This window comes from Amblyomma mixtum, chromosome 1 (assembly GCF_055824585.1).
Source record: "Amblyomma mixtum isolate Tamu chromosome 1, ASM5582458v1, whole genome shotgun sequence".
NCBI lineage: Eukaryota > Metazoa > Arthropoda > Arachnida > Ixodida > Ixodidae > Amblyomma > Amblyomma mixtum.
The window spans coordinates 53,089,456-53,161,544 of record NC_143012.1 but is presented as its reverse complement, the minus strand read 5'-3'; the positions used below and the strand labels follow the sequence as shown (position 1 = coordinate 53,161,544).

The 72,089-nt window shown below is 43.3% G+C and overlaps 1 protein-coding gene across 2 annotated transcripts; it reads left to right on the top strand.

The window, feature by feature from the left end:
* Positions 1–36,650: 36,650 nt before the first annotated feature.
* Positions 36,651–49,614, top strand: LOC149366321 (uncharacterized). Of its 2 annotated transcripts, XM_089550181.1 has the most exons (15): positions 36,651–37,123; positions 38,984–39,072; positions 41,031–41,325; positions 43,903–43,986; positions 44,074–44,121; positions 44,524–44,571; positions 44,697–44,741; positions 44,867–44,911; positions 45,037–45,081; positions 45,207–45,251; positions 45,377–45,424; positions 45,822–45,869; positions 46,455–46,528; positions 47,927–48,149; positions 49,485–49,614. In XM_089550181.1, the coding sequence occupies exons 1-15, from the start codon at positions 36,811–36,813 to the stop codon at positions 49,592–49,594; spliced, it is 1,560 nt and encodes a 519-aa protein (XP_089406307.1). In that variant the 5' UTR covers positions 36,651–36,810; the 3' UTR covers positions 49,595–49,614. The 2 variants fall into 2 exon arrangements, with proteins under 2 accessions (XP_089406307.1, XP_089406315.1); XM_089550189.1 differs by lacking the exon at positions 44,867–44,911 and having other exon boundaries at positions 36,653–37,123.
* The last annotated feature ends 22,475 nt before the right edge of the window (positions 49,615–72,089 follow it).

Below are 72,089 nucleotides of genomic sequence, written 5' to 3'. Positions count from 1 at the left end.
CGAAGTGTTTTATACTAAAGTTCTTAAGTTTTCATTACACCGGTGAAAGTTCGCAAAGCAGTGTAGACAAAAATGACGCACAAGTATTTGTCAATACTTTCCGCAGTGCCTGTCAACTCAACCAAATTCCTCTCAGGCGAGCCCCCTGCAATGAGTAAGAATGATCCTTGCCCTGGCATCCCTCCACATAAATATCGAAGGGTTCGGGTTATTTCTGAGCCTCGACGCAAGTATATCGAAACCACACTTACGTTTGTCCCTCGATAGCATCTTTCACCCAACATCATGCCTCCTGCGACTACAGAGAAAACCCAGCGCACGCCTTTGCTTCTGCAAGTAATAAAGGAACGCGCCCGAAAGCAAAGTTAGGAAAAAACTAAACCCCGTAGGAAAAATGGGCGAACTTCAGAACATACTTTCCTGTCCTTCGCAGACACTTGGCAGGAACGAAGAGATTGCCTCATCACTCATCGGGGAGTGGTGCGTCGCCCTAAGCGTTTCTTCTTCGCATTCGGAGATTGAAGGCCAGAGCTGGCCTGTTAGTGCGGCTTTTTGCGGTTCACAACCGACACGTGCGGCGCGAGAAAAGGATAGAAAGAAACAGGCACGCACATAGTTGGCAGTTCACGGAGACCTACCTCAAATTGTTGCCGGCACTGTGGTCTAGACAGCGGATTATGTGTCAGACCACGCTTTAGTGCTGCTCCTATCTGCCTCGCTGTAATTTTTCTTCTATTCCCGTTTAGTACTGTTGCAGGACGCAATTCACCTCGGCGAAACTCCACAATCCGAATTGAAAAAGATTAACGTGAACAAGGTTGAATTCATGATGCAGCTTTGACAGTTCCCGCCTCTTCCATATTATAAAGTGCCCCTCTCTTCCATTTCTAATTTCTAGCCTTTTATGTTGAGAAAAAAAAAATTCCCTGGAAAAACGTTGGCGCTTAGATTTGAGCCCGTTTATGTGGTTTGTGGACCCGTAATGAAGACTCTGCATAGTTTATATGAAAGACAAATTGGTAATGTTTGATTTGTGGAGTTATGGGAAGATGGAGAATAATTCAGACCACCTGGATCTTCCTTAACAAGCAGTAATATAGCTGTGCATATGGCAGATATGTGTGTAAAACGGCGAGCTGAGCGAGTTAGTACATACTTGAACAAAACAGCGCTGCAACAGGGACAACAGAGAAGAAGACGACGGGACAGGCGCTGGCAAGGAACACAAAAAATATACTCTCCTAACAACCAGGAGCACGCATGGTCTACCCCAACAACACTGAGAAGATGTCAAAATCAGCCTTGATGGTCAAGATACGATATTTCACAGTCATGAAAGAGGACGGATGGGTACTTACGCAGCGCCTGTCCCGTCGTCTTCTTCTCTCTTGTCCCTGTTGCTGCGCTGATTTCTTCGAGCAGACATTTCTGTATTTCTCATCCAAATAAATGCGGTTGTCATGGATGAGAATCGATCCCGCGATCTTGCATTCAATGGCCCAGTGCCAAAGCCATAGGGAAGTTTAAAGGCTTAACAGCTAGCAGCTGGAGGCAGAGTACGGAAACATAAGTAAGTTAATAAGGCAGGGCTCAATAGAAATGGAAGTGACAAGTGATCTCCAAGAAAGAGGCCAAAAAGGACCGTACAGTAAAGAAGAAACACGAGGTAATTCGAATGTCATGTAGCATCAGGGGCATGCCGTAATGATGCTTAGGACTAGAAATTTCTACCTGCCACTCAGCACAGATGGCGAGTGCTCAACAACTGAAGAACTCTGTTCAAGAAAAGCGATAATTGGGTCTAGTTGGTTACACATATTGAAGAACCTTTATAAACTTTTTACGAACAAAAGAGAACGTAGACAGAGCACAGAGCACAAATTGATAACTGATTTTAATAGATCAGGAAACCTTTTATATGGATGGGATGGATGAGAGACTGGAGCTTCGCTTTTGAAGTGGGGTGGTGGTAGTTTTCGCTACGCATGGTGTATTCTTTATTTGCATTTAACTGTGCTATAAACTGGTCTTAAAACTCCCTATTTTCTTTACATACGTTTTAATTCCTACTCTTCTAACCTGATGTCAACTCTCAGATTTTGAGCAACCAATATTCCAATAGCTTTTTGCTAACTGCCACCGTAGATTTATTTACATGAACATTGTTATCTCTAAACCCTAGGGCCTCAGGAAGAGTGATTGTGCGTTCATGTACATCCGGATTGATACCATCACATTCGTATGCGAGGTGTTCAATCATTTCTACTGATTTACCACCCACAGCACATGTGCCATCTTCTTTGTTAAATTTCTGCCCTCCCCTTACAAGACAGCCTTCCTTTGTGTTCCTACACTCTACTTCTTGTAACAGTTTGATTTACATGTGTCACCAACTTTCCTGTTGCGTCATTGTATTGAGGTCCCACGAAGAAAAAGTACAGCTTTAGCTTTGCTCCACGCAAGTCATTGGATCCATCCTTCAAGCGTTGTGAAGATTAGTTCCGCACAACCGCTAATTTAGATAACAAAATCGCAACAAACGTAATAAAGGGACGACAGCTGATCCAGAGGCAACCATCAAAATGAGAGAAGACTTCGGTGTCCTATTCGCGCGAGCGCCACGATGACTGAACACGAGAGCTGAAGGTGAGATCAAGAGAACAAGGGTTATAAAAGAGAAGCCGGCCAGTAACGCTAGACAACTTCTCTCTTGATTGGGCATCTTGAATGGGCATATCTTTTTCCAGGGAAGCAGGAAGAGACAGAAGCAACCAGACACCCCGCACAGCCAGGACACCAAGGCTGACTGCCGGGCCATTTGATGTAGCTTGTTCAATATGGCACGAAAGAAACAAAAGAAGACACTAGCGAAGATGGAAAAGACAAGGAAATGTGTAGGTCCTTTTTTCTGCCGCAGAAAGCTGTTTGGCATTTGCTCCGTCCTGTCTAGAAAGCGTGAATCATGTAATAAGAAACATGTAAAACAATACATTGAATGTGCTACCAATGTTGTATACAGCATTCCTTTGTCTTTTGGTAGCGTATACATAGGACAAACAGGAAATTGCGTCAACGAGAGACTGCGTGAACCCAAGAAGAATGTAAAAAACAACGAAAAACGACGCCTTCCCGAGCACGTTATCAATCACAAATGCAAGCCATTGCTCAGAGGCACCGCAATATTGGCACACACAAAGACCAAACTTCAGAGGGAAATTATTGAGGCATTTCACATTACTAACTCCGGAGATAAAGGCGTTAGCACTGCTTCTATCTTACTTCTTAACAAAGAGGTGTCTTTTCTAGACGGACACGTGTAAATTTTGCTGCGCCTCAGGTTTGCATTTTATTTCGGCTCGTACTGTTGTTGGGTGGCCTAGCCTTCGATTCTGGTTTGAATTCTTCGTTGCAATGCGTTTTTTACCTTGTTGACCGGCTGTTTTTAGTGTTGTGTTTTGCCTTTTTTGACACTGATTTTGCTACGGTGATTATTTATTACGCTTTGACATGCCTTTGCTTGTTGGTATTGGTTTTGACACTGCTTTGCAACGATTTCTTTTAATGTCACCTTTCCTCATTTTTTCACCTCATGATTATTCTTTCCTTCTTGATAGCAGTGCTGGGGTTTTTGGAACTTTTGATATAATCAGGCTGCACCTGTGAGGTCGGTGCGCTGACGTGAAATGCGCATACGATGGTTTTTATAGCTCTGTTTGACCTCTAAGGTACAAATGTGCCGCTCTCTATGAAATAAACTAGTTGGAAATTGCGCATTGTACATGTCGTTTGTGTTTCCTTGTTTGAATCCCGTCTTTTGCGCAAATACGTGCCCCTTTAAAAAAAATTGCGTTTCAGTAAGGAGGTGAGAATTTAACAAGGGCTGCATGTGTCACTACCCTCTCCCCCACTCAGAAAAAATAAACAATGCAGCTCTTCCGGCATACTGACATATACCTGCTTGTGTGTAGGATCCCAGGTGTGCCCTCTTCGAGTTCAGATCTTTCATTGATGTGCTGTAGTTCAACTGTCCGTCTCGTCTTCGGAAGACGATTCCAACGAGTGAACGAAATATCAATGTTGCTGGAGCGGCCGGGAGACTTAATGGATCAATTTACAGATTACCTCCGCCGTGGCTGCTTGGAAGTGCATTGTCCGTGCCTTTTATAACCACCTCAGTAGCTTCACCTCGTACACGACGAGAGTTATTGACTCAATGGCCAGAATGCAGGCAACGTTGAAATTTATTGGTTTTCATGTTCTAAGTTATAAAGTTACAGCTTTTCAAGTGAGCTTCACGCTAAAAATTTTCACTTTGATGTAAAAATTGTCCGCTTCAGGACAACTCCCTGTTTCTCAGCAGTGAATTCTACGCAGGAGGAACAGAAGGCGTGAGTCATTCGTGGGTCCGTTGTTTGTGTTGGGGGTGCGGAAGGGTGAAAAAGACAAATATTTTGTCCGGCGCCTCGCTGCTTGTGTGCTCTTCAATGCAGCTGAGATCCGTCTTAAGGTAACGAAGATGAATGTGCCCTGCCTCTTTTCCTTTCCGCTAAAACTCAGTGCCGTCCGCAGGCGTAACTTTCTCGGGGATTTCAGTTGGAAAAGAAGTCTGACAGTTAAGGTGACTTCTGAAGCCGGACGGAGAGTTCGAATTAAAAGGTGAAATATGGAGGGCCGTGGCCGCGCGTTTGAGACCTCTGACATAAAGGATGCGCCTGTATGTTCGTCAAGCACTTTATTAACTCCACATGTCGGCGCTGTTGAGAACAGAGAGTTCGTGAATATTTATTTCACCTTAGCGTCCATTTATAATATTCAGTTCCCGCATGGAATGCTTTGCGCGCGATCTCAAAGGAAACGACAGCAGGCGCTTCAACAGCAGTGATACTTCTTTTTCAAAATTGTTAAACAAAACAAGGATCCCTGCTTTCTTGCGACATAAGCTCGATACCACTGAAGAAAAGCTTTCAAATTCATGAGCTCATCATGAAGACAGCCAAAGATTTAAGGCTGCCTTCTTCGTTTTATAAAGTATCGCATCTCTTGTGGAGCGTCTTTTAAAGGTGAACAACTTTAAATGCGAACACGCTCGGGGAGGTTTCCTTGATAGCTATTCTTGTTCATATCTATGCCTGACTGAAATGACGAGTTTGAAATCAGAATGTTTTGCAGAACGCCGAGGTTTTCCTTACACTTCGTAAGACAGTTTAAAGCTGGTCTGCTTGAAACCGTCCATTTTTCTACTAAAGTGGGCGGACCAGAATAAATGGGCTAGATGGTTTCCGTCGAAGTGCTACCGTGTCACTGAAAGTCCATCGCTAACAAAATTGCTCTAAGCCAGGAAGAAGAAAAATACAAACTCTAATTTTTACCTTCTCATCAAACACGACTGAGAAAATCACGTTTTGTAAGCTTGTCCGTCACTGCAAATTTTTGAGGAATTACATCAATCATGTTACATTTCTTCCGGTCTGCAGCACAGAACCCTGAAAGGCTGTCTACTTTAAAACGGAGAAAATATTGAATATAGGCTGAAAAGAACGCTATTGCAATTGTGGTAGTCGTGACACATTGACTAATTGCGTTCAATGTACGATTGAACCGAGTACGTAGTTATAGGCACAAGTGGCTGCAGCAATTTCAAGAACGTTACAGCTAAGAAAATGCTGGATTTACTCACTGCTTGCAGGAGCTTTATAGAACGAAACAGCGCAACTAAAACGAAGGACCAAGAAAAAGAGAGAAACGAACAGCGCGTGTCCATGTAACTCTTTTTCTTGGTCCTTCGTTTTAGTTGTGCTGTTTCGTTCTTTACAGATGCAATACCAACTCGCCCACTATGCTATGTTGTTGCAGGAGCTGCCTTTCGTTGAGGAGTGCAGGGCGGTGGGCACACATGAAAAACCTGAGCGCACTCTTCAGTTCGCAACTGCGTGTTTAGACAGAAAAATCAAGATTTCCAGAGCTTTCTTTGGGGTCATACCGACTGGGCCAGAACATGCCCAATTTTCAAAAAGTAGAAACAAATAAAGGCGACTACAGGATTGTTTGGAAGCTCAAGAGAGCAATGGGGTGAAAACTGACCAACATTCCGAAGATCTTCAGCATGGAAGGAATTAATAGCACGGTGACAATTTTCACCACCTCAATGAAAATCGAATGCAGGTAATTAAGTAGGTATCAATCTTAATAACGCATAGGAAGGGAAAACAGCAAATACCTTGGTAATGATCAATAAAAAGGCGTATGCGACCCTGCTGTACTATGTACTATGTACGTCAAATGAAACGTTTAGAAGAAAACAAGGACGCGAAAACGGAAAGAGAAAAATATGGCTGATATAAATGATATCTCAAGAAGGTACATTAACACTTATACGCATCATTGTTAGAGCCATAAAAGTGACGTTTTTGAACGTCCTAATATTCAGTGTTCATAATATATTACTCGCAAACTTCGCTAGTTCTGTTGCAATGATTCAGCTTGCGTTTTATTCCGCACTCAGAGTGGAAGAACAAAAACTATCACAATAGGGGCCCTCTTACAAAACCAATTCATGGGACAGACAACAATAGGAGCCGCTAATATTACCCATAAAGAGCGTTCCACATGACAAAAAAATTGGGTGTGGTTTAGCTCTGGTTAAACCTGGAGGATTGCGAAAGCAGCATATGCCGTAGCCTTATATTGTGTGAGGTACACTGCCCACAGTGTCGCCGTTTCGTGTGCTTTTGCACGACCATACTGCGCATGCGGGAGCAACAAGTGACGTCACTACGCATTGCTGGCGTGCCGGCGGCCCCGGCACGCTAGCTGTGCACCGCTGCTGCGCATCGGAGAGGAGAGAGAGCGAGGCGATGGAGAGCGCCCGGCGGCGGCGGTGGCGGCACGCTAGTTATGCGCCGCTACTGCGCATGCGCAACTGGCGAGCGCGGAGGCGGCACCTCTGAGTCAACCGCGCAGCTACGGCGGCGGCGCGCCAGCTGTGCTCCCGGTGACGTCACTGCTCCTCGCTCATGCGCAGTATGGCCTTTTCTGGGCTTCGCGAAAGCGGCCGGCGACGAGCGTAGTGTTGCAATCGCAACAAAATAATCATAGAGTGTAATATTGTCATGGATTAGGAAGATGACGAAGCGGAAAATAACTCGAGGTGATCACTTCCGCTAATCTCTCAGCCATTAAATCTTATCATAGTCATCCGTCGTCCCTTTCCGCTGTTTGGTTTGCCGCTGCGAAATAATAAGTGTCGTATTTTTCCTTCTTCTCTCCTCATATACTTACAAACATTCGGATTCACAAATTAGGCGCACTAGGTTCAGAGGGTGATTCCGAGCTCGATTCAATGCAGGTAAGAAGAAAGAAGCAGTGAAAGTGAAGGATAGATTGTTGTGAAACAAACACTGTACTACTTAAGTTGAAATCAGCTTTGTACATTTTCATATTAAATATAAAATTCAAATAACATATGAAACATACAAGTAAAAAGAGAAGAGGCGCTCTTGATGTCATACATGACGGAAGCCAACACCACCGAAAACAAATATCAACAAATGGGCACACATTCAGTGCATTTAAGACAAGTTGCCGCACTTGATTCCTCGTATTTTCTTTTCTTGAAATTTAAACATCGCCAAATTTTTAGACAGACACGCAGAAAGACATGACGGCACGGGCGCTGTGTATTCGTCCAAAACTTTAGGCCTGTTTAAATTTCAAGAAAAGAAAATGCATCACCAACTAGCTCTGCAAATTCTTTTATTGACTCCTTGCAGGACATATTTAAATATTCTGTTCTTGTAGGCTGCGCATGACACTTCAACATAATTACCAGACAAGGGTGGCCACTTAAACAGATTGGTCCGCCAGTAAAAAGCAGGCAGAGGGGATATAGCAAATAGTGTCATTGGAGGATTAAAAATACTGATATCTCTCAAGGAATCAGGCGATATTGTTCTCCGATCCGAGAATCAGGCGAAGTGTTCTTCATCCGGAGAATAGAGATCTCATGCCAAAAGTACCCGATGTCATCGCATCGCAGGCTGGCTCTAAAGGTCAACTTTCTTACGTCCAATTCTATGTTTAGGCCATGACTTAAGTTAAAACTTATCTACTATTTAATGTTTTTGGACTCGTAGTCGACAGCGCGAAGCTATTAATTATATCGAGAAATCTTTGCATTTGAAACGTCCCTCAGCCTCTGAAAGAACACTGTGTTTGTTTGTTTGTTTGTTTGTTTATTGATACTGTTAACCCTATTGAAGGGTCATTACAGGAGTGGTGGGGAAAAAAGAAAGCATAAATACCAACAAATCTGTCATCAAGCGCATTGTACGCGTAGCAAGTCACTTAAGAGGACGAGAGAAGTGTACACAGTGCCCTATTACATTGTAGAAGAGAGCAACAAAAAACATAATCACACACACTCAAGAGAATCTAGTGTAGTTGAACTAAATCACAAGTGTGCAACTTCGGTAGTCCAGCTTTAAATTATTTCCTTCATTTGCCTCGATCGTTTTGTTCTAACGAGCAGCCAAGCTTACCTAGCACAAGCGACTGCTTGGGTTCCCAGAGTGAAGGCAGAAGGTCTAATATTGCCGGGCCGGATATAGTGCTGCCGTTCCCGCGCCGTAATATCCGGTTTCGTCAGGGAACCAGACAGCTATAGGAAACATAGGATATATCCAGGATAGGAGCTGTGAATTGTGCAGTAAGGTCCCTCTCAGAGCCAGAGTTCTCGTGCTTCGATTCGTACGAACGCTGCCTGACTATTACCATAACTAAATAAGGCGCCCATTATGTAACCCAAGTTCTCGTGCTTCCTTTCCTACGAACGCTGCCTAACTACTACCACATCTATATAAGGCACCCATTACGTAACAAAACAAAAATCTGGCAACTACAGGACTGCAGCCCCATTCGACATCTTGCAAACACTGTCTGTAGTTCGATTCTCAATTGGAGAAATTTTTATTTGTCCTTGGTCTCAGAATATGCAGCTGTTTCATATGTGGTCTGGGAAACACAGGATCAGTAAGCTTAGAAAAAGGCGAAGCATGAGTTTGCTCTTTTGTCTGGTGAATTCGCATGAAGAAGAACATGATGCACCGGTGGTGACCAGAGCATATACGTTGCTAAACGAGCAGAATGGTATGTTTACCACAAAATTTCTCTGACGTTCCTTCTTTCCATCAGGCTACTCACCGAAATTCCGCTGTTTCGCCTTACCCAAAGGCACTCTTCCACATACTGAAACCTCAAGGCGTATGAAGAAGAACCTAATGTTCTTAAACAGCAGGGTTGTAAACCACACAAAAATTCAAATTCCGCTAATATATTACCGGTCTGGAAAACAATTTCATTCGAATGTATTATTTGCCTACCGGCTACCCCTCATCGCAGCTCATGCAGCGTTACTGCAGCACTTTTCGGCTCTCCCGCAGGGATTCCTCCGAATGGATAGAAAGGCATGACCCGCAGAACAGATAGCTTAAAAGAACGCTGGTAGGTCAACATGACTGATTTGCTACCTGGCATCTGATGACTGGTAATAGAGAGATAGGGGAAACAAAAAAATGTAAGAAAAAGTCACAAACAAACATAGCGGCCTTAAGAAAGGGTTTACGCGCAGCCATGGTTCCGATAACTTGAAGTGCAAATCCGTTTACTTAATTGCATGCTCTCTATACTGCCCTAGCGTTGTTTCGGTCCGTATTTGGACCACGGTATTCAGGTGCCAGTAGGACCTGCAGATTTATCGCAGTGGTGCAGAATGGATTACCAAGCGCAGGAGCGCATGGTGTTCATTATGCCAACCTCTGCTGCGTGCACTTGAGCAATGAAGCCTATCAAAGACCCGCGGCCCCAGATTTTCCGTCTACTCTTCTAAGTGTTATATTTTTTCCTATTTGTCTGTTTGCGCGTATATAGGCGAATCTGCTAGGACGGAACTTATTCTTAGGCATTAAATAAGGTGTTTAAAGCACGTTTTTCGCAATCTTATTTATTCCAGTGCGTTTGTTTTCACGTACGCTTTTCTTCCAGGTAAAAATCTTTTCAAAAGTATTTTATCTGTCGCCAGCGAGATTGCTCAAGTACTATATGCTTTACAAACGGGCTTTAACTAGCGTAGTGAACCTTTCACTTCAAAAACGTGCAGTTTATGCGAAAGGTATATCACCAGTTGTCCGTGCATCCTGCATCCAGCTGCAATAAAGATCGTTTTGAGATGGAAGGCTTGCAAGACACTTCGGATAGTTCCTCAGTACAGTGAACTCTGCTTATTGTATTAGTGTTGCTACCTCCTTTCTTCTCGCGGCGAATAATAGCACGATTTATTAATACGTTTTTGTAATATACCATCGATGGTCGCGTTACACTCTCCTCACTTTAGGAGTCTCGTCTCTATATCAAGCTCTTTGTCCATATCACCCTTTTATTTAATGCACCTTTATTGAATTTCATTTCAATACTAATGGCGAATAACTTCTGCAGTGGTTGAACCCAACATCCCTTGCTCACTTGCGCCTTTTGGATTTACTCTTCAACTGTGTGAGCCAGCTTTGACGTTGGTCTTCGTGAGATGGGTCTCTGGTCTCTAACGGCCTCCCGACGCTCGACATCTAACGTCTGCGAAGGGGATTTGCCCACTAGGATGTGGACGCTGCTTCCGACAAACAGCCGTTCTGTTCTTTGCGTGCGTGAAGACAGAGCCGCTTACAGCCAGAGGACGCGGAAAAGTGCGGAGCCTTTCACGTTCCTGGTCTTAGGACGGATTTTAGTGAATGCCAACACCGAATCGGCGCAAACAGTGAAGATAGAGTCACCCCAGAATCTTTTTCTTATCCCCCTTTACGAGTCTGCCTACTGCCCCTCCCTCCATCCCGTCGTCTCTCCTGGGTATTCGTGTATTGGTAGACCACTCTGAGGACGCTACATTTTACCTTTTTGTCAAGACTGCAAATCTTTTCAAATATATCAAGCATTCCCTATCCGGCAGGAAAGCCTGTCTGCCATTCCAAAGCTTAGAATCCCCCGCGATTGAGCTGGGAAGGCGGGGCACGGGTCAGGGCTCGGTCTTGTCACCGTTTCTTTTCAACGTGGCAGTGAGAGGCCTCCCGGTTCCGGACATTTCGACCACCAAGGCTTCATTAACGTTCACTGATATCGCACAGTGCACAGGCCTCTACAAATTTTGCCTTCATCCAATTTCGATCGTCGCGGCCGGGACCCAACGTGCGTCTTTCGGGTCAGCAGCCGAGTGCCATAACGAGTGAGCACCCGCGGCGGCTACCAAAAAAAATGGGAAGTGCATATTTTAATACTAGTTATATAATGCACACAGCGTTAACTCTCACCTTTGTTCGTCTTCGTTCTTCATCAATTCTAAAGGTATAGGAGAACCATGGCCGCACTCTAGACTTAGGAGCAGATGGAATATAAGATGTGGTGTGAGCGGCGTCTTTGAAGACAGTGCTCCTCATACATCCACTGTTTTCTGTTTGTATTTAGTTCTAATAAAAAAATAGTGAACATGAGGTAAAAGTTGAATTGAACCGCTCGAAAGCCCTCTTCCCCTGGACAATGGCAATAGGACAGAGCCTACATAAAGCTACACGAATATGTAACAATGAAAAGTAATAAAGCAGGCAGCAATAACGCTTAAGTGCTTAGTTTCTGCAGCACGTTGTATAAACGCGCTTTTCCAGGCGAGGTGTAGCTTGCAACATTTGCCTGAATTAACTGTCAAATTTGGATGTCGGTGTCAAAAATGAAAATCAAGAAAACGAAAAGTTCAGCTAGTTGGTCCTGGTTTTTCATGTTTCACAAAGTAACCTTGATCACCCCCTCCAGGCTTGCACATCACAATCGCAATAAGAACGCAAGAAGTTTAACTCAAGAACGAGCTGCCAAAGCAAGCTCTCCGAGTGCAATTAAACGAAGTTGTTTCAACTTTTTCAGCCTCTCAAGGAAGTGCACTTTCGGTATGACCATTCCAGGCACGGCAGCTTAAAGTTATCTTCAATAATATCTTTCTAAGTCCCCAATAAGCATCCTAGCTTCCTTATTTCCGTCCTCCTTCTACCTCTAATAGTACGGGGTCGGGGTATGACCATCCTGACGACCCGTGCGCCCTGGTACTTGATGTCGAGGATCGTGAGTTCTTTATCCCTCATTCCTAAATAGAGCCAATTTATCTCTCTCACCATATTTGGCCTTTTTTCTTGACTTCATAATTTTCTTGTTTCTACGTAGAAAACTGGGTTTTAAATGGTACCATGCTGCTTCATTGTTTCATGACATTTCAGCACGCGCCGTGTTGATGCGTATATATCGATGACCAGGTGCACTGGGTCGCGAGAATTCCTCGCTGGCTCGATCCGGAAGCTAGACTGGAGCGCTCTTTCGTTATAGGTATTGCACACAAAATAGTAGGCTTGGTGAACTGCGCGGAAGCAAAAATACAATTTTGTTCACTGACCGGGTATCCCCGCGTTAGTTCATTAAACGTCAGCACTCGGGCGCACATAACGGTGGTATTTTTAATGCCGTGAAATTAAGTCAATTCACATCGCGAAGGAATTCAGGCAGCCAATTTTCTAAGAGCAGTGTGATGGGGCCAGCCTAAGGCTGCGTGATTATGACTGGCGTCACGTTTCGCCTGCTGAGCAGCACCACCCCCCAAAAAAATAATGGCATTTTTTCACTTTTGAGCCTGTGATAATGCTCAAGCCTGCTCTGGGCTGTTGTATTCTTCAGAGGCATCAATGAACTACCTGTGTTTAGTTAAGCCGTCGTTACGATCGCGCTTTGTAGATCTAGAGGACATTGTAGATAAGACTCTATACATACAGGCTGGTATGTATGAACGAAATAATTGGAACCAGCCTTAGCTTTTACATATTTGGAATGCTTTCAATTCAAAACGCACGACACGGTGCGTGTTTCAGCTAGACTTCAAAGTGGGCTGTTCTTCTTCTTATTACTTTTGTTACATCTGTCATGCGTTCGCTGAGTACGACTTTACAACGCAATTGGTCGCTCTAACGAAGCGATAAGTATGTTTGTCACCCAAGGCGAATGTAAAAGAAGAGTGTAAAACCTGTGTAGAAAGTAGAAAGCTGCAAGAGTGTAGAAAGCTGCACTTGACCTGCTATGCGGAAGAACAATCATATTCGAGTTTGTGGCCTCTATGGATTACAGAAGTTGAAATAATATTTTTTTTCAAGAATTAACCTAACACTGCGTTTCTGCATTGGCACAACGATCACCCATAGAGGGAGATGTGCTGACTTTCATCGCGATAGCGCTCTTCAGGTAATATGCGTAAGACACCTAACCTTCTCCTTGCATAATAAACGAAGGTAGGCAGCAGAATCTAGAATACAGACTTCAAATGCGAGCTGCTTTTGCATTCTTTGCGCTGGGAATATGGCTCCTGAAAACTGGTCATGTTTTCTAAATATATATTCCTTCCCAGAGCGCATATGCTGAGTTCGTGCATGTCGGTGTCTTCCATTATCTCCATGAAAACCACCGTCCTGAATCGACGCTTTTGCAGCGTCCCTATGGTATTATATTTTTCCCAGTCTGCTGGTTGGACCTTTCATATTAAGGTGTTGAAAGTATGGCTGCGAATATCACCGAAGGCGCTTGAAACTTATTGGGCGCTGAACATAATAGCAGAGTTTTAGTCTTTCTTTTAGTACTTGTAAGATTCAGAGATGCAGACGAATGTGCTTTGCGGTGTGTGAACGAGCATGTGCGATTAAAGTAATGCTGCTGCACGAATATTTCAATGAAGAATTCGAGTGCGTTCAGCTACCTGTCGTTGCTTTGCATCCGTCTTTAATGACTGTCCACATTAGTTGACAATTAGAGAAAAGTAACAAGTAATCAAAGTAAGGTTGGTTGTTTTATTGGCTTACTGGGGTTTAATGTCCCAAAGCAACTCAGGCTATAAGGGACGCCGTAGTGAAGGGCTCCGGAAATTTCTACCACCTGGGGTTCTTTAACGTGCACTGACATCGCACAGTACAGAGGCCTCTAGAATTTCGCCTCCATCGAAATTCGGCCGCCGCGGCCGGGATCCAATCCGCGTCTTTCGGGTCAGCAGTCGAGCATCGTAACCACGGAGCTACCGCAGCGGTGGAGCCCAGCAAGAGATTTACTTTCGTTACTGCGTCAGCATTACTGTTTCATGCTAAACGTATTTATTCAAAGCACGACTTTTAGCTGTCTATTCAAGAAGGTAGTTTTGTGGAACTGAAGGAGGACGGAAGGCAGAGGCTGCACAAAAATAAAATAACAATAATGACAGTATAGCCAAAGGCTACTGACAGACATTTCACTGTTTCTCTTAAGTTCTTTCAAAAACCGCGCAGGGAAGCGGCTGCTTTGAACTCCGTGTTATATTTAGACTCATCCGAAGGGATGGGCGCAGCGAAACTCAGAAAAAGACCGGCAAGCATCTGATAAACGCAATTTGCGACGTAACTTTTGTTCACAAGAAGCAAGAGATGCAAAGATCGCGGGTTGCAAAGTTGAATAAGGCTTGCTGGAGCGGAGAATCTCCAAATAAAATGAGCAAACAGTTGGGGAACTTCGGGTTCCTCAGGTGTGCGAATTTAGCCGGAGGGCCCTCGCCGGCATTCAGCTGGTTTTTGCTCCTGAGGAATACGCCGCCACCCAGTGTTGCGGCTCTCTTGAGTTAAAGCAACAAACGAAGTTATTGATTCTTAGCACACATGCGCACACTCCTGTTTCACAGCATTCCAGGTCGATGCACGCGGATTTCGGTTGTAGAAGAAAGGAATGAAGATTACCTTTGGACGAAAATGATTTCAGCAAAAGGAATCTTTTATGCGAATTGCTCTAGAGGGAATGATACATAAAAGAAAAATGCGTTTTTCCATGAGCACGAATTCAAAACTTCTGAACCTCACAAGGTTTATCCTCCTCTCAAATCTCAAAGCGGCAGGATAGACTTAGAGCCTCAGCAAACGCAAATAATAAACTATTGCAATTATTTTGATTTGTCTTGTAGCTGCGGTAAAGGAGAGAATTGAGGCACTAAGCGAAAATATAAACAAACACTCTTATTATAAAAGTGCTACCCACTCATTCTTCGCTATTCATTGCTCATGTTTCGTAATATGAAAAATCTGAATACGTAATTCATAAAGTAACTTGTTAAGAACAGATAATCACCCCTCCCCCCCCCCCCCCCCCCCAAAAAAAAAAAAGCAGTCCTGGCTGAAGCCGATACGCTGTGTATGCAGATCAGAAGACAACTGTGCGATGCCATTGCGCGTTAATAAAGTAGAAATTTCCGGAGCCGTTCACAACGGCGTTCCTCATAGCCTGAGTCACTTTGGGCATTAAACCCCGATAAACTAAACCAAAGTCTTCCGAAGAAAAATAGGGGTGCAATTTATTTTGCCCTCTTATGGCTCTCGGAAAGAAATAAAGCATGAAACATTTCCTGAATTCGAGGCTTATCAAAAAATAAAACCAATACCAGCGATTCGTTCTAGGTGTGACTCTTTTCAATGGGTTAGACATGTCTCCGTTAAAATAAAATTAAAATAGCTGCTTCTAGACAAGGCTGCTCTGCTTAGAAGACGTCGACTTCTCTTCCAGACAACGCCAATGTGACCCGAATTCTGCATTCGTTTGGTTAAAATTTTATACAATATCTACTTCAGCGTGCAGGTCGAGAGTGCAAACCTCGTGACACTCTCAGGGTGGCCTTCGATTTAACATCACTGCAAAAGCCTACATATATCAATGCTCACAATCTTTTGATGAACCTGACAACCACCCTTCGCCTATTTGTGTAAGAATATAATTCACTAACTGCTAAATATTGGCAGTATGTGAGGTGAAAACTAAAGGTATATTGCAGCTGGGCAACTAAAAATATTCGCCTTATATTTTCGTGAGTTCATCCGAACCCTGAGATTCATCCAGTGTGGAGTTAAACTGCTTTGCGTGAGAAGGGGAACTCAGAATCCAGCTGTAGTATTAAATTTCATTAAGGGCATATTCGAAAACACGCAATGGGAATGTGCTCGCAGAGGCCAAAGAAATTTCCTTAATCGACTGGGAATGGCAGACAGGGGGTTCGATTCTCGACCAACTTTCAAAGTGCTTAGTTCTGAATGAAACATTATTTCAGTCGCTTGACGGTAGGCGATAGGTAAATGGCGAACGTTCTCTGTGTAGACAACGTTTGCCCCAGGCTCTTCCGGTGTCTGATCAACAAAGCGGGAAAAGAAATAGGCATGAAGGGAAGTGTCTTCTGAGGTTGCGCTTTCAGCGGTGCCACCAACGCGTTCTCTTTCAACGCTGCTCATCGGATTCTCACATGATGGCGAAGGGGTTTTCTAGAACTAGATTTTCAAGATTCAGACCCTGTGGCGGCTTTTCGCCCATTCACTTAGTAAGTGTCTGCGCCCGCTGCGCATTCGTGAGAGCTTCCCACTTTGCAAACAGATGGAAAAGAAGAGAGAAGGAACAGGGGAGGAGGACTTCAAGTGGAGTGTGATAGCAGAAGAGGAATGAGAGAAAGATTAACCTATAGGAAAGAAGCGGTCTTTCATGCACCGCTGTTGCGTCGCGGTACGCGATCAGGGTAGTCGCAAAAAAACAAAAAGACGCCAAAAAACCTTTATCAAAACGGAGCAAGTGTGTTCGGCCATTTTCACATATGCGGCACCACTGGATTTGAAATATCAATTTTATTTCTTCGTTGCTGTGTTCATAAGGGCGTGTTTCGATTATAGTCACCCAGGAACATATTTACTGCCTACAACATGAAACTGCATTCACATCTGCAATCTTCGTTCAACAGAACAGCAGTTCACTGATACCAAGGCTTCTTATTGCACCGAATCAAGTGAAAGCCCTCATTACCGATATAGCAATAATTCTCGGTCACACGATTGATTTGTGCCCTACAGGGTTAGTTTTTCAGCCATTTTCTTGATTTATTTTGTTTCTGTTTTTCTCCTGTGAGATATAACAAGGAAGCTCATTAAAAACTGGGCCATTAACTCCACCAATTCTTAGTGAAGAAGTAAATGATAACAAAATAGAAGCTGCGTCAACATTTAGAATAAAGAGATGGTCCCCGTCTCGCAGCACCTCTTACATGGGGACCTCGAGAGTTCCTCTACAAGCTCTACATAATAACAGCTTTTTCCGACAAAATTAATGCACCGAGCTCACTGGAATTAAACTAATTAATGCCGGCGGTGACACCCCACTAAATTTATGCGTTGGTGTCGCAACCTTGAAGCTGAAAACCGGCTTCTATGAAGGCATCTTATAGAGAACATCGCAAGACAATCCGTTGCGAGACATGCAAGAACCAGTAGGGGTAACCAGATAGGAGGAAGCAATCTCAGCCGCACTTTGTCTCACTTTGCATGTCACGACAGCATATTGGCAGATCGTACAGCGTGGACGCAAGGGCGATGCGGAACTAGGCACGATGCCGCTAAGGCTATGAGCACACGCTGGGAAGGCTCGGAGGGGAGTATGCTTAAGCAAATCTCACCACACGCGCGAATTAAGTGCCGTATTTTCTGTGATGTCATCAGAAGTAAAATTAGCTCAGAATTTCAAATAATTAATTTTAGAGGAATTCATCTCATGATTTCTCTTTTCAAAATTGACGATATTCACATTGGAAGTGTCACGTCTTCACTAATACCGCAGTTTTCTGGCGGAGAAACTTTTCCGTTTCTTGAATCGTCATAGCTTAGCTTACTGTCTTACGACCGACCTTGCGTCAAGCCCCGGAAGGATTCGTCCAACGTTGACAGTGTAACGCTTCAAGAGTGACAGCGTTGTTCAGGATCCTTGACAGCGACGAAACTAACGCACACCAAGTACAGCTCATGGAGCGTGTGCCAAGAACATCCTATATGTGCAATGCGAATGGGTGCTTCACAATTTTGTTAAGAAAATTGGTTTTGAGGAAAGGAAATGACGCGCTAACTATCTCACATCTCAGTGAACACATAGCCGCGCCTTAGGAGAACTTGTGATGTAAAAAGTTTGGTTTGGTTTATTGGGGTTTAACGTCCCAAAGCGACTCAGGCTATAAGGGACGCCGTAGTGAAGGGCTGCGGAAATTTCGACCACCTGGGGTTCTTTAACGTGCACTGACATCGCACAGTACACGGGCTTCTAGAATATCGCCTCGATCGAAATTCGGCCGCCGCGGCCGGTATTCAACCTGTGTCTTTCGGGCTGGCAGCGGAGCGCTGTAACCACTAAGCCACCGCGGCGGGGCCGATGTAAAAAGTGAAGGAAGTTTAATTTGTTTGATTTGAAATGCACCAACATGCAAGAAGTCTTTATGGCAGGCAAGCTCACACGAATGGTCGTCCCACAGCCTAATTTTTGCTGTGTACGTGGAGCCTCCGATAACTCAGTGTACATGGCGCTAACTGAAAGACCTGAGAGATTTTTTTAATGAATGCGATTACCCGCATGCTATGCGCTGCTCCTCTGCGCATTCGAGCGCCAGGAGGCTTCTCTCCATTTTTTTCTTTTTTTGCCAGGAATAGAGAGGTAGACGGAGCTACCTATTTGCCGTTGCAGTAAATCACAGCCATGAGCTTTGGTTTTCTTACTCATGACCACAGAGGTCGCTATGAAGGTACCTTGCAAAGTGAGCTACGCCGCAACACCTGCTGTCTCTCTAGGTGATGCACTGTTATTACTTGAGCGCCCGAGGTAGTCCTGGAAATGTTCGCCGCTGCTTAAAATAAAGGAACAAGCAGACGCCTATACATGCTTGCGTGGCTTTCGTGCTCATGGGCAGTGTCCAAACTCGTGCTTTATATAGCTGTCTTGCATGAAAGAAACTGTGGTGCGTGCAAGGCACCAAGAAAGCCGGAGCTTTCGCTGATTTTTTTTTTCATTCTTCTACCCGAGGAACTCTATCTTAAGTTGTCGCTTTGAATGGTCGGATGAAACTAAAATTCAGCTCTATGAAAAGAAAAATGTCTTAGAATTTTGATGAACGTTAAAATGATTTTTGTAGGATTTTCTCTTCTCCACCATGGTGAAGGAAAACACCTGCAATCTCTATGTATTGCAGGTATTGATGACGTGTCGATCAAATACACCAACCGCGTTTTGCAACCCTTTGTGCCAGCCTATCTGTGTTTTATTTAATGTGTTTGTAAATGCAGCAAAGCTAATGGGAATGTTAAGTTGCGAGCCTCGTAATTTTACTGAGCGTAGTCTTTAATGCATTAATTTTAAGCGAAATGGACTAGAAGTCAGGAATCTCAGGAAAATAAAGCTGCTTCACGGGAACAGGCAAAGACAGGCGTGTAGTTCAGTGCACTGTCTCCTCCTGATATTCAATATCAAACGAATCCACGGTGCACAGGTGAACAGCAGAGAGGAAAAAGTAATGAAGAGAAACTTATAGAGCATAGACGATGTAATGAAAGGTAAACAAAGAACCTAACAGTCTCCAGTGAACTAACCAGGCCCTCCCCGCAAACTACTCGTTTACGCCATATGACGCAATTGCCTTAAGAGGCGAGCGGGCTAACGGGCGACCCACAAAATGACCTGATGAGTTGGCTCAAAACGAAAGAAGATGCCCGTGATTTCGGAAGAGCCCCGCTTCGCTATCCCTGACGGCCCCTGTATTGATCCGAGCTTCCAGCTCCTGATAGCCTGCACTACACCCCTGTTCCCTTCCTCTGCGGGTTTTCATTTGCGGGAACCGGTAGGACAACGCGCTAAACCGCCACGGCGAGGCTTCAGGAACGCGTAAGACAAAGATGGGTGTACCCTCGCCAGAGCTACATCTAATGAAGCAAGAAGAGAGGTAATGCAGGCGGCATATAAAGACACAAAGAGCAAAGCCGAAAGGACGTTACACGAAGAACGCGAAAGGTGAGGCAACTCGGAGCACCAGTTCCCGTGGCCTTTTTGATGAACGCGCGAAGAAGGAGGAAATTGCTTCGCTCCCCACACAGCGTAGTTGTGTGTCTTGTAAGTGTATTTTCAGTATCGTCCTTTGGATATCGGGACCATAACGAGCGTATGATGTTACGGGTACAAAGGCAACAAATAAAATATAAAAAAGCCGCGAACGCCATAGTGAAGGCGTGCCTGCTACTAAGTGCATCTGAATGTACGTAGGAACAAAATAAGGGTTGGATATTAAGAGAGAAACTTAGTAAAGGTGCACCCTGCTGCTACGCTGAAATAGACCGGATACTAGGCGTCGCACGGCGGCTAAAGCTCGGTGATGCGCATAATTCATATTTTGTGACGGTCATGTGTGCGTTCTCCTGCGCGCTTATTTTTCGACAGGTAACCTTGTCGTATGGAAATTTCTGGCACGAAGGCGATTATATAGAAATTCAAGAGCTACCAACGACAACCAAAGTGAAACTAAAATTTTGAATCTGTCCTGTAAACTTGAAATTAACTTCATGGTAGATTTATAGGTATTTTCCTCACTGTGATTCTCGCAAATATGTCAAGACCTAACTACTTCGTGCTAAACAATTCGGAGAACAAAATAGAATATTTTATTTTTTTTTTTATCATCCTTTCCGAAACGACCAGTGGGAACAGGTCACGTTGTTTGCACTAAATTGCTTCATCATTGCGGCGGGAGCCAATCATGCTAACATCTTCATTATTTTTTTAATCCACTAGCAATTCAATATCCCGCCTCTCCTGAAAGAGTGATCTCGGTTTATTGTTAGCTGAGGAAGATAAGCACCCCAGCCTTGTGAGGTGAATTCCTGAAGATATTGAGAACCAAAGAAAAAGTCAGGATAATGGCTTATGTCTCCTTTTCTTCTATGAGGAATGGGCTTATACATTAATTTTTCGCAACAATCGCAAGTACTACAATCGTCCTAAAAGGAGGACCCAGCTTCTGTTATTGTTTTTGTGCCATTTCTCTACTGCTACTTGTAACATTCTTTAGAAGCAAACAAGCTGGCTTTATTGAATGCATTTCAATAGCTAGAAAACAGCTCGAAACAGTGCACAGTGATTTCAGATTTACGTCAATGCCTTACCCTTACAAAAATGGATATCAACTTTCTTTAGAATTTGTATTAACATTCTATTGACTCTAGTAACCTTGTAGTAACTTTTACATTCTATCAACAATTGTTCATACAACGTTGGTAGAAGTTACTTCTTTGTATGTACTCCTGTCAATAGAAAGTTACTAGAAAATAATTTTTACATTCTAAGTACCTTTGTCAATACAAAGTTGGTAGACTGTTACTTCTTTGTATTTACTCCTGTCAATAGAAAGTTACTAGAAAATCTGGGTGCAGTTTGACACGTTGAGAGAAGTAAATGAACAAACTGCATGGTGTTCGAGGTGATTAACACTATCTTGTTCGCATAATCGTGACGACATCTTACATGATTACATGGTGGAATCTGTTGCAGCTAGTCAACAATTTCACTATATCGAAAAGCGACCAACATTATTCGCAGCAAATGCGTTTGGAATGTAATCAGGATATGGGTGGGAAAACGTTTTAAAACAAAAGATATATTCCATTTTAATACTTATGTTCTTTACGGACTGCTGTGAGCAGAAATACTCTAGAAAGTGACAAAACATTTTTGGTCATGCGAATAGATGCCTCAAATCATGTAATGTAGGCGAACACTTCAAAGCTATTAAAACAACCTTGAACACGAAACAAACATTACACTCACATTCCCTTAGCCGAGCATATTCTATTAACGTTCGTTGATAGGAAGTTCATACAATTTCCTTACTGCTTTCTATGTACTGCTGTCAGTAGAAACATACTAGACACCGACAGAACGTTTTATAATCAGAAATAAATGCCTAAATTAATTAAGTACTCTAGCCTAACATGTCAATGCAACTAAAGCAACCTTGAACACGAAACAAACATTTGCAGTCACATTTTCTTAGGGCATATTTTATCAACATTTGTTGATAGAAAGTTCATACAATTTTCTTACTGCTTATATACTGCTGTCAATAGCAATATACTACGAACCGAGAAAGCATTTTGGTGATGCGAATAAACAAATAACAGCCTAAAATAATCAAGTACTGTAGCCGACAACTTCAAAGCGGCAACTTAACTAACCTTGAAGACGAAACAAAAATTTGCAATCACATTCCCATAGCCGAGCACGCTGTGGATTTTTAGAAATTTCAGTTCAATTTTCTCAATACTAGCTTTACTGCTTTCGCATTTTCGAGTGCGGGGAAAAGGGCAAAGTTCATAACAGAACATTTATCCCGAAATTCAGAAACGTGCCTTGAATTGAAGACATTTAGTGACAATTTTTGATTGTATGAAGTCTACGAAAAAAGTTACCAGCAAACGAAATAATTTTGGTACAAAGTGAATGAATTCATAGATACTCAAGTATTATTGCCTCGCACTTCAAGGAAATTAAAAGAACTTTAAGAAAAAATAGGAGCTAGTGACATATTGTGTTACATAAGCGCAATGATGACTTCGTTACAGCGAATCAGTTTCGCTGATGGCTCATTCTACACGAAAACAATGCTTTCTGCTGCGTATTCGTCCTTAAATTCTGTACTGAGGCAGTCATTAAACAGATTTAACATTTCAGAACTAACAAAGAATTTCAGCAGAGCTGTACAACAACTCTGCCAATTCGAAACACGTTGGTGTTGCTATTGTTGTAACTCTTGATAGCTCATATTTTAACGTGCAGTTGAACAGTGATGTACCGTACGACGGTGCTAAAACACACTAGCATTAAGAGCGTTTCGCTCTGAGGTTTCAGAGGGATTATTGTTGCGAGCTACAAAAAAATTCAAGTTTAGCATTGCACCGATGTGTTTCCACACTCATTGAATGACACGTTCTCGCTAGCCCAAATGGCGCCCAAATTATATCACCAGCTTCCTGAACCTGCACCGCAAGCACACTTTCCCTGCACACTGCCCGCCATGCAAAAGTGCCCGGTACACTTTATGCCAATCCACGTGGGAGCGCCCAATTTAAACCCTCGCACTACCCTCCTCCTCGAGAGACCAGCAATGGCTGATCGCACGGGACTGAAAAACCCCGCGCGAAAAGGGCCGCACCGCTTCGCGCTCTGAGTAAATTCTGTGTAACGTGTGCAGGCTTACAGCTTCGAGAACTCAAGTTGCTTCGTTCCTCAGCGACTGTACATGCGAAATTTCAGGCAAGGCAATATTAATTTTTATTCATGTTCGGCGGCCGATACTATAAAGAGAAGTATAGAGAAACAAAACAGGTAACAGCGGCCCGCTGTACTCAACTGCGGTAACAAGGGCTTTGCGTGAGGAAGGTGCACGGCAATTGGAGCACTATAAGCCCTCATTCTTGACTTGTTACATTTTTCGGTAGTACTGAGCCACAGAGGAGCTTCCAGTATGGAAAAAGCTAGGGTGAGAGCAGCCCCCACTTTGAGCACCGCTAAAGCACAGGCGCAGTGCCTCTTCCGCATCTTCACTTGCATCTCCTTCAACGCAAACACGGTACGAAGCTGTGGCGAGGGAAAACGTGGTGATAGCTGTGAAGCGCTGCGATTGCTTAAATACTTATAAGTATTTAAGCAATCGCAGCGCTTCACCAAAGTAAATCGAGAACACAAACGTGCAAAACCTTCGATAACATAGCTGATTAGATCAACAGTGCTTTCCATAAACGTGACCTTGAAGTCTTGTTTTGCATGCGGCACATTTATAATGGTGTCCCATGCAAGGCGATTAGTTGCAGAACGTGCGTGTTGAGCCTAATTGGGGTTCTCAAGCGCTAATTCTGAATTAAGTGTTCAAATCAAAGAGCAAAAAAAAAATGGGCCTTAGATGTCAGGGGTGGCTGCTTGGCCCTTGCTGAAAAGGCAGCATTGGATAGGAATATTCTTCCAACCATACCCACAGTATTTTTCCAGCTATGAGTTTTAGTGAACGAAACTTTACAAGAACATTTAGAGAAAAAAGTGATAAAAGTAGGTATTGAGAGTTTTCTGAATACTTTGCATGCATAACCACGCGGACCACATCTTGGGCGCCTAAGATGCTTTTCTTCTTTTCCTTTCGTAGTCTTCAAGTCCATTCCACGCTCTGTGTCTATAGGTTTTCATCCTTCGCGTATCGCTCTTCATAGTACGTGACGTTCAGCAAGAATTCGAAATAGAGCCACCCATTCAACCGCGTGAATGGCGGCCTAAACGGACAAGCTGCCACCGTTTTCCTTACAAGCTGTCGCTGGTTCACTGTTTTCGCGAAGTTTTTCCGGACCGAAAGCTTCCGCATCCGTGACTTCTTTCACGTCCAGTCGCCGCCATCCGGCCGATGTGGATGGCACTTTTGTTCGCGGACACCAGCCACGCGTCCGCCCTGGTTCCACTTGTTTCCTTCTAAACGCCTTCATTATTACCATCTTTCGTTTGATTGTATCGGCACCGGTTTCCCTATTATTTAGCATTGGAACAACGCAGAATCTGAAGACTACCGACAAGCACTTACACCTAGAACGGTGCATGACGCACCTATTAATGAAGCTTTACTCATTCTAGTATACTGTTTTCGGTCTTCAGAAACGGTCAGTTTTTTGCGAGCTTCGTGATTTCGAACAGTATCCTTCTTGTATATTTCCTTCCCAAATTCGATAGTGCTGATAGCAAGCAACGCATTTTTGAAACATTAGTATCGAAATACACGCCCAAAGGCGTCTGACCTATTGAGAACAAATTTCTTATTTTCACTAAACTTCCGCCATTTGGCATGGTGGCGTTTGGTTGAAATGCGAAGTAAACAGGAAGTCCGCAAAAACACTCGTCCAAAAATTCATTGAAAAACAAGTCATAAAACAACATTGAATGCCTCTTTGACCAAGACTTACTTGGCAGCTGTGAAATAGACTTACAAAATTCACAACTACTCTCTCATCTCTGCGGCGAAGCGATGACCGGCGTAGTTCAAACGCACTCACGCGACGCAAAACGGGACTAACAGCAGGAACACGTGACGACTAGACGGCGCGCGCTCTGGAAAAATCTTCCTCAGCTGACTTGCTTTTTAACGAGATAGCCTTAAATTGCTCGTGCCGCACAAAATCAGGAGTCACCATCGGCGTGTCGTTGACTGCAAGCGAAAAATTCATGAAATACTCCCAGAGAAGCAACCTAGGTGGCATGTGGGCCACCTGGGTCACGTGACCTTGTGGCGCCATCACAGCCTGGCCACTGGACTGTGAGAAATCTGCGCATCATAGAAGGTGGCAGTTTATCTTTTGCCGCTGGAGGTTGCTCGGCAAGGAGCAACCTGTGTCGCACAAGCTGCATTGGTGGCAGGGCTTCCCATCACACTGTAGTGTCGCATGCCCTAACCGCTGCGTCACTGCGCCAGAAGTGGTACCAGGACTCTCGGGGATCTATGAATTTTAAGTAGAGAATGATCAATTCTGCATATATGGTCATTAAGTAAGACATGATGTTGGGCTAGTCGGTTCATGGTTAGAGCAAAACAGAACTGCGCGAAGACGACGGGACAAAAGAAGGCTGCGCTTTCTGTGTGTGTATTCGAGCCTTCGTTTGTCCCCTCGTCTTCGCGCAGTTCTGTTGTTGTCATTAAAACATTAATTAAGATATTGCGTCGTACCCTTAAGGCGTAGACTAAGCGTCCCCTATAATTTTTACTACCGTGGAAACACATTTCTAAATTATTTTCGTTTTTTTTTTATAACTGCATAAAGCTGTAAACGCAACAGAATTTTCCATTGCAGATGCCCCATAAGATGCTACTTCTGTTTATTTGATGATGAGCACCATTGCTCATATCATGATGCTCAGTAACCACGAATTGATTACTGAAAAAAGTTGTATTATAAAATAACCTCATACAGTTTGTCATGCAAATGTCATAAAGATATCATTGAAGTTTGCGAAACCACACATTTGTCCATTGGATGTACTACAACATCAAATAAAATATACATTTGTATCACGAAGCTTGAACGACGTTATTGCATCATAGACTTTTTTCAGCAGGGTTGCATATTCAAAAACAACACCAGATTCGCAGAGAGGGATTGCATGGTCTCCGAGCCATATGCCCCTCTTTCTCAAGTTTGCTCAAGTTGTACATCTCTAAAGTGCCTTCAGAGGAACGCTTGAAGTCTCTGTCATAATGAATATTGCTGCATTTGTTTACGATATAGCTAGAAGCCCAAATAATTAGCTTCATAGTTCTTTGGAGCGTCAGGCTTCCGGAAAATTTTATTCGAGGCCTGCATCTTATCAGTCCTCTTCTGCTTATGTTAAGTCTCTTAGGGCCTTCGTTCTTTCAGGGTCATCTGATTTGGAGAGATGCTATATAAGGAGCAAAACGTGTAGATGAGCCAGATGGCGCATAATTTTTTGGAATTAAATAATAGCGAAAAAAAAAACACACTCGCAAAGTCACCGAGAAAGAGAAGGTCATGTTCTTTTTAGTGCGTGCCCTTGTCTTTCTTGGCCTTTTGTGAGTGCCTCTTACTGCGCTAGTATTTCATTCAAAAAAAAAAAGACTTTCAGGAGTATCGTGCGGCACCTTTAGCCACTCTAGTGCCGCAAACTTTCGTAACTTACTCGAGTAGCTCGTGTACAAGGCGCACCTTTAGGTTCTCTTTCATTCTTCCTCTTCATACATGGGTCGCCTTCTACTCCGAGGCCTTAAAATCTTAGGGGGAATTGTAATATGTACTATTTGTTAGATCGCACAACCTTTAAGCTCTGAAACAGTTTGTAAGGTGCAGTGGCTCTGAAAGCATTCTGAGAAAACTGGCCGCCTCACAACAGTACACTCAGCCACAATATTTCAGAACTTACTGACGCAAAGCGTACATTTGGGCAAACACACGGAAGCAAAAGAAAAAAAAATTAGCATGTTTACAAACAGAAAATGGATCAAACAAACATGAAATATAAGGAAATGTGCAAACGTGAGGGCTGAAAAAACCTGCTTATGTGACAACGTCGGTCTTTCGTTATAAATTAAAAAGATACCGCTAAAAGATGTTTGCTGTGCATTTCTTCGTTTTATTTCTGTGTTTTGAGCTGGTGCTTACTAGGTACGGGTGTGTGGCCGACTTGATCTAGTTTGCCATGGGCTTAATTTTATTGTGTTTCTTTCCTTTAAAGAAATCGCAGTAGCTTTAGCAGATTTACGAAGTGTTTGCAGCGACAAAGGAGCGTTCGTAAACAAAAATTTGAATCATATGTGAGTTATTTCATAACATGGATATCAAAGACTCAACGATCTATGAAGGAGAGCATACCCTTTAATGGCATTCGATTTTTCCTTAACTTTAGAGAACACTACGCTTAACAAAATAACTAGATTTAAGCGCCATACTTCGATAATAAATGGCCACAATGCCGCACAACTCAAACGCGTAAACTCAAAATAAGAACCACGCAAACTTGACTGGCTTTTACAATCCGCGTCTTTTTTAAAGGCCGTGCTTAAAAATTTCACAAATTTTGTTTTGATTCTACACATCCGAGTGAGCAGATTATCTGCAAAAAAAAAATGGCGATGCAAAACCGGAAAAATAATGAATCCATATGTGCCTCCATCTTTAGGCAAGATTAAATCGCAAGATAACTAGATGGTAATGAATCGTTTTCTTCGCTACGGTTTTGCCCCGATCCTAGATAAGTGAATGACAAAAGTAAAAATTACCGATACTCGTTTGTGTATAAGGGCAAAATTTTATATAACTCCTGATAAGAATTTCTTCCATGAAGAGACGTGCGAACTGCTAACATCAACTAGCCTGGGAATTTGGGGAAGGCTCATCGATTTAGGATCTAGTAGAGATGCCTGAAGTAGAGAGATATTGGTTCAAGGTAGTGCAAGGGCTGTTCAGCCTAGAACTGCAATTTTGTTAAATGACTTTTGTTCTGTGTTAAAATAACAGGAGGCTCGATCATAGACTCATGTAAATTCTGTCTTTGCGATCTTTAGTAAAAACGCCACTCAGTAACAATTTAGGTTGGCACTGATAGAAGGAGGAAAAAGAATGTGGTGTGTCAGATATCTGAAGAAGCAAAAGCGGCTTACTTCTGACCAGGACTGAGTAGATTAACAATGCCACTCCTTTCATCTGACCTTCTCCGAAAGGCTGCTTTTTTTCCTTGATTAGTATAATGCTCCTCGATAGCAATCGATCGCATAAATGCACAAGTGTTCGGAAATAGATTAGAGAATTGTAAAATATGTACAAAATAATTGGTACTGTGATCAGAGAACATTAAAGCCCACAGATAACCTTTTTTAGAAGGCCTAGTTCATAAACTCTCCATTGATCCAGCGGAGTCTGCAGCGCAAGAAGCCGGTGCAACCGTTGAAGATGCACTGCGCTGATGCAGAATCAAGACCGACAACGAAATAGAGGCTGCGGGATAGGAACACGTGCTATATGCTTACAAGAACTTTGTAACATTAGTCATTACTATGTGCCTTTGAACTTTTCAGCATAACTAGGAACGCGGATAAACATAGCCACCGTCGTCGATGTGTTGCTATGGCGTTCAAATACTCAGCGCTTCGGCTCGGATTTGAACGCTGGTCTTGGCTGCCGAATCTATGCGAAGGAGAACTGTGAAATTGCTGAGCATGAATTTTTTGCGCACCCCTCTAAAAATCGAAGATGGGCCTTTGCTGCAACCCTTAGCTTCATCCACTTCGACTTAAAGCAGCACTGAATTTTAATGCATAAAAATGCAATTATTAGTCCATCAAGAGGGAAACGTCTTACTTCCTTCGGTATTATAAAGAGAACGTTACCAACTTCAGACAGGTCCGCCGCGGTGGCTCAGTGGTTATGGTGCTCGGCTGCTGACCCGAAAGAGGCGGGTTCGATCCCGGCTGCGGTAGTCAAATTTCGATGGAAGCGAAATTCTAGACACCCGTGTACTGAGTGATGTCAGTGCACTTAAAAAACCGCAGCTGGTTCAAATTCCCTGTCCCTTTCACTTCGGCGTCCCTCAAAGCCTAAGTCGCTTTGGGACGTTAAAATCCCATAAACCTAAGTGAGATCTATTCAATAGTGCGGTTAAAAGCAGCGCCGAAAATAAAAAAAAAATTGCCCATAAAATGTTGTTTCACTTCGCTATTTCATCACTTTTAAATTTCTCATTGGAAGGGTTTACGTATTTCTATAATACAAACTTTTTCTGCCTGCCAACTATTTACGGCCTTCAGCGCAGTGAGGCAAACTAATGCAAAGCACAGTAGCGGTTTGTAACTTCCACATCTTCTGAGAAACAGGCCTGAACAGGAGAACTGATGACCAAAGAGCAGCTAGGCGCAGGCCATTTAGCTAGGACGATGTTTTGCCGGTCCGCAAGGTATCTTTAAAGCATCTACCGAGGCTGCTCCTAAAACGTTGAATATACAATAAACGACGCGGCTCAGAATTTCTTAAAACACTGCACTTCTCAACGCTTTTAGTACGTTAATTTTGCATAATCTTCATCATCGTCACTATCGAAATCTCTCTTATGACTCGAATTATGTATTGCACATCAAGGAGTTTTCGAATTGCTACTGATAATTGTGTTCGCTTGCGATGTTTGTAAAACAAAAGGGGACATTAGGTGTGCTTTTGCGCTATGCGGTACAGCTTGATTTCTACCAAAAACGTTTCAAATCGCTCCAGGCTAGCAAGACTTCTCATCCTTATTGTTGCGCAGTTTCAGATTTCCACTGTCGCAAGAGAGTCCCACCGCATGTACTGCAAGAAAACCTCTTGGAGTGGGTATTTTTGACAAAGACTGTACAAATAGCAGACACCCTATCTTGGCCAATACCTACCGTTCTCCTAACTTTAATCTTTCTTAGCACGTTGCGGGAACTTGTGATGCTCACGCAGTGCTTTTACATTACCTTCTTTTTTATCTCTTTGTGCACTTATTTCAGTGTATTGGTCTATGTGATTTGTGGGCGCTAGCACGAAGGCTACCACTTAACGATTTTGCTGAAATGTATGGCTGAAGCCAGCCTGAACAGATATAAAGAAACTGAAATAAACAGCTCTATAATCGCGAGTGGCTTTCAAAGTCGCAAGAGGGGAACGTATCAGCTCTTCTGGCCACTGCATTAGGCAACTACGCCATCGAAGCGTTGTTTTTTTCTTTTTGAACGTAATATTGCCGCAGCGGACCATGCCGCGTGTTACCAAGACAGTCCCTACCACTGCGTTTTGGGTATCTTCGTCTTCATCAAATTCCATCTGTGCGCAATGGATCCGGACATCAAAACGAAGTGCTAGCTCATCTAATTCTCGTTTGGCCTAACGACACTAATCCGTCCATCATTATTTTATCTTGCTGCAGAGGCAGCAGCGCTAATAAACTATTTACCATGAAACAGGAGATATTTAATTATTTAACGGCGTAAAAAAACACATACAAAACACATACGTAGACAACAAGATGAAATGCGTTAAGTATTTAAATATGAACCATAACACGTAGCCTAACAGGAAGTTGTCTTAAACAGGGCAGAAGTGAAAAATTGAGCTTCATCGCAATAAATACTTCGGTTGTAATTCTCTGCGTCCTAGGCGGCCCACTTCCGGAAATCGAGTGAAGAAGTCTTAGTCGGAGCGATGAATTGGGTCAGAGAGTCAGGGTGGGAACAAAGGGCGCCAATGATGCAGAAACAGATAACACGGCCCGCTGCCTGTCTTTTTGGGGCATAATGGCGCTCAGAAATGAGCTACGCTACGCAAGAACACTGGGACTAAAACCACAGTGACTCTGAAATGTAGCTCTACAAAGAAAGCATGCATGAAACCAGCAATGATCTGCCATTCTTGAAGGATCTAGGCCATTCTCATGGCGCCACATTCATCAGCGATCCGTGCCGAATACGAGAGCGGTGTGGGTCAAACTACGACGCTCTTTTGTGAAGATGACAGGCGGACGGGGAATGAAACTAGAGGAGGAAGAGTTAATGCCCTCATCGGTGAATATGCGAGGAATAGTTCTAAGGCTTCAGTAAAGCAGTAGTGTGCAGAAGACAATACTGTCACCTAAGACGTTTCGCAAGTTCCGCTTTCCCGTAGTTGAGGTTTAAATGCGGCTCTGTTGCACACTTGTGTTGGTCTTAATTGCAATGTTAGAGTTCACCGTAGGCTGTGATCAATGCATTTATCCCGTCGAAAAGATAAAACGCTGCAGTGGTTGCATTTCCTTTTACCTTCAGTGCCCACTTTTTAGTTCTGACACTGCTTTGTCGTGGGGCTGAAGAAGAATATTTCATAGAAGAAGATATATTGCTTGAGTGAGTGCAGAAAACCTCAGCTTGTAGGGTAAATATACTGTGGCAGTATCGGTTATGGAGCAGCGGTGTTCTGAAAGCTCAAGTAGTCGTGTGACGCGCCAAATTGGAGACTTTTCCTCTTCCTTAGAACCGCTGAGGGATTTAAGGGGCGGTGCAGTCCATGTTAAAAGATCCATGATGAGCACTTCACCAACGCGAAGCTTGTTCATTAAAGCCACCATAACATGCGGCCACCATAACGTCAGTTTGCGGCCATCTCAAGGCCATTGCTGTGCGAAGGATTGCAGTTTTACTAAGAAGAAAACTCTTCAATACTGCGTCACTTAATCCTCAATAAAAATGCACTTTAGCACGTTCAAACTACCTTTTATAAGTTCTGATATTTAGTGCACTCAAGGCAGTGATAGATGCCAAAAAGCTAGAAATCTGAGAATGAATACGGATCTTCTAGGCTCAATTAGGCACAGACCTTATAATAATATTATAGTTAAAGCAAAACCATTCAGATACATACCGCGATACGCTGGGCCAAAAGTGCCCACTGATTCTGGGGAAGCAACGAGGCTCTATTACGTCCAGTCTATATTTAATGAATTGACAGAACAGGTATCCTATTTGACCTCTCGCACTAAAATGAACGGTTATCGCTATAGAAATTGTAACCGGAAGAGCTTCTAACTTTCTGAATATTATATTCCTTCCCTTCTCGAAGTTTTTGCTTCCTACACTGTGTATATGTAATCGTCATTGGTTATTTTTTGTGTACACGTGTTAGTGCACCTGTGCAAGGCTATCTATTCTCTTTTGTTATATTTCATTCTCTATTTGATATATTGTGTACTTGGATTGTTGCTGCTACCACGCGACACTCCACAAGCCCATATGTGGCTTTTTTGTGCAGTTATGTGCAGTCTGTAAATATAGTGTAAATAAAGTTCAATATTATTATTACTACTATTCTTTAGTGCCATACTAAGGAGGCTTCTTTTGAATCATTAAAAGAAATATATTCCTACTATCGTACTATGAGTTGCTTCCGTGCCTCTGGCTTCATTTGCAGCCATTCAGGCAAAAAATATCAGTTGTTGGCAGCTATCAACAACAGAAGGTAATGCGAAAGCTCTAAACAAGCCAAAAATTGTAGGAAAATGTATATCCAAAAAAAAGGTGCGACAGGTATCCGCGCCATCGCCATCGTAAGCGATCCTGAGGCGCGCGTGGTCAAACTTCACTAGGACACGCCCTAGAGAATTTCAGGTGCCATCGGCAGTCGGATAAAGCTGCACTAAAACAAAGAATACGGCGTTTAAAGTGCAGACCCCCGCATAAACCCAGAGTTTGCTTATCGATGGCGGCAAAATACAAATACACCCACGGTCTTCTCAAGGTTATTCTTGGGTGCCGAACTTGAGGTGGTTTAGCATAACAGGGAGCTCTCAGATACGACGTTTCTTACGGTGCCTGTCCCTATTCGAAACAGTAAATCTTACATATACGATACCATCTATTATGAACCTTGAGCTTGTTGTGTATAAGTTTGGAATGTACGCCAGCATATCGAGTTTGGTCTCGAACATCGATAAAAACTGAATCCATTTTTCTACAGTTCCCCGACGACATCTTCCATAATTGCGTTGGGTCACGCATTCGGGACGTCTTGGGAAGCCGTTAGTTTCCTGCTAGGGTACTGCGGTGTGGCGTTATTGCGAAATTCTGTTGCGATAAAAACGGGACAAGTGCGTCGTATATTTTCACGATGCATGGTTGTAGACGGGTAATCAGGGCCGCCCGCATTACAAAGGACCGTCTCAAAGGGCATGTCGAATGGCGATCGTTTATAATGCAGAGAAGGGCGCCGCATTTCAGAGCGGGTGCACCTTCACGTAGGTCTCCGGAGAATGGAACACATCAGCTGCTTGTTGTGCTAAGCCTATTGTACGTATGTGATGGAGGCAGCGGCTTATAATTTCTATTTCTTTTTAGGTAGCCCCAACGTAATGCATGTTCGTTGTGCTCGGATTCGTATATCGTGCACATAGACCAGCTGAAAATATCGAAACAGAACCCTCTCAAACAGCCGCAGAGAAATTTCTTTACCCGATTCTAACGACAACCAGTAATGTCGTAGCGGCGTTCCTCTCTGTAGCGTTGAAATATTTACGAGTCTCTCCCTATCAAAAAATCCAACAGTCTCTCCTTGTTGGCCCTTGAATGGCAAACAGGAATTGCTATTGGCACTCTGTTTGTCAAACAAGCCAGTAAGCCAACACCAACAGATTCCTTATTGGGCCGTGTTGGCGGAACGCGAAATTATGCCAACACCAACAGAGTGGCTTGAATTGGAAAGAAAATCCTGACTGGTACAGCTGTTGGTCAAAGACGCCAGTAAGCCAACACCAATAAGTGGCTTGAATCGCAAGCAGGAAACTTGTTGGGTGAACACGCCATGTAGCCAATAGCAACGTGCAAACAGGTAAATTTGTATGCGCAGCAAAATATTGACACTGTATGCCATGAAGACAACCCGTACGGTTATTCAGTCAGCATGCTTTGCTTCGGATGGTCTCCTTCCGTGTCATAGGTAATTTTCTGTGCACTAATAGAAAAGAATCGCGGCTCGATTTTCAACATATCAACGCGATTCAGTCTCCATGCATGTGCGGTGTGTTCGTTAAAATGGGCAGTGAAGCTCGAATCAGTTTGTCAAAGTAGATACCACACTGATCAATGCATACATCGCCGATTAGCTCTATGCATCGCCGAGCTCAGTCACGCATATATTGCCTTCGCGTCTACGCAATTCATTCGACGGCTGCTGGATGTGTTTTGCAAGAGTGCGAATAGCACTGGATGTTATCGTAGCGCGCAGATCTAACGCATATCGCCATGCTTCCTTGCAGTGGGTCGATGAATATGCAAGCCGACAATGTGCTGTTAAGGCTCGCCGCGCAGCTATATATGCGTTCCTTCCTACGTATAAACATTTGTGAAATGTGCATTGCATATGAACGCGTAACAAACAGCGACCGTGACCCAGCGGGATGGTGGCATCGAACAGTCAAAACCAATCCCGCGATTGCATTTCTTTAACAAATATTGGCAAGATTATATCTGACGCCAAGTTTCGGTTCGCGGCCGACTGACAAGCGCTCAGCAATCATACGAATTCGCATTAAAGCTATGCATTTGCCCTGTATGCGATATACTTTTCTTCATCGACGCGATCCTTTCGTACAGCGTATCCAGACCGCGTAATTCGTGCCAACGAGGTCATTTCGCATATGCGACAACTCAATTACATGTCTGGACTAGTTTGAAGCGTAGCGTACGCTGGCTACATACATAGAGGAACGTACAGCTCACGTCGACGCGCACGTTACGCGCAGTTGCCGGCTCGTTTGATTTTCCGGTTTTGCGGACCAGTACCATCTGGCGGGATAAGAAAATAAAATATTGTAATGTGCCCGCCCGTGCCGTGAAGTATATATGTGTGTACAGTTGTACAAGTCTGAGAACAGAACATTTAAGAACCGTCCATCTTCTTCGCACATCAATGCAGCTAATTCTCGTGCCTGCAACTAGCAGCGCACTGCCAAAGCCAAAAGTAAAGTACCACTCATAGTTCCTTAATTTAAAGGATGCATATCAGCATGAATCTGCACGCTTTTTTCTTACTAATAAAGAAAAAAGGAAGGGAAGCATATTTGTACCCTCACCTCAAGATGTAGTTCATACATGTGCACATTATTTAGAATAAATATTGTTGTTGATTGATTCAATGTGAATTAAGACAAAACAGGACACACTGTCTCCTACATTTCAAGTTGTGTCCATAACTCCAAGTACACATTACTCGGACTAGCTCAGTACATGTAGGCGAAATTTGTTGGGCCACAGCGCCAAGGGTAACCGCATTTTCGAAATTCTAAAAACTGATATGGGTATTACTTACGATGGGCTACATGCCTCTCAATAATTAAGGAGCCCAACGGTAATAGTTTAAAAGTTAATTATTAAATGTTGGTTATAAAGCCTGCTAGTTAGCACGCCTTAGCTGCATTATGATGTAGTACACCACTGACAATGCTATGCCACAGAAAGCGCGCATCTAATTAAAATAGCTTATTTTTAAAAATTGCAGAAAGTCTTAGGTGAAACACCCTGTATACCAAGCGGACTGCTTTATTCTGCTCAAAGAAGCAAGGAGGAAGCACTGAGTGAGCGTTCAAAGTGTAGAGTGACTGACTTTTTTTTTTTTTAAGACGCTGGTTCCGAAGTAATCTGCGAGATAGGGTGTAGCAAAGTGACCGAGGCGCCTAGGCGCCTTTCACCGCGCCTCGCAGGGTCGATGCATGGTGTCATGCATAGAATCAGTTGAAACCCTACAGCAGCCAGGTGCGGAGAGGCGCAAGCTACGAATCTCTCCGTGGGCTTCTTCGAGGCGTGCCATTATAGTGTACTAATTCTAGTACACTATTGCCATGCAACGGCCCACGCCAATTGACTGGCCACACCAACGAGCCAGCGGCCGGCACCGCTGATAAATTCCCTTCCTCGCACATAACCCGCCGGCCACTATTTTTTTACTGAAGCCTACGAAGAGAATTGCTCATTTCGTTCAGATACACTTCACGTCCTGAAATCCGCTAAAACAATGAGACCCACGAAATAAAGATTCAAAATCCGCTAAAAAATCTGCTAGCCGCTAGACAAACATTTTTCCCGCTAAGAGGCAACAACAGTCACTTAATTTAGCGGGAAAATCGCTAAAATGGCGACACTGAATTCTGCATGTACTTCGTATGAATTTCGAAGTCGAAATAAAAAATCATAAACTATTTGAGCAAGGTTGCTTGGACATTTTGCCTTTTCGTACATAAAAGCACGCATGTATATACGAGTACAGCTATAAATTATAACAGCACGTTTTACGTGGGAAAAGTACTTGTATGGTGTGTTAGAGATGACCGAAAATGGGAAGGGGGAGCGAGTAAGAATACCCACGCACACACAATTTTGGGGGAATAAAAACGGATATATTGTGGTTACAATTCAAGTTCGCGCACTTCAAAAGGGTTCGCACTGTCTTACACGCACGTCCGCTCAGATCGCTCGCGCACCACGCACTCTCGCTGCGCTTCTTGCCGCCGACGCTTATGAGTCGACGCGCCGCACTCGCGAAAACACAAAGCATCACAAACACAAACGACGTCCTGACGGCACCGGGATGAAATGGAAGAGGATAGGCAGGAGATGCGGTATGCACTCCGGACCGACCAACGCACCGAGCCACATTCACGTGAGCGCCACTCGAGGCAGGCGATGCGGTGTGCACTCTGGACCGACCGGCGAACCGAGCCAGATTCACGTGAGCCTCTTGAGTCGAGGGGACGACTGCCGCCGTCTCGACGGGAGTAGGCGCCGATGAGAAATTGCGTCGTACGATCGCTTACAGGTGGCACTATATTTTGCTGCGCATGATGCATGAAAGCCTATGCACGCCTTATAGTTTTGTCCGCGTAGTTGAGATGCGTCCATTGCCAAATCAAGGCGCGTCGCGTTGCAAACTTAGTGCGCATTTGCGGTTCGTTTTAATTGTTCCCGAAATGTTCGTCTACTGTGAGTACGTGTGTGATCATACAACTGCTGTTGTTGAACACACTAAAGTTCAGTCATTTGAACCAAAGAACGTCGCGGATTTCGATCCGGGAAAAAACTACAGCGTCTACTGGTGCGGCGACGACTTCACCGCTGGCGGTTACTACGATGCCAGAATCATACACATGACAGGTAAGTCGCCAAAAGGCCATCCATTGTATTTTTTTTTCTGCGGCTGAACAACTTTTTGCGGTATTAGGAAGGTGTATATACAAGCGCGTGCCCTAAGTATGCATGACTTCCGCACCTGTGCGCGCGCTGCTCTACGCAACGACACAACCGTCTTGAGAGCTCAAAATGGAGCACTTTCGGGGATCCATTGGCTATATTATAGATATTTGTCGCTTCGTCAAGGGCTCGTGAAAATATTTTGAGGCATGACAAGTAAACCACGCAAAGCGCGCAAGTTGAGGTCGCGGGAAGCGGCGAATGGAAAACATGTGCTCTAAAGTTTCGATTTCTCTTTTTTTTGTAATTCTCGTATCTTCACCTGTCTTCTAGCGAATAATTATAACGAAAGGTTGCGAAGTTCATAAAATGACTTGTTTTCTCATGCGTAGTTGTCTAACATTGTCAACGAATTGCGCTTCTGATACCCCGCCGGTGCCTCCCGGTGCCGGTGCCGCCGGTTTCGCGGGTCGCGGTGCCTCGTGTATTTCGCGGGTTTCTGCTCGTGTTTTTAATTTTATTTCAGTGAGTATTGGGCTTCATGTATAAGAAAAAAATGGCTTTATTGCACACAACAAGGCTTTGTGTACTACTAATTATACACTTGTATACTTCCTTATTAACTATTGATGTCCCGGGGAGGACTATATGAGGGTATTTATTAGTTTTAATGACTCAGTAACTGTTGCAGCTAGCGGAGCGTAAAATCCAAATGTGAAATCAGCATACAAAGTTTTATGTAGTATGTATGTATACACATATATATATTAAATTAAGGTATATTTTATAAATAATGGTAATAGTTTTAACTGCCATCCCTGCTGAAAAAAGTTCTATGTTGCAATAAACTCATACAGTTTATCATACAAATATCATAGACTTATCATACAAATCATAGAAAATTATCATAGAAATGTCATACATTTCTATAAATCATAGTCATCATAGAGATGTCATAGAATATCATACAAATTGTATGATATATCATTCAGATTGCATGATATTCTATGATGAAGCCTCTATGAGGTTATTGCATCATAGAAGTTTTTTTCAGCAGGGATGCCCTCCTTGAGGCAAAACGCTGTGGGGTACATGTTGCTATAGTGGCTCAGCCGAGCATGTGTTTCTCTGTTTTTAGTGTTTTATAATTTATTACCATACAGAGTTCTTGCCCTCAAGGCAGGACAAAAGGAGGGGATATGTGCTCAACCTCAAACACTAAAATGAAGTGTGTATGTGCTTAGAAATTGTAATCAAGCTTTTACTGCTTAAGACGTTAATTAATGTGTCTTCAACTAATTCTTGCTCAACAAAGGACATATGAATGCAGCGTGAAGTACCGCAGCTGTGCCCTCTTGGTTTGAGCATCCACCTTGCGTGCAAGCGGTGTTGGGTTCAATCCCCATACAGTGCCCCCAGGTACTTAGAGATGATGCAGTGTGTACAAGGTTTCCCTTGGCCTGGTGTATGGCATATGTGCGGTAAAATGCTCGAAAAATGTGTCTCTAATTTCACCTTGAGTAGACGAAAATTCCTTGTGCCATGGTGCTCTTTGGACAAAGCTGCCTTTAAACCAGTAAGATCTGCAATCATCATCATCTGGTAAGCTGCATACAGTATGATTGCAGTAGACGGAGAGGAACTTGTACACAGAATTCGCGGATGCAGGTTTGTTCCATTACAATACAAAAAAATTGAACATTTTGTAAAGGTTGTGTGCATATCAGATTGGAAAAATTCAAAATAATATGCGGTGCAGCTCCATGATACATTCTTAACCTTTTATCAATGCACATTGCTTCTAACTTTCTATGTGCTGTGCAGAATCAAAGGAGGAAATGGACATCTACAATGAAAAACGACACCGAAGACCTCTTATACCACCCGAAGGGAAGAAAAGGACAAAAGGAAAGGTAAAGTCATAGCTTTTAAAGGCTGGTAATATTACTTTCAAATGTGCAGTTTTGCACTGTAAAAGTGTGTGTCTACTTGATGAACAGCTCACAAGGTGGGGCTTGTGACTGGCCTTGAAGACAGATCATTGCCTCCAGATATCCACTTCTATTTCAAGCTGTAAAATATTTGATCCTAAGTAGGTTGTCGGGCAGGTGAGTTACATTTATTGAAAGCAGTGTTAAAAAATATGGACATGGGAAGAAGGTGTACACACGAAGATGAACGGACAGCTAATCTATATTCAGGGACTGCTCCACATTAAATACACTGCCTACTAGGATGCCGTGCTGACATTTAGTATGCTCCTTTCCCCACACACTCTTCCACGTGATTCCTGGCTCAACTTGGATCAGCTTGCAAGGTCAGCTGACCTTTGTGCACCAGGCTAGCAGCCTTCTTAGGGGTTGACTCTGAGTGACCAAACACAGTTCTACTGGGTCATTCCATGCCAAACACCCCAGACGTTGCACACAGCCATCTACAGTTTGTTCAAAAATATTCATGGCAAGTTATGCCCATGTGCCTAATCAAAGCCTGAAACATTTTCGTTGAAAAAATTTATTTGTGAGGTCAGTGCAGCTTGAACATTTAGAGAAGGCTTTAATAAAAACACTTATAGTCGGATACAACTTAAGACTGCAGTGAAGCTCCGCTCATATATTTAGCCTCCGCGCAAGAATTCCTCCACGACGAAAAAGTAGTCCGTTGCTTAAACATACCTTGTTACCTATAAACAAGCTTATTGCAAGAAAAAAAGTTATGAGCTTTTGAATTTTGATATGGGGATTGTTTGATAAAATCAAACATTCAAGCTGATTTCGTTTACTGTTCCGTTTACAAAAGTCAGGCTGATTTTGTTTCTGTTCCAATTGGAAAGCGGCGACTGCGGTCCAGTGTTAGCAACTGCTGTTTTTTTAAGTTGTATTCTACTATAATATTAACATTTGGAAAATAATAACATTTAGAAAAGATTAATCATCATCATCAGCCTGCCTACGCCCACTGCAGAGCAAAGGCCTCTCCCATGTCTCCCCCCCACAAAAAAAATACTCTGCCTGTCGATGGAACTGCATAACCAGGCCTGAAGTGCGGCCTGATCTCGGTGACCAGAACCGACAACGCACTTCCTCACCAGAGCAGGATTTGGCCACCCTGGTGTAGTACTTGGCCACAACCTTCTGTGAACAAACCAATTAAGAGAAAAGATTAATGAAAAACAAGTTTTTAGAAAACACTCCACAATTTTTTCAGTGACATTTGCGCAGATTCTGGCTTTCGGCATAAATCAGAGCGTATAGGTTTTTACGGCTCAAATCTTTTTTTTAATTAAAGAAAATATGAAAATGCACCATTTCTGCTGTTTTTTTATACCAACTTGCTCTCGCATATTCAGAAATAGCCGTTTGGCTTCTCTAGATGTCTAGAACTTATAACCAATGTTACAGGTGATGAAACTGTGTACATTGAAGTAAGAAAAATACTAAGGTTGCAAAAAAGTGCATTTTGAGCCAAAAACACTGGTTAATTTCACCCTGAGGTGATCCAAGTAAAAATACAAACAATGACAGGTTACATAGAACAATTTATTGCCTTTCATTTCTTACATTTTAATCGAGGTAATTTTTGTTTAAAGGGAGAAAAGAATTTTTGAAGTTGAGCTCTTGCGTCGGAAGTTGCAAGTTGCAGATATAGGAGAATTGCGACCTGCACGTGGACCTGTGAAGAGCCACATGTAGCTCGCGACCTACAGTTTGCCCCCCCCCCCCCCCCCTCCTCCCCCCTGTACTAGTGCATTGCACAACTTTCCCCATTATGCTGTGGCATGCTGCTGTCAGGATTAATCCTGATGGATTGCATATTTTGGTGTGTTCAGTAGGAAACAGTTCAGTAGGAAATTTTAATTGCGCCTATTCAGTTGCAGGTGACAAAGTCAGCAAAAAAGCTACGGCTTGATGTGCAGCGCCAACAGGAGCTGCAGTTGATTGAGGAGGCAGTGGTGGATGGAGCCGTCGACATGGTTCCTGTTGGATTGCACAACGAGCTGAAGCGCAAAACAAAGGCCTTGGAGATTGAACTGGCTGCGTTGAAGCAAGCAAGGGGTGACCAGCCAGCTACAGCTGAATTTGAAGCTCTTAAGGACGAAGTTGGACAGCTCCGTATTCTGAATATGGAACTGCAGCGCAGCCTTACTTCCAAGCTCTTCGATGCTGGTAAATTTTCTTGAAAAGTTAGCTTTGGAGCTGTTATGTCTTGATGCAGAGCATACTTTCAGATCCATCTACAGAATCATGTGTAGTGTGAAACAATTTTTTTGTTTCCCCCACACAGACACACACTTGTAAATGTGTTGTGAAGATGGTGGGGAACAGGTACTTCTAAACTTCTGAAATCCATCATAGCTGTGTGGAGGGATGCTTGTTGCTGTCGTGATTGCTTCCTCAAATTTCCAGTTAACTCGCTGGCTATAAGTTTCCAAAAAGACAGGAAGAGGATAGGCAGCTGGTCTGTGCAAAGAACCCTCGGTGTATCATGTGCCTTTTAACTCAACGGGAGATCATTAAGCATTAAAAAAGAATTTAAAATCTTTTTTTCTTTTTTGAGGCAGGCCAGGTTTTTTCATTTATCGGAAATTTTTGTTTCTGCATGTGCTCATCGCGTTCAGAATATATATCAGTGCATGCTCTGCATATTCATTCATTCAATATCTTAGCTAGCGGAAGCTTCCTTAATTTCTTAGCTTTCATTTTCACTGCACATTAAAAAAACAGGGTGGTATATGCATGACTTTGGTAGCGCACATTAATGGCATGCCAGCACACAGTTCGGCACTGCTTATGTCAACAAAAGTTGGAAAGGAGGCTAGTTGATGGTGGACGCGCATTGCTAAGTGGCCAAGTGAAATATTAGTGCATTATGAAACAGTAATCTGCAGTATTTTTGTTGGGAGCTCAGAAGAAAGAGCATGTTTCGCTTCTATTTAGGCCATTATAAGCTGATGAGCTGCATTACAGAAATGATCTAGTGTTTTATGTAGCCCTTCGTGCTGAGTACCAGATTTCCATTGGGTATAAAGAACAATTGTATTGTTTTCAGTGAAAATTGAATCTTAGCCTCTTCACTGGTATGTTGTTGTTAATTTGGCAGCAAAGGACATAATTATTGCTGGTAAAATCAGATTGGAAATCTTTCCACTGGCTGATTCAAACTTTTGAAGTCTTTGCTGAAAAGGACAGGTTGCCACCGTTTTGAAGTTAATGATGGTCTAGCATATCCTCTGAGATGCGCGCAATAAAATTGATGTTGATACACATGCTTCATTCATGAGAACGGCCAGTGATGGCTACACCTGTATTTCGTTTCTAGGTTCTAGCTTATGAAAGCTTTGTTTTCAGTTTGTTTTGAACACGCTACCGTACTGATACAGGTGAACTTAAATTTTTGTTTTGCGTCCCTTTAACATATTCCTCATAGATATTTCTTTGCTTCTAATTTAGGAAGACTACAAAAAAAAATGAAACTAACATGTATAAGTGCTGAATATTGTTCCTCGTTCATGCATTATAACTGCAGTGCAGTAGAATAAACAAGGTGTAAGCATTCTATAGTGCTGTTATTTGGAAGATGCAGTGTGCCCACAACCATGCAGTGCCGGCACCAAAAGAAATGTTCTAAAATAGGCTAGCTGCGGCTGTCACAGGACTGAGCTGATTAGAAATCAGTGAAAAAGGTCTGATTTTTCCATGCACATAGCTAGGCTTTTGATCATAAACAAGAAGCCTGAGTATGTCATAGAAGTTGCCAGACTGAAGCAGGAAGGTTAGCATTGTATTGAACAAATAACCCAGCCACAGGACGAAGGACAGGGAAGAGACAAGGTGCACACTGCGACTGAAATTAACAACTGTGCAGCAAGTTTTCTTGGGAGATGGATGTGCTTCATTAGAACACTGTTGTTAGTTCCAGTTGCAGTGTGCGCCTCGTCCCTTCCTTGTCCTTCAGCGTTTGCCTGGGTTATTTGTTCAATACAGTGCACCAGCTGACCCAGATCGCAACTTTTCTGCTAAAGTATGTACCAGTACTGCAGCCTGTGAACCATGGAATTATCCCTCCTGCGGCCTCAGTGTTGCAGAGTAGGCAAGGCAGATTTCGTTTGCAAACAGTATCCAACATCAGGAGTTCAGTTTCATGACACGCAGGTACTGCTTGCAACTATAGCAGAGATTTGGATAGCATGGTGGAAGGCGACAAGCTGGATAACGTGGAAGTAAACTCTTGTATACAGGTAAAAAAAGAGTTGTATGAAGAAACCTAGCAAAGATTATCGGTAGCGTTGCATTGCTGTTTGTAAAGCCGATACAATTTCTTCCAGTGTCGTGGCACTGGTGAACATTGCCATAGGGGACAATAAATTTTTACCTTTTCTCTAAACTCTACTTCAGAGAAAATTTATTGTTCGATACGGCAATGTTTACTCAATTATGACATTGGAAGTAATTGTATGGGCTTTCCAAATAACAAGGTAATGCTATCAGTAATCTTTTCTCGGTATTAAGTTGCGCTGTGAGCAAAATCATTAAGTGCCAGCTCACTGGCCTGTGTTTGATGAATTTATGTGATACCTGATTGGCACTAATATCCTCAGGTATAGGAAGCTGGAGTAATGAATTAACAGAAGTGTTTTAGGCAACTAAACTTATGTACTTAAAAACCGAATTATTCACTCTTATGTGCTATGATATGTAAGGGGGAAAGAAGGGATTACTTTTAAATTTATTTTTCTTTTTCAGAAGTGAGGCTGATATATGCAGCTGCCTCTGATCTTCCACTGAATATTGTGTATCAGCCCGCACTAGATAGTATGGAGAAGAATGGTAAGTAATTATTTGTCCACTTGCATTCTTTTACTTTTCTAAACTGATTTGAATGCCTCTGAAGCTCTTTACTTGTAATATCTGCAGGACAAGCCTCGGCGAGCGTTGCATCCCCACAGTGCCAAGTTCAGCATGGTAAGGTGTATACATTCTAAACACGTATTGGTTTGTTGAAATGGGGTTTGCTGGTGGCAGTTTCATGACATTTCAGGACGTGTGTTTGTAAGCAGAATCTGTAAACTTCTTGAACCTAGGGAGAGAACACTGTTTAGTTGAACCGGGTCAATTTGAGAGTTATCAGAATGATAGAGCACCGTTGCATTACCATGTAGACTGACACAGATGCTATGCTTAACTCCTTGAAAGTGAGGCTAAAATGAAAGTGCTGACGTAAGTATACCTTTCACTGGCGAGACTTTGCACGGCTGCTTTGTCTGATGTGGCCGTGCAACAGTCGGAAGTACTGGCATGCCTTACTGCAAATAATTATGGAAGAGAAATTCCTCTGCAGCTCCTTATAACTTGCTGTTCCTACAGGACAAGCCTCGGCGAGCACTGCTTCCCTGGAGAGCCCAGGTCTGCTTGGTAAGATACACTTTCATGTTTTGGGTTTAGTGATCTGACAGTTTAGTGCTGTTTTGGATCGTAGTCGTATGTTGGGAGAAAAAAGCCTCGGTAGTTGGCTAACTTATTACTTGCTGCACCTACAGGACAAGCTTCAACGAGCACTGCTTCCCAGAGCCCAGGTCTGCTTGGTAAGATACTCTTTCATGTTTTGGGTTTAGTGATCTGACAGTTTAGCGCTGTTTTGGATCGTAGTGGTATGTTGGGAGAAAAAAGCCTTGGTAGTTGGCTAACTTATTACTTGCTGCACCTACAGGACAAGCTTCAACGAGCACTGCTTCCCAGAGCCCAGGTCTGCTTGGTAAGATACTCTTTCATGTTTTGGGTTTAGTGATCTGACTGTTTAGCGCTGTTTTCGATCGTAGTCGAATGTTGGGAGAAAAAAGCCTCGGTAGTTGGCTAACTTATTACTTGCTGCACCTACAGGACAAGCTTCAACGAGCACTGCTTCCCAGAGCCCAGGTCTGCTTGGTAAGATACTCTTTCATGTTTTGGGTTTAGTGATCTGACAGTTTAGCGCTGTTTTGGATCGTAGTCGTATGTTGGGAGAAAAAAGCCTCGGTAGTTGGCTAACTTGTTACTTGCTGCACCTACAGGACAAGCTTCAACGAGCACTGCTTCCCAGAGCCCAGGTCTGCTTGGTAAGATACTCTTTCATGTTTTGGGTTTAGTGATCTGACAATTTAGCGCTGTTTTCGATCGTAGTCGTATGTTGGGAGAAAAAAGCCTCAGTAGTTGGCTAACTTATTACTTGCTGTACCTGCAGGACAAGCCTTGACGAGCACTTCTTCCCTGGAGAGCCCAGGTCTGCTTGGTAAGATTCTCATTGTACTCCCGTGTTGGTTTGGTGATCTGAAAATTTTGATCTGCTTCAAAATATAGTGTTCATAAGCTGAAGCCGACTCGCCTGGGAAAGTTTGCTTAATGCTTGAAAGCCAATGAGCATCAGACCAATTTGATGTTGCTCAGAATTACTTAGCACCATTGCACGGCCCATGCAGTACGAAAAGAATGCCATGATTAATTCTTTGAAAGCAACAATACATGAAAGCACTTTCTGAAGACTACCTGTTCGTCTTACTGCCAAGGCTTTGCACTGCTTCTTTGCCTGCATTAGCCATGCAACAGTCTGGAGTGCCTGCGTGCCTTATTGCAGGTAATAGTGGAAGAATAACACATCTGGAACTCCTTTTTACTCACTCCATCCGCAGGACAAGCCTCGACAAGTGCTGGTCCCCTGGAGAGCCCAGGTCTACGTGGTAAGATTACTCGATTGTTGGTTTGGTGATTTGACAATTTTGATCCACTTCAAAATATAGTGTTTATAAGCTGAAGCTGACTTGCCTGGGAGAGTTTGCTTAATGCTTAAAAGCTAATGAGTGTCAAATAATTTTGGTATTTCTCAGTTATTTAGCACCATTGCATTCTCCATACAGTGCGAAAAAATGCTATAACTCCTTTAGAGTGAGAATAAATGGAACGCTTTCAGAAGATTACCATTTCCTCGAATGACTTTCCATGGTTGTTTTGCCTAATATAGCCACGCAACTGTCTAGATTATCTGCACACCTTAGTGCAAGCTTTAACTGAAGAGCAACGCCTCTACAACTACTTTTTACTTGTGTACCTGTGGTACAAGCCACGACGAGCACTGATTTTTTTTATATCAGTTTCGGAGTAGAGGTACCACATGCAGTGTTTGAATATTCCAGCCCCCATGAAAAAGTTAAGTATATAAGAAGCTATGTTAATTGATCATTTTATGGTTTGATCATCCCTGTGCATGCACATTTTATACTTTTTTTGGTGTCCAAAACAAAAAGTCAATTTTTGTCTTTGTGCAGGAGAAGGAGGCCATGGCCACTGCCCTGTCACTGAAGCTGACATACAAGTGGGCTCTACCAGGGATGATGGAAAAGTAATCACCTTTCTTTTTTACAAGCAAGCATGTAAACATCTGGTGGAGATGGTGTTCCATGGCTCCCAGTTTTACTGTAAGGACTGTGCTTTAAAATATAAAATATCTTGTCAGCTTAAATGGGACGACAAATTTCTTATGGTCTAAAGTAGGCTTTTTGAATTATTATAGATAGATGTGAACAGGTAGGCAGACAGCTATAGTATTCATTTTAAATGAGCCTCAGGGGAGCATTTATGGAGGGAGGTGGTGGGGCATTGGTAAATTTCGTTTAAGGAAAACATGCAGAACACCATTTTTTTTAACAAAAGGCGAAGAAATACATGGCTAAAATGTGACTGCTGCCCCAAGAGAGTGCCGTATATCCGACCCTATGTTAAATTAAGCCTACTCAATAACATTTTGAGTCTGCTTAATTTTTTGTTTAGTTTTAAGAGTGCATAGGTCAGGAAGATAGCACCTCTAAGGGAATAACCTGTAACACAAGCATATTAATTGCTGCTTTTCGATGTGGCAGAAGACTTCAAGCTGCTAATTGGGTGCTTGCAAGGAGAGTTAATTTGTCATACTGAACTGCTGTTTCATGTGAGCAGTAAATTTACAAAAGCCTCTCCTGCATTTCTAACCTGCTGTCAGGCACTTTAGTTGTGCAGCTGGTAAGCCTGTTCGCAACACAGGTGCATTGATCATGCTTAAACTGCTAACAATGTCCAATGTATTGAACAAGTTGCATAAGCCCATGTTATCATCAGTGGTGTATTAGCTTTGAATATTTTGGGGCCAGATGTAGAATCCACTTTCTCCTTAACTATATTGCTCAAAGACAAATTTAGGCAGTCGTTTTTGCATTCATGTCTAAACTGGAACACTATTTTTGTAAAGAACCCGTAGTAGCTTTTTCTGATTGACAGCTCAAGCTTTTGTGGAGTATGGAATTTGGAGCAATGTTTTGTCATATTACGCGTTGCTGTTGTTATTGGAGTTTGAAGTCTTATGTGGGCAATACATTAATGTGACGCTTGAAAAAAGTGACAATGCAACACTCTAAAAACTCATAAGGTGTGGTAGAACTGCTTTCATATGGATACTATTGTGATATTCATGACTTCTGCATTTTTTGTGCTCCATACCATGAGACTCAGGAGAAAACAGTTGCCCAGCCTGTCATATTGGCTTTGAGGGGACTATACAAAAAGTGCTAAATAGCGTGACAGTTTTTGTTTTGCGTCATTGTCAAGTGACCTTAAGTCGCCATCATGTGCTAGAGTACTATGTAATGCTTGATGGTGCTACTGAAAGCTCCTCTGTCAAGGTACTTATAGCCTCAGAGCGCAGAAAGAGGTCTGAAAAAAATAGGCCGCAGGAAAGTATTAACAGCTGTGTGCACATATTTTGCAGGTCTATGCTGGAAGCGGTGCCTGGGTGGAGCCACAGGTGTGGACTAGGCTCTTCCAGGCGCCATCCGACTCGATGTTCTGCCGGATGGCGGCTCAGGTGTACTGGAGCACAGAAGAGTTAAAAAACAGGAGTGTGACTGGAACGCTTTCAAACAGAAGCCTGTCTCTGGGCAAGACAGAGCCAAAGCCTGCATTGACGCCGCAGAAGCTGACTTCTCTGAAAGGTGTGTTGACCCTTTGGTGACTCTTTTGCTTTATGTCTAGCGTTGCTCAGTTAGTAAATGGCGACGTAGCAATAATTTGGAACCTAAACTTCTCATCATACCTTGTGGGCTGTGAGTTTTGGTACAGAAGGAAAAATGTTTCAATGACTGCACTTCAGGATACAACTTGTCCACAGGTTATTTACAAACACTAGACAAGCAGGAAGCTGTTTGCTGGAACTGGTCACATTAAATGCATCATCATTTGCATCATCGTGTACGTGCAAAGTATGTTAATAAAACTGGAATTAAACAAATTTAGGAAGTCATGACAGACCCATTGTTCAAGGAATTTTCACCACCGGACAACACTGCTTATAGTTCACAGATCCAGAGCTGTGTCCTGTAATTAATGGCAGCTCACTCACTTTTAAAGTTATCATGTGTGCATTTTTTTCAATGCAGAACACTGCGCTATACCACAGCAGTTAATGAAGCTGGTTCTGCAGCAAGCTGTATTACTTAAACTTGTTCTTCTGTTCTTAACTAAAAATTCATTGTATTCTGCCCATAGTTATTATTGAAGCGTTAAATGTTTGTCTGTGGCAGAGCTTACAGAGATACGGAGGAGAAATTGAAGTTGGCCTAGCTGGATTTAGCTCAGCAGTTTGAGATTGAGTTCATATATTTTAAGAAGGCTTCTCATAAATTTGTTGTGGTGTGTGGAATTTAACGTCCCAAGGTTACTCAGCCTATGAGGGATGCTGTAGTAGAGTGTTCTGGAATAATTTTACATCACCAGAAGTGTTAAACCTTTACTGACATCGTCCAGCACATGGACGCCTTTTGCATTTTGCCTTCATCGAAATTGGGTGGCCGCGACTGGGTTCGAGCCTGAATACTCAGGCTCGGTATCTGAAATCCTAACCACTAAGCAACTACAGCTAGTCCTTCTCATGAATATGTCGCAGTCTGCACTGACTACCTAAAAGCTCTTGACCGCGTCGAATCATCTCAGAAAAAAGTTTCTATCTTGCAGAGTAACATGATGGTGCTTTTATGCTGCCACTATTTTGTCAGTTTATTGTGTAAAATGTATGTTGCCAAAGGCAAAGTGCTACAATGCACTTGTATGAACCACCAGTGGCTATTGTGTTCCAGATTGGGCTGGCCCTTAGTCACAAAGCAATTTTTCATTTGGCTATATATAATGCACTATATGCAACTTTTGAAACTGCAGTCCTTGACTGCATTGGGCTTCTTTGCTTTACTTCTTCTTTTGAGAGTTGCTTGTGGAAATTTTTGTGTAATGCCCCTCAATCCATACATTGCCCTTAATATTTATTCTTTCTGCAGCTTTGTTCCGCCTCTACATGGGGGACACAAGCCCAGAGGAGTCTGCAAAACGGCTGAAAGCGGTGCGCAAGCATCTTGCTCAGAAACTGGGTGATGTACAGCGCAAATAGTGCGCAATATAATAAAGGTGTTCTGTGAAATTTTTTGTGACTGTTATCTAGAGACACACATTTTGCTAAAAAAGTTATTGCACCATTTATTTGCAGCATGCAGAAATAATTTTCCAGTTTATCCAAGTTCTCCTTTTCAAGTATTCAGATAATCGTTTTAAGCTTGTCCAAAGATACCAGCAGGATTGTGTGTAGAAACAATGTGAAGGTGCCATGGTCATGTGTCTGCGTGAGCTTCATGCTCACGGGCCAACAGGCCTTCAGGCATGCACAAAAGCAGGCCAATACCAGTAGGCCGACACCACCAGGCCAATACCAGTAGGCCGATTCCAGTAGGCCGACACCATTAGGTCCAACACCAATAGGCCCGACAGGAATACACCCAACACCAATAGGCCCAACACCAATAGGCCCAACACCAGCAGGCCCGACACCAGCAGGGTCCCAATTTACGGATTGCCAACAGACCTACAGCCTGTTGGATTTTCTGATAGGGCTATGTTTCATTTTTACCATACTGTACCTTTCGCAGCTACGGCCTTGGTGCCTTCGCTAGAGAGTCGGCATTTTTTCGCAACAGCACGAGAGGGCGCAATACGACCGACAGCACGCCAGTTACACAAGAATATTTGTAATTTTTTCTACAGAAGATGTCTTCGATGCATGTTTCGCGCAACACTCCTTTCATGCAATGAAATAAATTGCTTGTAATTGCTATTCTAAATTGCGAAAAGAAACTGGTAGAAAGAATTGTACTTTCTTTTTTTTTTTGCTTGGACTTTCCAGCGTCGCCATCGCTGCAGCCCAAGTGCCGTGGTCGCCTTGAGCAATACATCCCATTGTTGATGCCTGAAATTCTCTCTGTAGTGTCCACGTAGAACGAAAAATTTGTTAGCCTTTTATCGCAAAAAAAAAACGACTGCTGCTTAAGGCCACTTTAACTGTTTTTTCTATCAGGATGGGCGACTGAATGCTATAACCACAAATTAGTTTCTTTGCGGCGGAATCTTAGTAGACTTTCCATGACACCAATGCTAAGAAAAGTCATAACTTGGGCAATAAATAATAAGAGCAAGGTTTTGAAAGAGAGTCAAGGTTTTTATATTGACAAGTGAGCATAGTTTATTGTGCACATAGGATTTTAGCGTAAAAAAGACAATCTGTAAATGAAACAATGCAATACATTTAACTTCACATTGATTAAGAAGGTAAGACTGTTACCTGGACTAATGTTCATATTCTGAATCATGCACCAAGAGGACCCTAACTACTCCTTTCAGTTTTAAGAATTCATGAAAGTTCCACTTCCGGATACTCACTTTAAGCAGGCCGTGTGGTTTGTTAACAACACAGTGCCTTCGTATGGGACCCACAACGTAGGGAAACGCTGTCACGTGTACGGTCTCAGATTTATCTTAATAGACGGTAGCTGTACGGTCTGCACTTCTGAGCACGCCGGTAAGCCGTGCAGATACCTTAATCCATCTATTTTATTGGCAATGCATCGCTCCTACAAACACTTCGACACGTGCACTCGACACATTTCAATAGGAGGCATTCCAACACCTGCAAAAGCCCTCGCAGTCATAGAGGGAAAACAGGCTGCGCTGCACTACGTCTGCCAAGTGAGGGCCTGGAAGAGTATTTTTATCTTTTTTTTGGCCATGGCTAAGCCGAGAACGTGGATTGAACAGTTTACAATAAAACTTTTCCTCGGACAACTCTCAAAGCAATGATTCACTAATTTCAGTGTCATTACCTGAAGGAATATATAATAAATACTCAAAAACACTCTAATAAAAATTAAACCTGCACAGGCCAAAGGTTAATCACGGCTGCGGTGGTTAGATGTAGCCTGTTGATCCCGCCACAGCCATGATGTCGCAGCAGAATGCAGGTTTCCGGTCCAACACTGACCAAGCCCAATGCGAAACCTCGATGTGTCGACATGCCCTTGATGGATGCAGCGCTGTTAAGAAGATCGATTGTTGGGGTGGAACGTTTGCCACTTGGTAATTATTGCAAAATCTGTGCACGCTGTTCAAGCAAAAGAAAGTACATAAACATAAAGACACTTTGAGTTCGAGCTGCAGCGACCATGTTCTTCCCCATTGCTTTCAACTTCCCCTCATACCGCAGAGATTTAGAATATTTCGTGTATCTCATTTCCGGACACTGGCCATCGAACTATTTAGAATGAGTGCAGCAAGCCTTCTATTATACATGTTTTGGGGCAGGGAGGCAGAGCAGCTCCTACTTCCTACTTTTTGTTACTTCCTACTTTCTATTTTTCACAGCATTACATCAGAAAGCTTCCCTCTCAAGTTACGCGGTCTTGACTGCTGGCGGCTGCCAGGTTTTCTACCTGGTGACACCGATATGTTCTAGGCTTCGTAAGCATTTTACCGAGAACGTTTTCTGCGTCCTCCTGGCTGGAGTGTGCATAAGTACGTGTAATTAACATCTTTGTTTACAGAAACCCTTACAATCCTTTCCTTTACATATAGAAAATGAAAGCTGGAGGCTCATTTGTAGTAGCAACGCTTAACCAAACGTCCTGCAATCATTGCAAAATTATTCTATCTATTTATATTTGTTGAACTGAAATTTTCAAAATCGGCAGCCAACTCGAAATTTACGCTAGACTTTTTTGCAGCTACAAGGAAATGCAAAAATTCAGGGGGCACTTTGACTGTCTAAAGTGCGTAGAGGCGAAAGCGTTTTCCGCACCACTTTCGTGCTCTGTGGCACTGGTGGCGTCACATGTAATTGAGTACTAATTACTAAGTGATGACAAATCACTAATTAATGGTTAATTACTGATTAATGCCTGAATACTAATTAACTGCTAATTAAGCTTAAGCTTAAGCTTCGCCTTTAGGAGTGGAACGCGACAGCGTGTTGTAGCGCTGCCAGGGAATCCACGGAACGCCACCAGCCGTTCGGCGCGATGCCTTGCCGTTTCAACGCAACGGTTTTTGAGGAAAGGAAATGGCGCAGTAAATCTCTGTCATCTCGGTGGACACCTGAACCGCACCGTAGAGGAACGGAGGAAGTGGAAGTGAAAGAAGAAAGACGAAGATGGCCCGTAATGGAGAAAATGAAAATTGTATTTGAGGAAAGAAAATTACGCAGTAACTGTCTCACATATCTCGGTGGACACCCGTCAAAATTCAGGGGTGGGGTGCACTTTTTTTACCTAAAGTGTGGACACTGATGTGTGGTTAAGATGTTAAGCTTCGCCTCTAAGAGTGGAACGCGAGAGCGTCCTGCAACGCTGCCAGGGAGTCCATAGAACGCCATCGCCCATTCGGTTCTACGCCTCGCTCGTCGGTAAATTGGTTTTTGAGGAAAGGAAATGTATTTCTCTCTCATATCTCGGTGGACACCTAAACCTCGCCGGAAGGGAAGGGAGGAGGATGGCAGTGAGCGAAGACACCGTATTCACTAGACGTGCCTTTGTTCATTCCAAACCATCGAGCTGGCATGGCGGAGTGGATGGCATGCTCGTCTCGCACTCCGAAGACCGGGGTTCGATTTCCGAGCTCGACCAATTTCTTACTAAGTTTTATTTATTTATATGGCCTGACTAGAGAAGTTAATTAGGCTAATTGGGTAATTAAGTAATTAACTAAGCTCAGTCCCACTTACTTGGAGCATCACTATATGGTCCCTTCAATTGGTTGCATGGTTACTAGCCAAAGTACAATTGACCCCGTTTGAAATTGGTGCACTGTGACGTCACGACCGTTTCGACCAACTGAAAAGCGTGACATTCTCTGTCGACAACTGCTGCTTACAACGATGAGACATTAAAGGCTTTCGCCTTAAAAACCACATTTTCTCAACACAACTTCATAACAATATCTTTTCGTGAGGTTATGGTTGCGTATCTTTATTTCTCAAGTTCTCGCACGTGCCCTTGAATTATTTTTAATGTTCTTTGTAATTGTTAGTTTGCTTTGCCTCAATGTTTAAATCTAGATGATTATGTTCCTTTTACTTGCAGCTCTCACCATATCGTCTCATGAACTGAAATCTGTGAACTAATTATGACAGCTAAACAAATAGCCCTTATTTCGTACGACGGCTAGGAGGGATAGCAAAGCCACAGTTTTCCCAGTAAACACGTCAGCCCACACGTTCTTCAAATTAGGAGCTACAGCCTCTGCTGTAACCTACTCTCTCGTACCGGCCACAGGAAAGGAGGATGAGATAATGAAAGCAGCAACGCAGAACCAATCGTCAATCTTACCCTGAACGCTTCTTCTGCAGAGATTCTGCTTCCACGAAAGCTGCACTTACGCAATTGTTCCATGGAATTCATCCCGTACTGTTCCTCAAGACTTTGAGGGCATTAACACAGCTCACCTGACAAAGTAAAGAGCGAAAACTCAATAGATATAGTAAACAGGGCGTTAGGCGAGCCTTGATCCACTTGCGAAGAGACATAGCTAGGCTTAGCGATCCTCTTTCCGGCGACACCGCAACCTCATAACCGGATAGGCTTATAAGGCAGCAGCGAGAGGTATAGAGAGAATGAGGAGCGGGACACGGGACATCTTCCGTCTTTATTGGCCGCGCGTCATATTCCGTGGAAGCAATCAGACCTGGGAACGCAAGAAGCTCTACGCCCGCGCGGTGACAGCATCTGCGAGATTACCCGCACGCGCCCGAGGCGTTTGTACGCGTGCAAAGGAGATACGCGACTGCGGAAGCAAATGAGTACAGCTGTAGAAAGACGAGTCCGAGCCGAAGACAATCTACAGATATTAGCCGACAATGCATGGCGGGAAGTCACTCACGGCGTCGCTCAAGATGGTCTGCGAACGCTGATTGCGAAGGAAGCACCGCGATTTTCCGGTAGCGGTACAGTTTGGCAAACTGGTGCCTGCATGGTATTAAGCGTAAGTGCTGCGGTTTGTGGTTTGCCTGCAATTTTGCACTCAACGTTGTAGTGCTGCCAGACGATGGACGAAAGAAGGATGAGACACACAGGGCGCTGTGTGTGCAGAAACACTCAGCGCCCTGTCCGTCTCGTTCTTCCTTCGTCCATCGTCCGCCAGTGCTCAGAATGTCAAACCAACTTCGACAGCAACACACCGTGCTCAATTTTATACTGTAATCTTAGGTGGAATACTGTGGCTGCTACGTCGCACACAGAGATAGAGGAAGGGGGCTGAGGAATGGCGTTCAGGTTAGCTACAAAAGCGTTGTGTTATTTAGACTGAAATCGGAGAAAGTGATATGGGTGTGAAAAGAGGACAGGGATAACTGGAGTTAAAAACCTGTTCTCGCCGCAGTATGCTTGATGCACAAAGTGAGAACATGCCCAGATATCGCCGTGCCCTCTGCTCCTAAACAACGAATCGAGTAATATACAGACACCAAACACGACCAGCTTATCAGCTGTTTAGCAGGATGAACGCGATGCTTCATAAATAGATAAATATCTATTTTTTTATTTTCCCGTTTTGTGCAACTTGCTATAGGAACGCCATGTGTGTGTCAAGTCAATGAACGAGAACAGGTGCATTTGTCGCATGACAAATTAAAAAAACATAAGAAATTCAATCAGTGAATCAATCAATCATTCAATCAGTCAATCAAAAAGTCAATCAGTCTGTCGGTCAGTAGGTCGGTTGGCAGGTCAGTCAATTAGTTTATTTCTAAATCAATAAACTATTTCACAAGTTCAGACCAGAAGCCTCATGGGGCTTGTCGCGAACGCCTGGCAGACAGCGACAAGTCACGTGAAGTGGTTAATATTCTGCAAGACTAGGCTTCCAATATTGGAAATAAATTTCCAATATGGTCGTGCTTCATATATATGTTGACTCAATATTTAAATTGCTTTTTAATGACTGTTAGACTTGCGGGAATGGATATTCTGTCAATAGGTCGCCTCCTGGCCGCGTAATCAAAATAAAGTAACAGCTTAGTGTAGCCACCCCTCCCCTCCCACCCGCCCTATGTTTTAAAAATTTTGCAACCCTAATTCTAAACAGCGGGCGCATTTAATCCTACTATACGGCCCTTTTAAATTCTAAGCGATGTCAACGCACGGATGATGTGTCTATTCTTCGCAACGAAAGGAAGACCACCTGAAAATGCCAGCTTGCTTGTACTTATGTTGTATTATTGATAAGTTTTGTATGCACACCACTCATATTACGGTTGCATATTTTTTAGCTTTACAAGAAATACTGTGGAGTGGTTGGCACTTGCAAGAAGTTCCTGCCTTCATTGTTGCTTCGAGCAATGCTTGGGCTTTTAATCTTTCATTCCAGGGCAAATAAGCACTTACTGTTACGTTCCATGCCGCTCAGTAGCCTGAGTGAAATGTTCTCTCTGGCGAAAAAAAACGATAAAATTGAAGGATGATTACGGTTCTCCCTAATGCGAAATTCAGCGCATCTGTGGCTGTGTCTGGAGCTCTGTTGGCTGACTGTTTTGCTTTGATAGGTCGTCGGCACATGTGGCGACGATATTAGTTTAATAGTAGTATTAGCTGAAGAAGGCGACAATGTGCAATACACAGCGCGCGAGAATATGCATTAGCCGTATTACTAGCGCACGACGACCATGTACAATGCAGAGTGTGAGAGTGTCTTGCAGGCGTGGTCGGCTGCGGCGATAGTCTACTTCTCTCCAGCAGTGGAGAGTAAAGTGATCTGATCTGTTCGCGGCACCGCGGGTTCGAATGGAAATCGCGGCATTGTTTATTTTATTTATTGATTTATTCACTGTTTATCCCAGGTACACAGACTGCGGCAACCCGGCTCAACCCACGAACAGGCGCTTCAGAGCTGCGCTCTAAAATCTCTAAGCTGCAAGGCTACATCGCCGTTTTGCACATAATGTTTCAAAATAATTTTTCCTCAACGTCGTCTTACTAGAGTGGACTTTTCTCTATGCTTAGACGCCACTAGCCGGTAGGCCGACATAAGGTCCACAAAATTCGCGAGAATTTCATCCTTGAAAATCGCCTGATTTTTGTCTCTAAAGGTGCTCTCGAAACTCTGCGCTGAAGCTACAGACGAGTGGTTTTCGGTGAACAGCCATGCAATGAACGCTCAGTATGCTTGTTTTGAACGACTCCTCCTGAGTGCAACCGGGAATGATTTTAAACCCGAGTGAAGCAATAGAAATCGCACTCTATACTTCTTCCTAGAAGCTAAGGATACTTCTAGTGACCCTTAGATGTGCGGCTGTCCTTTTTGAAGAGACTTGTCTTGAAAAAAATGAGACGCTGTGCTGCGTGACATATGTGGCGTAGCTGTGGGATGTTATACCGTGTAAAAGGATGTTGCGACGCAGTTTGACATTTGACATTCTTTTCTGTTGGTTATGGCCCGCATAACAGCAGAAAGCGGTACGTAGCGTGGACTTCTGATTTTCGTTAGCTGCTTTCCAGAGTTTTTGGCATCCCTCAATTGAATTACAAGACAGAATTCTGTCGCTCCAGTACTCTACGTTTTGTCACGCGTAAAAACGTGTACTATGCAGTCTGAAACTCTGAAACGCTTTCTACTTATGACTTTCAATGCCTGCATGTTACAGGAAAAAACGACGGCGAATATTACAATAAATACGACTTATAATATTTGGTGTGCCTACAAGTAGGATGCATCAAAAGGACCTTATTCCCTTTACGCAGACCAAAACGTTTATAACATACGATTTTGGACATCTTTGAGTTATTCGACAGAAAGGAAGCTTCATACGCACTAAGCAAAAAAAAAAGAGAGAGAGAGCAAAGGCCAAGCGGAACATGGGCAAAACTTTGGAATCAACGTGTCGTCTTTGACAGGATGGCGTGCCACACCAGTTTAATGAAGGGGAAGCTTTTAAGTTCACTGGCCTCCTTTGCTGGCCTAAGTACGAGGTGTAAGGCGGATTTGGAACGGCGGACTCGCACCGTAAGAATTTATTTGCCTCTTTGAAGCGAGTCGTACTTCTCCGGCGCCTCGGTTGCAACACTGCTTCATGAGGACGTTCTACGTCGGTACGTTTCTCCGTGTCTGGACGGTTGGGCAAGGGTCAGCCACTGCATGTGAGAAATAACACCACACTCCGTTTCATTCGCTGCGGTGAAGAAAATTCAAAAGAAAAAAATGCTGCTATGTACCATTTGGAGTGTAGGACTCTGCATTTTTGGATGTGTAGATGGAAACCACTACGTTATCTGAAATGTATAAGGCACATCAAACGGTGCTAATATATGTATCAGGCTTACGAACGAGGTAAATGGCCAAAAAATATCACTAAAAAATTCGCAATGGTACAAGATCGGCATTCTTGTTAGCCCGAATAACATCCTGATAACCAGGGTTTTCCCGTGACGAGGTTATTTGTAACTCTGTTACAAATTGCCGGGATCCATTTTCTAGACTTTCCTCTTCGTAGACAAATGTGGGGTCAGCCAGAAATATCTCGAGCGTTTTTCTTCGTAAAATATCTGCACCAGAGAATGACAGAAAATGGTGGCACATAAGTTCGTAGTAGGGCAGAAAAATGCTTCCTGACAAAGCTCTCAGCGGGAACCCATACACCTTTAAAGGTGCTGAACAAATACGCCTGCTCAGACGAATTATAAAAGATATCTTAGTGAATATTTTAAAATTTTCTACACTTTCAGTCCAGAACGAGTATGGCTAGCTTAAATTAGTACTAGTGATAATCACAAAGGAAGAATTTCGCGGCGCGAAAATGCACTGCAACTGTAGTTACCACAGCAACAATCATCTAAATGTTTTAGAACAGTCTGGAAGTAACGTTATGACAGGTAACCTTAAATGAAACAGAGAAATATCAAATATTTTAACCACAAAAACACTCCTTTAGTGCTATTGCGTCCGTACTCCTAAAGCGAAAAATTATGGGATTAAAATTATGAAGTGCAGCTGAACTGCTTTCGCAGTTCTAAAGCAAGACCTGGGCAAAAAAAAACTAGCTGCTCTACAGAGTACCCTTTATGGAGCAATGCTCAAATACGAGCTCTAATTTTTTGCAAGCTTAAGCAGAACAAGTTATATTTGTAACCGTTATTCCGCATTCTCTTCTTAGCCTAACTGGCGAATTTATTTGTAGCTCTCTAAACTAAAGGACCTAAACAAGTGCACTTAGTGCAAAACGTAAGCAAGTAGAGGAGTTCAAATATTGCTTTTTCCCTACCGAATTGAATACGAACAGGGCAACAAAGAACCGGATCGAATACTGAGAGAACCAAATCTAATACGAATGGAATACTTCTCCTTATACTGGCTACTCGTTCGAATATTTGGACAAAAAATGCAATCGTGCGAAAGATTAAAGTTCAAGATAACATGATAAAGTTAACTTTCGCTAGCTTAAGAAACAAGAATTTTAAGCCATAACTGTTAAAAGACGAAACACTAATCTCCACCCAGGGCTTGCAAACTAAAGTCAGTATATTAAATCTATGACCGTCAAGTCGTGCACATGTGAAAATCACTTTTTACTATTGATGACGAAGTACAATAAACTACAGCCGCAGCTTCGGTCAGAAGACAGACGTGAAAGCTACATATGAACTATGGTGTCCTAAATCGAGGCACTTTTTTCTCAATTTGCCTTAGCCCTGTCTTGTCATCCAGCTTTAGAGACCCTGTATAAGTATTATTAAGGCGCGAAACAAATGCACCGTTTGTGGCGCGGCAACCCTCAACGAGGGCATTCCTATTACCTTTGGTTTGGTTTGGTTGGTTGATGGGGTTTAACGTCCCAAAGCGACTAAGGCTATGAGAGACGCCGTAGTGGAGGGCTCCGGAAATTTCGACCACCTGGGGTTCTTTAACGTGCACTGACATCGCACAGTACACGGGCCTCGAATTTCTCCTCCAAAGAAATTCAACCGCCGCGGCTGGGATCGAACCCGCGTCTTTCGGGCCAGCAGCCGAGCACCATAGCCACTGAGCCACCGCGGCGGCAGTATTACCTTTGGGTGGTAGCCGGCGTAAGTGTGGTCCGTGTTTTAGAAAAGTTTTCGAGGATAAATTTGGCAGGATTTCTTATTACCTCGTGACAATTATTCAAAAATTATTCGAAAAGATGACAACATATTCCGTTCGTATGGAATAATTTTGAACTTGCACTTTTTGACTCATTCCAATATTCGAATAGAACGACATTCGCGGAGCACTTTGCAATGTTCGAACATCCGTACAGGCCTATTAACTAGCATTCGCTTTTGAACATAGCAAGGCTTGTTATTCTCTTCTTTCCTAAGCTACCAATGCTTCTCTAGCTTTCTACGCAATATATGAACTTTAATTTACCGCTTGTGACAATCCTTCTCTCCCCAAAACAAAGGAGCACAACGGCGGTCACAGGCCGCCGTTTTCCAGAATAATGAAATCATAGGTCTATTGTGGAAGGCAGGAAATCGGGGCAACATCCGTCGGGCCATAATTTCCGGCCACGGAGAAAAAAAAAATAAAACGTCACCCAGGAATAGCAACGGCGGCTTTACTGCCTGCACTTGCCGCGGGAAAGAAAGTAGTGAGTGACCGACAGTAAACAGCTCACTCTCTCTTACCCTTCTTTGCTATATATTTCCAGTTTGATGGCGGAACGGAAATAAGCTGAGTGGCAGGTCACATTTTTGCTGGACCTACGTGACCTAAAGAACTTTGAACAATCATCCGACAGCGTTTCTTTTCAACGCTGGGGAGTGAGGCGTATGTCAGCAATGTCGATTTTAGAAACATTGCTCGGAAAAACACGCAAAGTCGTCTTTGTAAGCAGACAAACTGTAGATAATGGTATTAACGCTCGCTATGAGATTATTCAGCAGATGTATCTGCACCGAAGACTCCCTCGCAGCGTTTCTATACGCTGCGGATCCGGAACTGGTTTTCTCATTTCTCATCGTGCCGTAGGTTGAAGACTTCTACGGTTCGTATACTTCAAGCGCTGTAAAAATTGTAAAAAAAGCAATACACATATTTCAGCCTTCCGACACTTTGGAATTTACATATTTTATAAACCACTATGGTCCGCATATATCTGGCGGTGGCTTTTCCTGGGGGATGATTGGTTGAATGTCCTAAAATGTTTAAAGTGGGAAGCTCAGTCCCACAGCGTGCTGAGAAATAGCGGACAATAGCAGTTTCCACTTGGTTCACAAAATTCCAGGCTTTTATTTTTGCCAAGGGCCAAGTCTGAATTTCGTGCGATGTTCGGAGGCTGAAGCTCGTAGAAAAAGGGTCATTCAGCACCCGTAAATAACCATGAGCAGGCCACTTTGGCTCCCATGTTTGATAAATAGGAGCTGCATGTCGAGCTGCTAGCAGTTATGCGTTGTAATTTATGTGCAGTAGAGAGCCCAAGGCTATTTTTCCTTTTAAAACCGCTACACTGCCGAATATTAGATAAGGTCCGCGCAGCAGTGCACATATTCTGGTGGCAGGTCAGGACTGCGTCCTAAGGCCACCGCCATTTCTGTTCTGGCGACCGCCAAGTGCTGTTTTCAAGCGTGCAGCGACGGAGAGAAAACGCTTAGATGTGCAATGGCGCACTACGCAAGAACACTATCGTAGGAAGCGTCTACACAACGAATTGCGCGCTAAAAATTTAGTGCATCGTTTGGTTCTGTGTTAGTTGATGGCAGTTTATGCTAACATTCGTAATTCACTGATTGCCTCTGAATTTGAGATTAACAGTAGGTTAGTTAGAAATACACAGCACTCAAGATTTTCGCGTCGTAGTGCTTTCTAAAGAAGAAAAGGTACATTACTGGCCTGTCCAATTTTTCGTATTTCTTTAACTGATGCGGCGAAGATGCGCAACATCTACATCTTCCCGCACTCAACATTTTCACTAATCTGCTCTTACGCGAAACTCCCTTAGTAATCTCAAGATAGGGTCATTTCCATCAACTGGTAACATAGCCCATGCTTGTACCTATGAGACTGAAAGACGCAGTAAGGAAAAACATTCTTCTCCCCACTTACACTTTCATTCTTTGCCGCACGGACATCCCGCAGTATGCCTAACACTTAGTGCATAAATTTTGCCGCCCGTTTTGATCTGTGGAAGGCGCGTTTCGTGATTTTAATTTTAATTCGCCTCTTTTAATTAGTAATTGAATAATTAATTGTCGTCAATTTCGTTGTCGCAAACATATTTTCAGAGCGCAGAGTGGGCACATTTATCGTCCACATAAACAAAGAATCTAGTTACCCATATACCTTTCCGTTTCTTTCAACTTACCGTATTCGCCGACTGAATGACGCTTCATTAGCACTTCGTTACCGACTCTCACCTGAGCAGGAGTTCGATGAACAAGCAGGGGCGTTAAACGTAGGACGTCACTCAAGTCTCACCAGACGGCGGGCTTGTTTGCCTGCTTTCGCTGCGGCAAGTTGGTCTTCCACCGTGGGAAGCTCGACTGCAATATGTACCGACTGGAACGCGCGAACCGTCCTCCAATGAAATCTCTCGTTCGTTTCGTTGCAGACGGGAACAAGCTGACGGCGATTAATTAGACACGATGCCGCCGGAGCTGTCTGCATTGTTATTGGAATGAACAAGGTTGTTAATTTCATTTCTGCGAGGGTCAACAGGGAATGGGCGAGGAATGACAAGTGACGTGAACGGCAGAAACGGAGCGAGTTACACTTGCGCAACGTGTGAACATTCTGGCAGGTAGTACGTCATTAACGATAGCACAGTTTGCTTGGTTATGGTTCTCATAGTGCTTGCAGTTTGCATGCTAGCATACTTTGTGCGCGTTCTTGTACGTGAGAGTCTTCCGGTCGCTTCGTGTATGCGACTATTAGTGAGGGTGAACCCGTAGTGTGGCACCAATTGCGTCTGCTTATCGTGCAACTACCGTACTGGCTTGAGCTGGGCGCAAGAATCAACTTCATAGATGTTGGAAATATGATCGGCAAAACAGACATACATAAAAGACAGACATTTGTTCTTTTGTGCGCTATTATTTGTTTTTAAGCGAGCAAACATCAGTCCAAGATTAAAGTGAGTGCGAACTGGAACCTAAAAGGAATATAAATTATTTGTACCGCATACAGGCTCTTTGCTGACGCTTCCAATCCATTTCTTCGTTATTCCTGCTCGTGTAGTTATTTCCTGCACGGATATCTTATTCTGGAAATTAGCTATTTTTTCACTTGAATGGCTGAAGAAAAAAACACGCCACCTGATCCTCTTCATCTGTTGTAAGAGCAGATGCGGAAAAGCCGTTCCAGTGGATGCATCAGATACTCAAGTAAAATTTGTTGCTGGGCTATTCGGTGCATAGTTCTACGTACAGTAGTTAGCGCAAGAAACGAGACAATCACAAGAAAGGTGGACACGACAACACGATTTCAGTTTTCTTGTGATTCTCTCATTTTTCGCGCTAACTTTTGTACGTAGAACTATGCATCGACTAGCCCAGCAACAAGTGTTACTGAGTACCTTTCTAATACTGCGGGCCCTTTTCCAAGTGTTTCATCACCTTCTTCACAAGCGCGTTGTCTTGTCTACCTTTCTTGTGATTGTCTCGTTTTTTCGCGCTAACTTTTGTACGTAGAAGAAGGATGCATAAGACAACGTCAAAGGTGATTTTTTTTTCAATTTCTTCTAAATTCACGGTGAAAACGAAGCTGACAATTTTTTGAAACAGTAAGCGCGCATATTCAAGTTAGTCTTCTTTGCAAAAATGGGCAAATATGTGGGGAACGGGAGGGCGAAGTGGAGTAAAGGGATGAGAAACGTGCTTAATCTCAACATTCGTTTCTTTATTTCACTTACTTTTTGCTCTCCCTCTCCTCCTCTTCACGTCTTACCTGAACGCCGCCCTGATAGTTAGAAAATTGATGCTAACAGATGTGTCTGCGCTCCTTCCAGGTCACTTACCTACTATCACTAACCACACCCTGACACTCAGAGGCAGACAGTGAACATACTTAAACTTTTAATGACGAAAAAAGTATTAAACTTTTCATGCTATGAAAAGGAACCTTCTCTACTAACAGTTGTGTGGGATAGAAGAAATAGTCTTCGAAGCTTCAGTGCAAGTGCAAGCGCAGACGCAACTGTTATATAGTTACCCATACCTTATCATATCGTTAAGGTTTTGTCACAAGACTAATGTCTTGTGACATTACGCTTCTCGCAATGTACTGCGATGCATTGCAAAGTAGGCAGGGTTCCGAGGACGGAGTATTAGTTTCTTGGTATCACCATAATGACGAGATATCATAGCATCAAAAATTCCTTCAATCGCAGTGCTACATTTCACTGAGAAAAACAGCATCATAAAAGGAGATCAACGAGGCAAATTCGAGAATTCACTTTAAAGTTGATTTCCTTACCTTGAGTTTTCGTGCAGTTGCAGTAGCTCATCCCTGCGGCATTTCGCAATCAATGGCGGCAGAATCATTGTTTTTAGCGAACAACTGTTAATGCATTGAAGAGTGCCTTAAATATGTTCTTTCTGTATGTACACCTTTATAACGTTTGAACATTGCGGCGACAGGGGGGCGGCAGCTGGCAACTGTCAGGGTTATTCGAGAGATATCGGTGAGGCCTTTGGCCTGCAGTGGGCGAAGTCAAGCTATAGATGATTATGATCATGAACGTGTGAAGCAAATATTTTTAAACAATGTGCTTGCAGCTATGCTGATAAACTTGCTTTTATTTTAAAGTTACTTGTTTCTTTTTTCAAAAACTTATAGTCTCATGGTAAGAGGAATGGGGTGGACCAATGGGAAGGGGAACTACTGCTCAAGCCAGTGTCCTTTAAGTATCTGGAAATTTTCTTGACGACCTCCTTCACAGGCAGAGGTTTAAGCCAAGGCCTAAAAATTGTGGCTTGCGTTAGGGGACGAGAATCCAGTCGTTCTAACACTAAATCCTTGAGCCGCCGCGGTGGCTCAGTGGTTATGGCGCTTGGCTGCTGGCACAAAGAACGCGGGTTCGATCCCGGCGGTTGCGGTCGAATTTCGATGGAGGCGAAAATCAAGAGGCCCGTGTACTGTTCGCTATCATTTCCCGCTATAGTACTCCAGGTGGACGAAATTTCCGAAGCCCTTAACTACGGCGAATCTCATAGCCTGAGTGGCTGGGACGTTAAGCCCCATAAACCAAACCAAACCACTAAATCCTTGAAGGTACCTTCATGGTCAAACCAAAGGATCCCATATAAAAGACGCAGAATTCTCTTCTCACCCCCATTAATGACATGGTGGAAAATCCGACATTCTGATAACCTAGAAATAAGTAGTTTTAATCGCCATTCCACACCCCAGCCGGATATTCTCTGTAAATGTATGGAAAAAATCTGCCAACGAAAACGGAGAGAAAGCAATTACGCTACGAAAGGTGGTGGCCTGCATAAAATATTTTACTGCTGTGAGCGAAACGCCAGCAAACATACTTTGCCGAAGCTTCACAATGAGTAGTACTACACGGAAGTCTATAACCTGAGGCGCGTTCACTGCACGGCTGGAAGATCCTTCAAAGCCGAAGCCGAAATAATTTGAAAACCGCGCATTTCCATCTATAATTCCTGGTACCCGGTTCTTGACTTCCTAATTCTGCCTTTTGTTTCTTTCTTTTTCACTTGTCTGCATATAGTAAATCCCACCGAGAGCCTGTTCAGATCCCTCTGATCATAGAACACGATTCGCCAAATTCCAGCCGACTCTGACTCCCTCTCTTGGGAGCCTAATTGACTGCTGAGTCGGTGGATGAACATTCGTACCCGGATCGTACCGAGATTCGCACCCGGAAGAAGGCGATCGCATTTGGAAGGAAGAAGGGAAAAGACAGCGCAAAACGAATTTGGCCTGGAGGACCGGGTGACCTTATCGAACTCCAAGCGAGCATGGAATAGTTCGTCTCACTAAAGTGCACTTTTTCTTCCAATTGAATTGCCTCGAGGCTTTCACCCAACTTCCTGCTGAAGAAGTGAAGTGTCAAACTTGGACCTCCCGAAGTCCTAAAGAATTATACGAAATCAAAGACATTTTAAAGAGAGGTAGGCGTAATCATTTAAAACAGGGAGCACGGGTAGCGTAGCCGTAATGAAAGAATGAAGGGTTCCGAAGAGAGGTTGGGCAATGAAGACGTCAATGTGGGCCACAACGTAAAAGGCAGGGCCTAACAAGAAGCTGAAAGGAACAAGAAGGAGACGGGAGGGAAGAGTGGCTTCCGGAATTCGAGTAGAGCCGAACTCCGGCTGGATTCGTTTCACGCTGAGGAGCTTTGAATTCGTCAAGAGCTCCTTGCCTTATGTAAGGTATTATTCAATCAACCGCGCATAGCGTGAAATGTGAGAGAACTTCTCTTATCCGTAGCTTGATGATGCCGATGGATTTGATATACCGCATAAATGAAAACAAAGTCCATGAGATAGAATTTGCACCGGCCGAAAAAAGTGGTGATAAGCTGTTCAGGAATGAGTAGTTGTTGCCGAGACAATGTTCGTTTCATTTTTGGTTTTTGCCATGCGGTTTTCTTCTAACCTCTAAAGAAAAAGAAAGCAACCAGTTCAGTTCATTATTTTGTTTTTCTTGGACAGACCCCTGACTAGCCATTGGCCTCGTGTAGGTCCTGATGTTTCAAAGAAGTCTAATTTTCAATTTCTATATTTACGCCGCTATATCGAGGTCCTAGAGCCAAATAGAAATAGCATATTCTTTCTTTATGATTTATGATTTTTTTTATTTTTCTATCCTGTTAATACAAAAGGCGCCAATATTACGAGCAAGACCAATAATAATAATCGAAATGGCAATTATGCTTAAGATATCGAGGCTGAATTATTTATGGCAGCAATCTGACCTCCAAGAGTAAATTATTAAGCGTGGAATCATTATGTTAATGAGTCTCCTCGAGCTGCCGTGAGATCGCAGCAAATCGTTTGTGCCTTTCGTAAAAGTAGCAATCTTCTTATAACTTGCAGCGCTGAGTTTGAGTAAGATTTGCCCTGGTAGCAATACACCCTCTCTTAGAGAAGTGTTCTAATTGCAGTAATCCACATAGTGTAATCTTAGTTCGTCAACTATATCAACTCGAGCAAGAAGTTCGCTCTTTGGCTTGACAGACGCTTTCGGAAGGCAGGAATAGGCGGCCGGTCTTCCCTGTAACGTGCACGTGTACTCTAAAGCATGGTAATGTTTCGATGGCTCTTATTAAACCTTAGATAAGGCCCTAACCGGATCATACACCACTTCCGTAACCGGATGTAATTGTGAGCAGAATATTGCGAGTATATTATGATGGTTCAGTTAACCTAACACTAACATTTGCTGTCGCAAGGGACTGACATATAAGCACGCACCTTTCAGATTGAAAAATGGGCGCTGTGGCAGATGCTAATATGTAATTTCATTCATAATCGGTGTGGTCAGCATCAGTTATTACACTCGATCACCAAATTTATTTTTACTACATGAAGAGACGTCAGGAAGGTTTTTAATGCACAAGAAAACAGTTTAAAAATAATCTCTGTTCCTCTTTCTCCTCCCCTTTTTAGGAGTCTGATTTTAATTTCTAAACTTTCTTTGTAAAAATCTTTCCTGTACATTCAAATGCAAGGTTTTAATAAATGCCAATTTTTTTTAACGTTACTGAATTTTAGTACCACGAGCCCGGTGATCCGAGCCCGGGGTCCAAATAAATTCGCCCGAACTTGAAGGCAGAAGATTGTGATCTTCACAGCGTGCACGCTGTTCGGCCTGATCTCTCCAAACGTGCATCAGGGGGGATCCCTCCTTCTTGTTCAAGACTACATATGACGTAATTCTCCCCACCTCAGAAGCTGACCCTAGTTGGTACGACACGTGGTCCCTGCAGTATGAAACCGATTCACGTCTGGCTAACTCTCGGCGCTGCCGAATATGCCCCAGGCTATCAAGGTCGACTCACTATGAATGCCCCTTCCGGTTGTTTGTTTTGATATTATGGGGTTTAACGTACTAAATCGACTCAGGCTATAAGAGACGCCGTAGTGGGGGTCTCCGAAAAATTTCTGCCACGTGATGTTCTTTAACCTGTACTGACATCGCACAGTACACGGCCCTCTAGCTTTTGCCTCCATCGAAATGCGACTGTCGCGGCCCGCGTCGATCCCGAGTCTTTAGGGCTAGCAGCCATGCACCATAACCACTCAGCCACTGGGGCGGCTCCACTTGACCTTCTGAAGCTGCGATTAGTGAGTTTGATTTCTGCGTCCCGTTGGAGAAAATATGGCACCCATGTAGTCTACATTGAAGTTTCAGTGAACAAAAATAAAGGATGCTAAGGTTAGCTGTGTCTATATGTAATTTAATCACAAATAAAACTTGTGGTCGAATCCATCTGTCGAACTTCAGTTTTAACTGCTTCATTGTGGCACTGTTTCCTCTCTCACAATCACTGTCATTATATGAAAGACCATGCGTTAAACTTATCAAGCACCGCTTTAACCAACCCGAAAGAACTTGCCTGCATTGACTAAACCTGCTGCCAGCTGTCGAAATAGGCTATCAAGAAAAGAAAAATTCGCTGCACTGTCAAGGGTTAGCGGGTCTGACTCGCATCCCATAGGGTAGGGAATGATTCGAAACGAATTACCTCAATTTTCTTTTCAGAGCAATTCATTTCCTTTCTATACCTACATGACCTAAAACCGTTTGAGTCATGTTGTGATTTCTAATCAGCCTTTTTAAATGCTGTAATGACTTTTCAACCCTCCGCTCGACGAGTGGCGTAGCCGGCTAATCGCCCAATCCAGAATTTCTCGCCCAAACGCTGATGGACTACGCCACGTTTTTCAGTGAACCTGAACCAACGCTGCAGTGTTGAAAGGCCGGCTTTTGTATACGTGCAGGGCTGTGTGCTCTGATGTCAGTTTACTGAATTTTCTATGACATGCAATGGAAAACATCTCGGACGTTCTTTTTTTGGCCTTGTGTACGATTAGGTGCCTTAGTGGACGTCATATGTAAATTCTACTCCGGCGAAGACGCAAGGGGAGGAGTCTGGCTGCAGTTTAAGTTGATGTAAAATATAGCGCGAAGGAAGCACGAAAGACAGACAGCACGACGAAGATATGCACAGTTTAAGTGAAGGAAAGGGGTAAGGATCGACAGGTAGAATTCTTGAAGGCTTGTCTGGAATTTTTTTCTTGCTTCTCACATCTCTATTTCAGAAGTTGCAGCTCGGAATACGGTGCGACCTGCCAGAGGCAGGTGATGATGGTGTTAGCAAGGTCATTCGAGCACGAATAGGAAAGTAACATGGTGGGGCTGTTTATAATGGAGGCACGAGCTGAGTATTTATTTTTCTGCATACTGGAGCTCTTTCAGGGCTATAGTAGCGGCGAGTGGAAATTGAAGGATTTGTGTAGCCAACATGGTAACGGGAAAATTATGAACAAGCGAAACAAACAACACATACTATTACCTATCATGTGCGTTCAGTCATTCAAATAGCGCGCTGTACAGCTTAGAAGGGTTGTTTTCTAGGCGACTTGGTCATACATATTTCAAGAAATGCTTCGGCGCGGCAGAAAAGGACAAAACGTAGAACGTAGGCGCTCTGTGGTGTTTTTTCTACGTTTTGTCCTTGTCTACCGCGCCGAAGCATTTCTTGAAATGCGCTGTATAGCTTCAGTAGTGACATGAAACTGAATGAGTGGAAGTGCGCGGCTTCTACCAGAAATCGAGTTTTAAAAATGTGTGTTTTTCGAGAAAAGGCTATTTATATGCATCAGTTACTATGGGCGTAAAAAGGTGCGGTGTTTACCGAATAGTAGCTTTGAGACGAAGTTGGTTGAGCGAACGTTAGGTTAGTTTTTTGTGAGAGGTGCTAGTGTGGATTGGGAATGAAATTTAGACACTTTAGAGAATCAAATCAATGCGGTGCCCTTCTGAACGTTGCGTTGAATTTCGGGATGAAAATGCGGAAGATAGAGAAATTATGGTCGTATCCCTGCGAAACGACACAAATCACAAATAGCATTTGTTTTGTACCTTTTTTGCTAATCCCACCCCTTATGTAATACCCCGCGAGGGGTCTTTAAGTAATAAAATGAAATGAAATGAAATGAAATAAACTTGTTCCCAGTGCACTGCCTTAAACTCCTTAATCGAGATTTGTGATCTCGGGCTACAGACAAATGACGCATATTTCAATAACAGCGCGGGCTAGATGCACTAGTGTCGGATATTTAGCTTATTTTGGGGCCTTAGAGAGTGCACGATTCATATATAAAAGTTCCTTCAATGCTTTACCGCATATTGCATCAATGTGTGCAGATTGTGACATATGATTAGTAAAAGTGGCTGCAAGATTCATTAATTTCGAAACTACCTCTCGGAAAGAGCCATTCAAAAATGAGTATCCCGTGCAGGGGAACAGTCTTTCTTTGTTATACGCGATTAACGAGCGGCTCATGATTTGGAGCTGTAGCGTCATGCGCATGGCAGATCGTGGAAAAGGAAGCGAACTGGGCGGATTTAATTTCCGAGACGGCATTGCGCAAAGTTCCTTGTCAGACCATTTCCCGCAAGGCCGGCGTTGGTTCTTCTTATCTTTGTATGAAAGAAGGCATCTGCTTCTGCGCCTGGAACTACACTCTCTGGTGCATTCGTTACGTCCAACGCCAACACTAAGCCTCTACGTAGCAAGTTCTCTACAGCGCAGGGGATTTGGTTGCTTGGGATTGTACAGTAATTCTGAGAGATCCGGCAGAGATCCGGCACCCGGCCGAGTGTGATTGAAGTTACGCAACCTCAGGAGGGAGGGATTAATCAGTTCACTCCGGCTCCTTGTTTTCGTTACGGAAGTATCAGAAGCGTCCGCAAGGAGTTACAAGGATGAGCTTTGGCGTTCTTCTTTTACTGTCTCCGGTTTAGTTTTCTTTAGTGGATGCAGTGTCTTATATGATTTATTGTTCACCAACCACTGCGAGGTTAGTTTTGCATCGTAATCAACAGCCTGATTTCAGGACAAAGGCCTCTCCCATATCTCTCTTATTAACCGTGTCTTATGAATCTTCTGAATCTCATCTGCCAACCTAACTTTCTGCCGACACTTTATACGCTTCTCTTCCTTTGGAATCCAATCTGTTCCACTTAAGAACTATCGAATATCTTGCCTTCGCATTACGTGCCCTGCCCAAGCCCATTTCTTCTTCTTGATTTCGACTAGGATCTCATTAACCCTTGTTTTATCCCTGACCCATTCTGCCCTCTTTCTGTCTCTTTACGTTGCAGCTATCATTTGCTTTTCATCGCTCGTTGCGCTGTCCTTAACTTAAGCTTAACCCTTTTCGTTAGCCTCCACCTTTGCTTTACAATCTGTACTTATTGTGAAACTCGGCGCTTTTTGTGCAGAATGTCTGGGGCATTTGATTCATGTGAAGCACGAGCTCTTGACAGACCAATTCTTGCGAAGTCTTCACCAGCAAATCTTCACAAGCAGCCTGCTGACAAACGTTACAAGCGCAGAACGAAGGTGTGACAGCTGACAAAGGCGAGGATTTGCATAAACGCGGCTCGAGAAGCCCCCCTTAGAACATGTAGCACCAGAGGATGAGGCAATGAACAATCGGAATAGGACTCCGGAAAGCGATGTGCTTGAATTTGCGCAGGCGCAGGTTTCCACTCACTCGGGCTGTTGGAAGGCTGAGTGTATTTTCTCCAACCTATCACTGAGACCGAAAATATCCGAATGCTTGGTACAGGTTCGCGTTCATGCTATTAAGGTTTGGGCGATGCTCGTCTTAACTGGCCGAGAACGGGAGTTGAAATGATTTGAACTTCAAAACTTTTTCCTTGGCCTGCTAGTGGATGCTTCTCAGGTAACATTCATAAGACAAAACCTGTTTGTCCGGGCCTCCTGCAGATTAAAACTACATGGTCATCGAGCTCTGTGGCTTTTCTGGTATTATGGCATGGAACCCATAATCTTCATCATCACCTTTTATTTGAACTGCACATACAGCGCAAGTGTGGAACATTGTTCGTGGTTGCATTCTTTCGCGGTTTACTAACTACATCTGATACGATACGCACCGTGGTATCCCTTAATACATTGGCATGGGCCGTGCGAGACAGCGAGAGCAAAAGAATGCTGAGGCGATCCTCGCAAAATTATTTCTTTTATGCATCTGGGCAATGACAGAACAAAAGAACCCCCAACCAAGAAATAGACTGCCTTAACAGACTTGGTCACGCTAGTTCCTTCGGAAGGATCAGAATCAGTTAACAACGCAATAATCAAGTTCATTGGCAATAGAAACCGTGTTCTCCGCGATTTCCTCTTAGACGGTTCTGCGATCTTTCTTGAGCACGAACCAATCACAGGATATCGACAGCTCAGGTAATGAAAAGTTTGAAATTGTTCCCAGGATTTTCAAGTTGCATATGACACTCATAGGGCTATATTTAGCTGACAAGATTAATTTGGTGTACCAGTTTCTCCCAATTCTCGATTTGAAATTTTAATATCGTGGTAAGCTCTGCACACACGC

Excerpts from the sequence above, each read along its gene's own strand:
- LOC149366321 (XM_089550181.1), top strand. The coding sequence starts at position 36,811 with ATGATGCATGAAAGCCTATGCACGCCTTATAGTTTTGTCCGCGTAGTT. Across the intron at positions 39,073-41,030 it reads AGAAAAGGACAAAAGGAAAG|TTGCAGGTGACAAAGTCAGC; the intron begins GTAAAGTCATAG and ends GCGCCTATTCAG. Across the intron at positions 43,987-44,073 it reads AGATAGTATGGAGAAGAATG|GACAAGCCTCGGCGAGCGTT; the intron begins GTAAGTAATTAT and ends TAATATCTGCAG.